Source organism: Peromyscus leucopus, chromosome X, assembly GCF_004664715.2.
Source record: "Peromyscus leucopus breed LL Stock chromosome X, UCI_PerLeu_2.1, whole genome shotgun sequence".
NCBI classification, from domain to species: Eukaryota; Metazoa; Chordata; class Mammalia; order Rodentia; family Cricetidae; genus Peromyscus; species Peromyscus leucopus.
Genome location: NC_051083.1, coordinates 28,439,721 through 28,511,809, shown reverse-complemented (window position 1 = coordinate 28,511,809; position 72,089 = coordinate 28,439,721). Strand labels below are relative to the sequence as shown.

The 72,089-nt window shown below is 40.2% G+C and overlaps 1 protein-coding gene across 1 annotated transcript; it reads right to left on the bottom strand.

Annotated features, from left to right (window-relative positions):
• Positions 1-57,382: 57,382 nt before the first annotated feature.
• Positions 57,383-57,923, bottom strand: LOC114702948 (small ubiquitin-related modifier 3-like). Its single transcript, XM_037198977.1, has one exon. The coding sequence runs from the start codon at positions 57,899-57,901 to the stop codon at positions 57,569-57,571; it is 333 nt and encodes a 110-aa protein (XP_037054872.1). The 5' UTR covers positions 57,902-57,923; the 3' UTR covers positions 57,383-57,568.
• Positions 57,924-72,089: the final 14,166 nt, after the last annotated feature.

The window sequence follows — 72,089 nt, the reverse complement described above, 5'->3', positions numbered from 1 at the left end:
GAAAAACCATGAAAGGAGAGCTACTAAATTCAAAACTGAGGAGCAGAAGGAGAAAAGAGCCTGATGACGGTTTAAGCTATCTGTAAATCCATTTATCCAATAAATACAATGAGACAAGGGCCAAAAATTGCAACAAACAGACACTGGGAACAAATAGAAACCCTACAGATATATCCATGAATGTATGAAAGTTAACATGTAAAGTAGTACCTCATAGTAATGGAGAAAGCAGAAGTGTTCTTTCTATGGTCCACAGGAAAGAGTGCCTTCTTGTACAAGGAAATTAAGTGCTGATTTTTTTTTTATTGTGCATCATTGTAGGTGGAGTTTTCTGTCTAAACTGCCAATCAGTTCTGTCCAGCCTGCTGTTCCCCACATAACCACAGAGACTTATTATTAACTATAAATGTTTGGCCTATAGCTCAGGCTCGTTACTAGCTAACTCTTACATTTTAAATTAACCCCTATTTCTTATCTACCATCTGCCATGTTCTAGTACCTTCTTTCAACACAGCATGCTCATCTTGCTTCTCTCTGCTTCTGCTCACAACTCCAGAGACCGCCCTTCTTCCCAGCCTCCTCTTTGTCCTACTGTACCACCTATACCTCCTTCCTAGCTACTGGCCAGTTAGCTGTTTTATTAAACCAATCAGAAAGCACCTTGACAAAGACATGTCTTCATAGTGTATGAAAAGTTTATTCCATAACACATCATCTGCCAATGAAATCTTGAGCTTAATAAAACCAAGTATAAAACTTAATGTAAGAAATAATAGAAGAATGGGTCCAAGAATGTAGTTCAGAGCCTAGCTTGAAGGAAGCCCTGAGTTCAATCCCCAGCACCACATAAGCCAGAGGTGGAGGCGTGCATGTAATCCTAGCTCTCAAAGGTGGATGCATCCTCAACTACTTCACAAATCTAAGACAAGCTTAAGGCTATGTGAGATGCTATCTCAAAAAAGATAAATAAAAAGAAAATATTATGAGTGAATATATTTGTGATATAGTTGAGAAGAGCTTCTAAACCAGTAATGACAAACATAGAAAATTTATTAATCTGAGTAATTAAAATTAAATTTGTTTGTTTAACAAAGTACACCATGAAGAAACTTGAAGATGACAGTTGAGCCAAGTCTTTCAAAAGATAGTCTAAGAAATATATAAATGAGTTTTTATCTCTACAACTCCATATATACCCAAATCTTGGATATTTGTTGAGTACTTTAAAAGTGTATCAGGTCTAAACTCTTTAGTGTGAAATGTGATGGCATTATTCCAGCTTATTTTTACTAGACATTAAGATCATCACTGGTTAGAAATGGGGGGGGGGGAAGAACAGTAAATCTAAATCTGTCTTATCAACTGACAAAGGATAATGAGCCCAAAGACATCAAATGACTTACTAAGGTCATCGTCAGCTTTTTGGTTTTGTCTTCTGATGGGAATCATTAATGCGAGATTAAAATATGAAATTCTGCATGTTCAGTGTTTTATAGTATAAAATCATTCTGCATTGGGATTTTATAATTTTATTCAACCATGTGGCAAGCTTCAAGTAACTGAGGTCTTTTTAATGTGCCCTCAAAATCAACTAGGAATCTAGAGGAAATGAGTTACCTTTTAATGCTTCCCTGCATGATGTCCTAAATAAATGAATAAAATCATGTCTCATTTAAATTTTAAAAGCAGCAGAGAGAAATACAATACATTAGTGCAATAACACAGACCCACAGGCAAAACCAGCATAGTAAACTTCACATCACACATAGGGGAATCTGAAGAGATGATTTTTCTGTAAATCTAGTGATATTTCTCCCTGCCTAGAGAGAGAATATTGTCTAAGAAATGGCTTTTAAAACTCTGAGAACTACCCTCTTAACTGGTCCAAAGATGTATAAACCCCATTTTCAAGCCCTTGGTGAATTTTCAACCACAGTTGGTTTTGAGGGTGGGGGAATTGTTTGTTTTGTTTTTTTGTTTGTTTGTTTCTTGCTTGACACAATATGCAATGTAGCCCAAATGCCTGTGTACCTGAGAATGACTTTAAACTCCTGATCTTCCTGCCTCCACTTGCCAAATGCTGTGATTACAAGTATAAGCTACCATGCCCAACATATAATTTCATTTAGACTCCTATATAACATTTAAGCATTAACAGCAGGAGAATATGCCCTAAAGTCATATGCCATACCCCAAAACCCTTCCAACCATCATCCTTTCTTATTAATTATAACTCCAAAGATTCCATTTAAAGGTCTCACTCACATCTTCCTATAACTATAGACCCAGTATGCCAGTGATTGGTATACTTTTTCATTGGTGGTAATAATATGAATATTATGATGGAAATTTTACTTCATAGCTGAATACCTGTATACATATATATTAGCCTAAAAGAAACTATATCTTAAAATAGTGGTCACAGTTATGGAGCTAGATCCCACAGCCTGGAGAAATCAACCATGCCCCTCTAAAGCACTCTCTTTAGACCATAAGATACAGTCTGTGCTATGAATCAACCATTCTTAATCTATGATACCTGGCTCTACCATTCTCTTTGTCACATACACTATATTGAACTAAATCACATGATGCAAAGTGTCCTATTACCCCTAAAAGCTTATAGAAGTCTGATATTTCCTTTGTTTTAGGCATTGTTTGAGGGATATCTCTGGGGATTTTCTCTGAAGGGGCTCCTCTGGCTTTGCCCTGTCATCGGCCTCATGTTCTCTCTCTCTCTGTCTCTCTGTCTGTCCCTGTCTCCCTCTCTCTCACACACACACACTCTCTCTCCTTCTCTTTCTTTGTCTCTCTTGCTCACTCTCTCTCCTCATTCTCACTCTTTAAAAAATTAATTAAAATATAACTACATCATTTCCCCTTTTCCTTTTCTTCTCTCCAATTCTTACCATGATTCTTCTTTCCACCCCTTCCCATGGCCCTCACTTCCTCTCAAATTGATGGCCCCTTTTCCTTTGATTATTATTGTTATATATGTATACACACATACATATATGCAAATACATAAATATAACCTGTTGAGTCTTCTTGGTGTTGCTTGCATGTATATGATTTCAGGTCTGACCATTTGGTATTAGAGGGCTCCTCCCTATAAAGGATTGATGTTCCCTCTCTCAGAAGTCATTATTTGCCTTTGTCTATGGTTGGTGCTCCATGAGATTTCCCCCTTCCATGATAGCATGTCTATTAGTGTTGTACTTGTTCAGGTATTATTTAGACATATTGATGAAAGACATTACTGGTCCTCTGGCTCTTACCATGTTTTACCCCTTCTTCTACAATGTTCCCAGAGCTTTTGATGCAGGAGCTGTGTTGTAGACATATCCACTGGGGCTGGGCACACTGTGATCACTTGTTCTCTACATTTTAACCAATTGTGGGTTTCTGTAATGGTCTGTCTGGTTCAAAGGGAAGCTTTCTTTGGCAAGTGGGGAGATCTACATTTACCTGTGGGTATAAAGATGAGTTACAATGTAGTTAAGAATTATGCTGGTCAATAAAGCGGTGGATGTAGGTTTTCCTCTAAGATTTATGACTTCTCGAGTCCTAGATAGTCAGCTAGGTTTCCAGTATCAGGCACAATATTCCTCTCATTGAGCAGGGCTTAAGTCCAATTAGACAGCTCTGAGTTACTGCCAAGATGTGAGTGCCACTATTGTACCTTTAGTAATATCTCACCATGCTGGTCATTGTTGTGGCTCATAGGTGTCACAACTGAATAACACTATAAATCTGGATAGGACTACTGATTGATTCTTTTCCTTGACAGCTTGCCTAGAATCTTCTGGTACAATGAAAGTTAATCCCCAGGGAGAAAGCTTTCAGGTCAGATCCAGCTCTAATCTTCTGAGATTTTTGTTTGTTTTATCGTCGTTGTTTCTTCTGTGCTTGGAGCCTTCAGCAATGTGAACTTATCTTCAACCTCTGGGAGGCAACTAGGGGAAATAACAACAACCTGTGTTGTTTGGGGGTTCTCTTAGACTACCCTGGCCAGCATTTGAAAGGTTTCTATGCCTGGTACTAAGTGACCTACCTCCATTTACACACACACACACACACACACACACACACACACACACACACACACACACATCTTATCACTCATTAGCACTGGGACTCCAAAGGAAAGCTTTGTCATCCCTCTTGAGCTTTACTCATAAGGTTTTGTCACTCCCATAGGGCTGAAGCATTAGAGCCCTCAACATGGTCATACCTATGTCAACAGTCAGCATTCACTCAGGACTTCACTCACACAAGGCTTCCTCCTATAGCCAGGTTGATGAGATCCTTCTCCTCAACCAGCTGATCATGTAAAAATCACATGCAATTTTAAAAATAATATGATTCCTTGCAGCTTTTTTTTTTTTTGGTTTTTCAAGACAGGGTTTCTCTGTGTAGCTTTGCACCTTTCCTGGGACTCACTTGGTAGTCCAGGCTGGCCTCGAACTCACAGAGATCTGCCTGCCTCTGCCTCCCGAGTGCTGGGATTAAAGGCGTGCGCCACCACCGCCCGGCTCCTTGCAGCTTTTTCAAACATCCTCAGTTTATTTGTTTTCCTCCCTCTTCCTTCTGTATACAGGGTGATATGAAGAGGAAAATGAGAAAAATGAGAAGGTAGGTTTTACTTGGGGAGAAGAAGGGAGGTCAATTACTCTCATACTTAAAGGTGCCCTCCAGGTTTTAAAGGGAAACACCTTCATCCCAATCACATTTCTCTCTCACATACACTGTCCTGTTTTCAGTCTAATGCTGCCCCTTCCACCTCAGTCCCTGATCATGACCTTCAGGCCCTTTCTCCTAATAAAGCACATATGTTGGAATGGAACTACATGTCAGGTTCCTTTTCTGGAATGACCACTAGTAATCTTTTCGATTATCATTTTATTATTATTGTTGCTATATTTAACATTATAGTATGAAATAAAAGAAAAGGTTTAGAAGATAACAATTACATTGGTGACATTATTTTGGAATTCTTCAAATTTTCATGCAAAATCAGAATCATTAGAAATCAAAAGAAAAAACCTCTAGCCATTATTTAAAACAAACTAGATACAAAATGTATCTTTTGACACCTCAAAGTGTTAAGTGATTAGAAAAAAATTACCAGTAACTCTAAGACTTATGTAGTCATATGCCTCTATTAGGAGTATAATGACCCCTCTGTCTGAAGGAGCAGCAAACAAGGTAATAAAAAGCCAGCCAAGATTTTCTCCTGAAAGTAGCACAGATGTACTTGCAAACATCAGTTGAACCTGTAGGAGGAAGCTCTGTCCAATAAGAAATGAAGGCTGAAATCACTGATAGGAATATGTGAGGACTGGAGCAGCTAAGACCTTACAGGCATGCTAAATTAATATGCTAGGGCTCTTTTCTGGGTCAAGGCCCTACAAATTTCAAAACACTTTGGGAGAGGAAAGAAAGATATTAAGGGAAGAGGGGTGGTAGAACACTGGTGTTATGAAGGAGAACCTGGTAGTAACGGGGAGGGAGATTTAAGTAGGGAGAGAGACTGAAGGGTAGGGGCAAGGACAGAGTGGAGGCAGAAAGAACTAATAATAAGGAAATTTAAAAAGGCCATATGGAAAACTACTATCTTTTAAAGGGGTGTGTGTGTGTTCACATAAGAGAGATTAATTTGTACCCCATATAAGGGGTTATGCTTCTCCCAGAAGCCATAAATTATCAAATAAAAAAACCAATGCCAGGTACCAGGACCTGAAAGGCTTGGGTCATGGAACCCTGATTAGGGTCAGTGGGGAAATGAAGAAAGGACAGACACAGCAACAAACTTAAATGTCAGGATCAGGTGGGGATATGCTCATTCTGATGAATGGCACATAGTTCTGTGGGCAACCCAGACCTAGGCATGTACAGTAGGTACAGCACAGGGGGAGGAGTTAGCTAGTCCCTGTGGGAGGTCCCTGTAGGCCAGCTGTCTCAGACTCTAAACATCCAGGAGGGGAAAGCTGTAGGTGCTGGCTTTTGCACACATTGTTGTTCACTCGCTTGCACCCAGATTCCCAAGAAAAGCTTGAACTTTACCTATGTAAGACTTTGTACCTCCCATGGTGCTAAGGCATGGGAGTCCTTGACATGGCTGTGCCCATATCAAGAATAAATATTCACTCAGCAGTTCACTCACTCAGGCTTTCCTCTGCTCCCTAGAGTCAGATATGGGATACTTCAACACGTTATAGATCTCAGGCATCCTTGAAAGGATTATAAACAGCTCTGGTGGAGGCACTGGTTACCATGTGGAAAAGTCACAAGCCAAGGCCACAACTGCCTAGTTACAGAGAGCTTTATTAGGATGAAGAGAGGGTACAAGAGAACCAGGCCTGGAAAGGAGCACATGCAGAGGGCAGCGAGAAGATGGAGAGGAAAGAGAGAGCAGAGAGATGGTGGGGTCTGCATCCAGCTTTTTAAGGGCTCCCAGTGAAGCGGACTTAGAGAGCTTTGCACGTAGTCACCAGTGCACACTAATGACATAAGATGCAAGACCTTTTGGTTAACTCTTGAACTGCGCATGTGCAGTCACACAGCTGGAGTAAGGGCAGAATTCTAACATTCCAGACATTTTGCTTATTATAAAAAAGTGAGTGAATAGGAATAGGGGCATCGTTTCTCCTGGAAAAACTTCTTCCAGCTGACTTGGTGGGCGTTGGTTGGCTCTTAGGAGGGTAGGCTTCCTGGGATAGTGGGCTGTCCTGCTGCCTTGGAGTTGTCCATCCTTTCTGGCTCAGAACTCTTTGGCTGACAGGATACTGGTGAGACAGAAAAAGCTTAGGAAAAACGGATCATTATTATTTTTATTTTCTTTGGAATGTTCCCAGACCAGGGGAGTTGGCACTTATCTGAAGTAGATCTGACCTGTCCAGATGTACTTAAGCTGGTTTCTGGAGCTTAGAAAAATTATGAACATGTTAGGAAGGAGCCATAAGAAAATTAGTGACCATTGTGGTGTTTAGTAGTCTGCTTGTATTGGTTAGTGTTAATGAGAGAGACAGAGAGATTAGAACATGTTTTTAATTTTTTAACCTGAGATAAGCTTTATCTGAGACAGATTATTTAAGGTACCTGTTTCCTTTACTAGTTTAGCATCCAGGAGACACAGGTGATCATTTGTTGAGAGCATTTAACAGTGATAGACGGTTACATTAAAGTCTGTTTTCTTTTTTTCAGAGTCCAGACACTTTTGGGTGTGGGGGTGTAAATACCTTTTAGCTGTTACAGTTTCTTACTTGATGATCCCCGGACTCCAGTTCTGTGGCGGACTGAAGCAGCCATTAGCTGAGTTAATTAGAACAGGGAACCAGGAAGAGAAAAACTTGTGGGGTGAGAACTTATTCTTTTGGAATTAGGGACAAAGCAGAGAGCAGGGATCTGTCCGTGTCCCTGTGCATGAGAAGAAGCACCTCTGATGGGTCTGGAGTGAGGCACATGGAAGTCAGATAGACAGAAGTGGTTGCACGTGGCAGAGAAAGAATCAGAAATGGAGAAGGAAAAGGGTTCAGAGCTTCAGTAGAAAGCTTGGGGATAAGGTAACTCCTCATTTGCCCTTTCGATGGTAGAAGTTAGATAATTCCCATGAAATATTGGGGTTGAAATGGCCAAATTTACTGGTATCTGCCTCTATGTCCCATGGCTGCAGTGTTGAGAGAGAAAAATAAAAAATTAAAATAAAGAAACAGGGATCAGACTCCAGTCCCAGGCGTCCCTGAGGTTGGAGAAGGATCTATGAATCAGCACAGACTACTATCCCCTTTGTCAAGAGAGGAGGAAGGGCTGGGAGTGTACACAGCACGAGAACCCCCTGGGGGTCCAATAGCATTGACCTCTTCATCAAGAGAGAGAATGAGTCAGTGTCAGTGCAGCCTGAGGACCCCTTGGGGGTCCGGTGAGAGGAATATATCTCAGGCTACAGTTGTGGGAAATAGTAGGGGTCAGAAAGGGGAAAAACTCACCAATCTGATTGGTGGGTGTGGTGTGCAGGTCCAGTGGCTGGGCAAATGAAAAATAAAAAAGGCAGATTGGGCAGTCGCAGGTCCTCAGTATAGGTTTCTGACAACACTCAGCCCCAGATGCAGAGTGGGCAGAATATCCTATCTGAGTCCATAGCACCAATGAAAGGATGATCATGGCACTGTTTGTGGTGCTGGTTACTGCGTGGAAAAGTCACAAGCCATGGCCAGAACTACCTAGTTACAGAGAGCTTTATTAGGAGGAAGAGGTGGGTGGGGTACAAGAGAACCAGTCCTGGGAAGGAGCACTTGTGGAGGGCAAAGAGAAAGATGAGGGGAGAGAGAGAGTGGGGTCTGTGTCCGGCTTTTTAAGGGCTCCCAGTGAAGTGGGCGCATGGAGCTTTGCACGTAGTCGCCAGTGCACACTAATGACATAAGACACAAGACCTTTTGCTCAACTCTTGAACTGTGTATGTGCGGTCACACAGCTGGAGTAACAGGAGAATTCTGACAATCATAATGACCTCTAAAACAATACAGGTTCTTGCTAGTGCTCTTGATTGCCCACCAGAACTCTATGGTAAGATTTTTTTATGGTAAGATTTATGGTAAAATTTTAACTTTGCATTGATTCTTCATGGATTTCACATCATGTATTTTGATCCCATTCATTTCCCCCACTTTGTATCCAGCCTCTTGCAACCTCCCACCCAAAATAAAATAAAATTTAAAAGAAAACAAACAGAAAAGAAAAAAAAAATCTCAGCATAGAAGCGGTAGTGTGGCCCAGTGAGTCACACAGTATGCCCTTTAGTCCATACATCTTTACTTGTAAGTGCTCATTGCAATGAGTCATTGGTCTGGGTTAAGGCCTGTGGCTTCTGCTACATTTTAAATTCTGGGCCCCCACTGGGACTCCTCTTGGATATCCTATTGTTGCCTTGTGTTATGGAGATCCTGCAGCTTTGGATCTACAGGTCCGGGCCCCCTCACATGCTCCAGCAGTTGCTAGATGAGGTGGGTGTTGAGGTGTACTAACTCATAGCCCTGCTTCTGGGCCTGGGTGGTAACTGGGTTAGTCAGTCCACCAGCTTTCCCTCATGGTCACCACCCCAGTAGGTGTTCCAGCACTGCTCAAGCTAGCTGCTCACCCAGTGCAGCAGGCAGCAAGGAACGGGACCAGTTCTCCTACTCTCAAGGCCTTGGATCCAGCTCACCCATACCCTCACCAACATGGGTGGGGGGAGATCAGCTCTTCTGCTCTCATGCCTTCAGGGCTGATTTACCACCAATAGATGCAGGGCCTGCTGCAGCTACTAAGGGTCAGGACCAGCTCTCCCACTCTCAGGACCTGAGAGGGGGGGGGAGAGTGCATCTCTCCCTTGCTCACTCCACCAAATGGCTGATGAGGGGTGGGGCAAGATCTACCACACACGTTTGCAGGGACGGACCACCTCTGCCCCATCAACAGGGTCAACTCTACTGTGCTGTCTGGGCGAGGTACAAGTCCTGCTCTTCCAAGTGCTACAGTGGGTCAGGGTCAGAGTCGGCTCTCCCACTCTTGTGACCCTGGGACCAGCCTTCCCATCTACAATAAATGGTGAGGGATGAGGAGCCAGGGGGGAATCTTGCCCTCTCCTATGCCACCATATGATAGACATATAGTGAGTCTAGCTCTCCCTTCAAGAGCTGGCACACCTGCATGCCTTGCCATTGGGGTCAGCTCTACTGTGCTGTCCAGGTGAGGTACAGTTTGGTAGGGGCAGGGCCTGTTCTGCCTGGTGTTGCAGCCAGTGAGGGGTGTGGCCAACTTTGTGCAGCCTTATCTTCACTGACTTTGGTGGTAACAGGAGGTAACTGAGGGCCCTGAAGATGCCAGTAGTCTTAGCCACTGCCTGTGACCATGTTGGTGTCTGAGGGATGTGCCCTCACAGGGGCCATGCTGATCTCACAGGCACTAAGATCATGGTGATATCTGGCCCTGGACTGCTGCTGAGGAACATGTCTGGGTCCATGGCCCTGCTACAGCTGGGCTCGAGTCTGTGGCTCCTGTTGTCACTGAGGGCCCTGAATAGGCCTGTAGTCTGGGCCCACACCTGATACCATGTTGCTCTTTGAGGGTCAAGTTGTTGCTAGGGCTATACAGATCTGGGTGGCCTGTGCTGCCATCCAGGGCCATGGTGATATCTGGAACCAAACTGTGGCCAAGGGTCATGTCTGGGTCCACAGCCCTACCACAACCTCTGTGTTGATGTTCTTGGTTCCTGTTATCATCAAAGGTTTAGGAGATGCACAGGGCCTGGGCTGCCATCTACAGACAAGATATGTTGTCATTCAAGGGTCAGGCTGCCATTGGGGCCATACTGATCTGGATAACCTATGATGCCATCTAGGGCCATGATGACAGTGTTTTTATTGTATCCATTCTGACAGGTGTAAGATGGTATCTCAGAGTCATTTTGATTTGCAGCAACCTAGATGCCCCTCAACTGAAGAATGGATAAAGAAAATGTGGTACATATACACAATGGAGTACTACTCAGCAGAGAAAAACAATGACATCTGAGGTAGATCATTAAATCTACTCTGAGAAAAAAAGATAAAGAAATAATAGGATAAATGGGTTGATCATTGAATCTACTCTAAAAAGAAAAAGGGGAAGATATGAAAATTACAAAAGGTAAATTATTGAATCTATTATGAAAATAAAAAAGATAGAATATCGATATGATAAGATAAAAAGGTCAATTATTGAATCTACTTTTAAAAAGGAACGACTTGTTTTAAATAGGATAAGTAATGAGACATTTTTTTGTCTAAGTTTATCAAATGTTACTGGACTGGACATTGTTAATGTTTATAATGGAGTTTTTTGTCTGAATCTGTCAAATGTTAATGGACTAGACATTGTTAATATAATTCTTGACTGTATATATTGTGTATACTTATTGGATATAGTTTTTCTTGTATTAGTTATAAGCTTTTTTAATTTTAGACAAAAAAAGGGGGAAATGTGGTGATATTGTGTTCCCCAATATATTGTGCACCCTAATAAACTTATCTTGGGTCAGAGAACAGAACAGCCACTAGATATAGAGGCCAGAAAATTGTAGCACACACACCTTTAATCTTGGCATTCCAAAGGCCACACTGGAAACAGCCAGGCATGGTGGCACACGCCTTTAATCCCAGGAAGTGATGGCAGGAAGCAGAAAGGTATATAAAGTGTGAGGACCAGGAATTAGGCCTGGTCAAGCTTTTAGGCTTTTGAGCAGCACAGTTCAGCTGAGAAACATCCACTCTGAGTAAACAGGATCACCTGAGTAATCGGCAAGGTGAGGAAGCTGTGGCTTGTTCTGCTTCTCTGATCTTCCAGCTTTGTCCCAATACCTGGCTCCAGGTTTATTTTTTTATTAATAAGAACTTTTAAGATTCGTGCTACAGACATCATGAAATTTGCAGGCAAAAGACGGAACTAGAAAATATCATCCTGAGTGAGGTAACCCATACTCAGAAGGACAACATGGTATGTACTCACTCATAAGTGGATACTAGATGTAAAGCAAAGGATAACCAGACTGCAAACCACAGCTCCAGGGAGGCTATCTAGCATGGAGGACTCTAGGAAGGATGCATGGATCACCCAGCAAAGGAGAAATAGATGAGATCTACATGAGCAAACTGGGGGTGAGGGGGGTAATGGAGAGCAAGGGATGGGGTATGAGAATGTAGGGGAATGGGAGGTTTGAGCTGAAACAGGAACAGAGTGGGAGAGCAAGGAAAGAGATACCATGATAAATGAAGACATCATGGGAATAGGGAGAAACAGAATGCTAGAGAAGTTCCCAGGAATCCACAAGGATGATCCCACCTTAGACCACTAGCAATAGTTGAGAGGGTTCCTGAACTGGCCTACTCTGGTAATCAGATGGCAGAATACGCTAACTGTCATCATAGAGCCCTCATCCAGTGACTGATGGAAGCAGATGCAGAGAGCCACAGCCAGGTGCCAGGCCGAGCTCCAGGAATTCAATCAATGAGAGACAGGAGGGATTCTATGAGCAAGGGACATCAAGACCATGACGGGACAAAGTACAAAGACAACTAGCCAAACTAGTGGAAATGCATGAACTGTGGACCAATAGCTGAGGAGCTCCCATGGTACTGGACTAGGTCCTCTGGATAGGTAAGACAGTTGTTTAGCTTGAACTGTTTAGGGGGCCCCCAGCCAGTGGGATTGGAACCAGTCCCTAGTGCATAAGCTGACATTTTGGAGCCTAGTGCCTATGGTGAGACACTTTGTGCAGCCTTGGTGCAGGGAGGAGGGGCTTAGACCTGCCTCAACTGAATGTACCAGGCTCTGCTGACTCCCCATGGGAGACCTTGCCTTGGAGGAGGTGGGAATGGGGGGTGGGTTAGGAGGAAGGCTGGGGGGCGGGAGGAGGAAGGACAGGGAATCTGTGGTTGGTATGTAAAATGAATAGAAAAATCTCTTAATAATAATAAAAAATTCGGCATATCAATAATAGGAACTCCTGGAGAAAAACCTAAATAAATAAAGAACAAATACAGCAAACTATTATTTTTAAGAGACTTCATTTCAATGTTAATTTTTTCATAATTTGAAACCACACACTGGAAGAGTATACAACCTACTTGAATATACTGACCCAGAGTGACCAAGACCAGGACATATTTTAAAAACTATTACTAGACTTTAAAACAAAGAAAAAATGGGTATATAATAAAAATAGTTCATGAATTGCAATGAATAAATTAGCTTATCATATTTTTAGCATTGGTGTTTTAAGCCAAAATAAAGTAGTCCAAAATATTCAAGATTCTTAAGAGAAAGACACAGAAGACAAAAATTTTATGTTGAGCAAATCTGACTTTTATACATAAAGGGCAGACATTGTTATCAACATGAAAGAATAAGGAATAGTAATCCCATGAGTGAGCTTGACTGAGAAATCCACTAGACAATAAACTTGAAACACCACCTCCCAATAAAATTGAAAGACATTGGTGTATGGATTGCTGGTGAGAGTTAACTATATAAGTACTTTTAGAATGAAGATTAAATGATGGTTAGTAGGGAAGGGATATTTTGTGTAAAATTTGTTCATTCAGATAATGGGCATTGAATTCAATTACTAAAAATGAGGAGGTCAAAGGAAACAACACAGGCAAAAATGTTTGTCTTTTTTAAAAGAATATTGGTGTTTGCATATCAGTATTGTTATTAAGACTTTGCATGTGAGCTGGGAGGCAGAGCCAGGCAGATATCTGTGAGTTCAAGGCCAGCCTGGGCTACAGATTGAGTTCCAGGAAAGGCACAAAAGTATACAGAGAAACCCTGTCTTGGGGTGGGGGGAAACAAACAGCTTTGCATGTGAAATGGAAGTAAAGAAAATATTATAATTCATTCTATTTTATAACACCCCATGTTTTCAAAGACCCAATTTCTATGTGTAAGAGACAAGATATAATATGAAATGAATTAAGTTTAAAAAAACTTATCTTTCTGAATCTAAAATGGAAGTCAATAAAACCTAATAAGGCATCACGTTTTTTAAAACAAACTGCATAAACACATGAATATTTTTAGCTCTGTCCTATAAGAAACTTAAAAGCAACAACCCATGAATGACATCCCACAGTTGTGGTTCTAAAATGCCACTTCCCAATAGTAGAACTAGACTTTATATATCCAACTGGCCAGTGGATATACAAAGGAGGGTTATGTATTGTCTAGGAATATTTTCCTTATATCAAACTCTTGAGGCAGCTATCAGAGACTATAGTAGTTAATATTTACCTGACAGAATCTAGAATAACCTAGGAGACAACCCTCTGGGCATGCCTGTGAGGGATCATCTAGAATAGGTTAAGTGAGTTGGGAAGACCTATGTCAACTGTTGATGGAACCATTCCATGAGATGGGTTTCTGGACTGAATAAAAATGAGAAAGGAAGCTATAGTGGTTTGAATAAGAATGTCCCCCCATAGACTCATAGATTTGAGTGCTTGGTCACCAGGAAGTGGCGTTATTTGAAAGGTATTTTACTTAGGGCTTCTATTGCTGTGAAGAGACACCATGACCATGGCAACTCTTATAAAGAAAAATATTTAATTGGGGTGGCTTAAGATTCAGAGGTTTAGTTCATTATCATCATGGCAAGACATGGCAGCATGCAGGCAGACATGGTGAAGGAGAAGGAGCTGAGAGTCTTATATCTTGATCCACAAACAATAAGAAGTGAACCAAAATAGTTGTATCTTTTTGGAGTTTTTTTGGGTTTTTTGTTTTTGTTTTTGTTTTTGTTTTTTGAGACAGGGTTTCTCTGTGTAGCTTTGCGCCTTTCCTGGATCTCGCTCTGTAGACCAGGCTGGCCTTGAACTCACAAAGATCCACCTGCCTCTGCCTCCCAAGTGCTGGGATTAAAGGTGTGCACCTCCACCGCCCACAGTTGTATCTTATACATAGGAGACTTCAAAGCCCACCTCCCACAGTGACACACTTCCTCTAACAAGACTACACCTACTCCAACCAGGCCACAGCCCATGTTAGTGCCACTCCCTATTCAAACTACCACATTCCACTCCCTGGCCCCCATACACTTGTAACAGTGTCGTAATGCAAAATGCATTTAGTTCAACTTCAAATGTTCCTATAGTCCATCACAGTCTCAACAATGTTTTGAAGTCCAAAGTTCAAAGTCTTTTCTGAGATTCATGCAGTCTCTTAACTGTAATCCCCTATAAAATCAAAATAAAAAAACAGAACACATACTTCCAACATATAGTGACACAAGATATATATTACACTTCCAAAATGTAGGAAAATTGTGGTCATATTTTGTTTGTGCTTTAATAAATAAAGTTTGCCTGGAGATCAGAGGAAATAGCAAGCCATTTTAAGTAAACAAAGAAGTCAGGTAGCAGTAGCACACACCCTTAATCCTATCACTTAGCAGGCAGGATCTGTGTATTTAAGGCCACTCTAAGGAACAGAGCCAAGTGTGGTGACACATGCCTTTAATCCCAGTACTAGCCATAGAGTTCTGGAGGCCTATACAGACAGGAAGTAACAGAGCTGGCCAGGAAGAGGAAGTGATGTAGCTAGACAGAGAGCAAATCAGATGACAGAACAGCAAGGCATATAAGCCTGGGTAGACAGGAAGTCACTCTCTTTGGAAGCTGCAGAGTTGGTGAGGTAAGGTTGGCTGTTGGCTTTCCCTATTTCCCTGATCTCTCTAAGGCTTTCACCCCTATATTTGGCTCTGTGTTTTTTTATTTATTAAGACCATTTAGAAATTTGTCTACAGAGCATAGTATGGAAATACTGGAACAAAGTAAGACTGAAAACCAGCTGGGCAAACTCCAAACTCTGCATCTCCATGTCTGATGTCAAAGCACTCTCCAGATCTGCAACTCTACAATGGAATGACACTGGGTTATCAACCACACTCCAGAGCAGACCTCATGTTCACCAGTAGTTGACCAACACAAAATAGACCCCATATTATACTGTATGTGCCTTCTTTTGTTATGATTTGGTAGATTTGGGTTTTGGAGTGGTGTTTTTCTTTGGTTTCGTGTGTGTGTGTGTGTGTGTGTGTGTGTGTGTGTGTGTGTGTACATGTAACAGAAAAAGAGAAAGAGAATGAAGAATGAAGTATACAATCTGTGAGGACTTGAGGGAGGGGAAAAGATATGATAAAATTTTAAAATGAATAAGGCTGAAAAGATGGCTCAGTGGTTAAGGGCACTGACTGCTCTTCCAGAGGAAAGTAAAACAGACAAAAAGACCAATCTGAGTTTCTAATGGATGACAAATAGCAATTAATTGACCTGTATCAACTATCTTCTTATCAGTGATCATACATTTGTAAATTATGATCTGTCACTATTCAATGATAGAGAAAAGGTGAGCTTATTCGTTGTCTTGAAATCATTTAAATGGATGGAAATAAACAAACATGTATTTTCTTTAAGAATTTCATCGAGTATTTTTTACTTTTCCATCCCTGAATTTGTCCCATATCCTCTTCACTCCCTCCCTATATACCTTCATGTTATTTCTCTCTCTTACAAAGAAAGAAGATAAGAAGAGAAGAAGAGAAGAGAAGAGAAGACAAGCGAGGAGGGGAGGGGAGGGGAGGGGAGGGGAGGGGAGGGGAGGGAAGAGGTGGAAGGAGAGGGGAGGAGAGAATGGAAGGGAAGGGGAGGGGAGGGGAGGGGAAAGAAGGGAAGGGAAGAAGGGGCTACTAAAAAGTATGGAGTCCAATTTGTGTTGGCCAACTGCTCCAGAGCATGGGGCTTTCCCTGAAATGTTATTGATATACTCACTATCAATAAAAAACTGACTTCCTCCTCCCAGCAGCTATCATTTGTGAATTGATTCTTAGATAAGAATGGGACTTTGTGCCCACTTTGCTCCATTTTGCTGGAATTTTGTCTGGCTTGAGCTTGCACAGGTCTTGTGCATGCTGTCAGTCACTGTGAGTTCCTATGTACAACCACCCCATTGCATCTAGAAAATTCTGTTTCCTTAAAATCTTCTACCACCCCTGACCCTTACAATTTTTCCACCCCCTCTTCCAATTAGAGTTCCAAGTTTTTAGAAGAGAGTTCAATAAAACAGTCCATTCAGGGATGAGCACTCTGAAGTCTCTCGCTCCCTGTAAGTTGTACAGTTGTCTGTCTTCAAGCTAATTACCATCTACAACCAAGAAGCTTCTCTCCTGAAGGATGAGTGGTAAGCACCTATTATACCATTCCTGTTTTAACTGTAAGTATGAGTAACCAAAATACATGAAAAGAAGCATCCTTTTCTAAAATCATTCAAATTAATTAATCAAAAAGAATCAGAACAGCATCCATTTACATTTGAGTTAGTGTTGCTGTGTCTGGCCACTGAAAACCAGCTCTTTCATTTCTTTTTGTTTTGTTTTGTTTTCTGTTTGTTTGCTTTGATTTTTTTCAAGACAGGGTTTCTCTGTGTAGCCCTGGTTGCCCTAGAACTCACCCTGTAGACCAGGCTGGCCCTGAACTCAGAGAGATCCACCTGTCTCTGTGCTGAATTAAGGCCATGGGCCATGCACCACCTGGCTTTTGAAACAACAGCTCTATATCACAAAGTGCAGAAAATAACATGCCCCCTGAAAAACAGAGTACATCATTCCCTCTGGTTTGAACCAAGAGATTCGATCTGAATTCTATCAAACCTCTGGGTTCAACTGCCCACCAGTAGGAAATATAGTGGAGAAATACATTGCCCTATATGTGTGTGCCATCAGCAAAATGCAGAATAAGTGAAATTGTGTACATTACATTTAAAGAGGTAAATAGCAGAAAACAAAATCTAGATGGGGCCCACATAATAAAAAAAAGATTTAAAAGAAGCCAATTTGGGGATGGGAGAGAGAGTTCATTCTGTAAAGTGCATGTCTTTGCAAGCATAATAACTTAAATTCATTCCCCGAAACCTATTTTTTGAAAAGCAAGACATAGTGATGTGTGCTTGAAAACTGAGCAATCAGAAAGTGGAGACCAACAGCCTAGCTTACTAGCAGATGAGTTGCAGGCCAATGACAGTCCCTATCTCCAAATACAAGGTACACAGTACCTACAGAAGGACACTCAAGGTCGGCCTCTATACACACTATACCCACCCATGCCTGCACACATACAAAAAAAATGGAAAGAATAAGAATAAGTTTTCAAATGGATCGTCCTAAGCTAGACAGGTTGAGTTGAATAATGTAAATATGGATGTTTTCAAGGAACTGATCATTATAAAATGTTAGGAGAGTGGTTTGTTTTAAAGGGAGGGACTTGAAGAGGTAATTCAAGAGATGACTGGTCAAGTTATATTTCCTGACCTGGCTAAGGAGTAGGATGTGTTTGCTTTTATAATGCACTAAGATACTTGTTTGTTTTGTGTGTTTTCCATATATGGCTTTATTTCACAGTGTAAAAGATCTCATTGGCATCAATTTCAGCACATGTTCCTCCTTTCCTACCTCTATTCACCCCCATATATATATTCACCCCATGTATCACTCGGAACTTCTACATAGAGCAGAAAGTGTTTTCCAACTTCACCACAGTAAAGGAATCAAGACCTTAGGGCAGGATTATAGATTATTATCATACATCGAATTTTGGCAATTTTTACTTACAGGATCTAAAATTTATTAGAAACCATTTTTGCTGTGGAAAGACGGGGGCTTGGTTTAATAGAGATTTGGGAAACAATGGTAGAAGGTTTCAGAATAGAGGGAACTGAAAGGCATTGCTTTTCGAACTTTCATAACAGGTTATGCATTCAGAAGAGTGGTACAAGTGACATTTTTTTCCTTGGGTCCTTTTGAGACCAAATTTTGGGGAAATTTTGCCTCTACCTGGACTGAATCAAATTTTTCTGCTTTTGGTAAAAATGGCAATAAAATCTGAAAAGCCTGTCTATCCTGAAGACAAGTCTAGACAAGTGATTAGGTTAAATGCCCCAAACATTTCATAATAGTAATATAAGGTGACATGCTAGAGAGGCATAAAGAATAATCCTATTATATTTACATGCTGATATTGCCCTTGGGGCTGGCCTAATTAGTCCCGTTAATCACCATGGCCCTTTCAGAGCTAAGCTGGTGAAAAGTAAAATCTAATTACTACTTTCTGTGGCCAAGCTGAGTCCCGGCTGTAGCAGTGTCGGGGCTCACAGCTGTCAGGGAAATATTGTTGTATTGTTTTGCCTTTACTTCTGTAATCTCTGCTCAACTCTCCCCTTTCCAGGTTAGAAGCATACTAGTAATTTGCGGACAAAGACTGTGCATCATTCATCTTCATAGTCAACCTGCATTTAGCACACTGATCTTAGCACAAAGTAGAGACAAGGTGTTCTCCATTCATTCCATTGTTTTGAAAAAAAAATGCCTGCAGGGCAAGTATGCAATTAAACAAGAAATCTGCTTAGCTTTAATTTCCCCTTTTCTTAATTAAGACAAAATTAACATACAGTGAAATGCACATATTTTAAGACTATCATTTGATGAGTTTTGAGAAATGCATGCAGCTGTGTAACCCAAACACCAGGGTATGGAATATTAACAGACCCCAGATGTTCTCTTATTTGCCTTCCAGTCAGTCAACACAGGCTCCAAAAAGCAAATTCTACTGTAGGCCTATTCTAGAACTTTGTGATATAAGTGTATGTTCTCTTTTGTTTCTGGCTTGTGATGCCATGCTTTTAATATTAATCCACATGGTTATGTGTATTGGTGGCCCATTTCTTTTTTAATTGATTGTGAATCTACTACATAAATATAACAGAATTCTTCTCCATTATCATGAAGGAGGCTTTGATTATTTCCAAATTTAAGACTATAATGAATAAAGGTGCAACAGATCATTTTTGAATAAGTCATAAAAAATCTAAGATAAGATTGCTGTATCATAGAATAGGTACATACTTTACTTTAAAAGAAACTGTCAAACAATTTGTAATATCACTTTATACAAATCTGCATGCAAATTCATATATATATATATGCTTTCAAAATTTAGTAAGTATGTGATTTGCACTTTTTCTAATAACTTAAAGATGTTGATCAAGATTTTCATTATCTGAAAATTTCATTCACACAATATTATGTATTTTATTTAACTCCACCATCACTCTCTCCCCTCCAATTCCTCCACTATCCCCTCCCAAATGCTTCTCCTTCCCAGCATCATGTGGTCTTTCTTTAAATGCACTGAGTCAACTTAGTGCTGCCATGCATCCACATGGGTGCAGAACCATCTACTCAACTTCATATAGAAAAGCAAAAACCCAGAATAACTAAAAATAATCCTGTACAATAAAGGAACTTCTGGAGGCATCACCATCCCTGACTTAAAGCTCTACTACAGATCTATAGTAATAAAAATGTTGGTATTGACATGAATCAAAGACCCTGACATAAATCCCCACACTTATGAACACCTAATTTTTGACAAAGAAGCCAAAAATATACAATGGAAAAAAGAAAGCATCTTCAACAACTGGTACTGGTCTAGCTGGATGTCAGCATGTAGGAGAATGCAAATAGATCTGTATCTGTCTCTCTGCACAAAATTTAAGTCCAAGTGGATCAAAAACCTCAACATAAATTCAGTCACACTGAACCTGATAGAAGAGAAAGCCTTGAACGTATTGGCACAGGAAATTACTTCTTGAATATAACACCAGTAGCACGGACACTGAGAGCAACAATTAATAAATGGGACCTCCTGAAATGGAAAAGCTTCTGGAAGGAAAAGGACATGATAAATAAGACAAAATGACAACCTGCAGAATGAGAAAAAATCTTCACCAACTCCATATCTGAGAGAGGGCTGATCTCCAAAATACACAAAGAACTCAAGAAACTAGACATCAAAATACCAAATAATCCAACTAAAACATGGGCTACAGATCTAAACAGAGATTTCTCAAATGGCAAAAAGACATTTAAAGAATTACTCAACATCCTTAGTCATCAGGGAAATGCAAATCAAAACAACTCTGAGATACCATCTTACACCTGTCAGAATGGCTAAGATAAAAAAAAAACGCTAATGACAGCCTATGTTGGAGAGGATATGGAGTAAGGGGAACACTCCTCCACTGCTGGTGGGAATACAAATTTGTATAACCACTTTGGAAGTCAGTATGGCAGTTTCTCAGAAAATTGGGGCTTAATCTACCTCAAGACCCAGCAATACCACTCTTGGGCATATACCTAAAGGATTATACCACAAGAACACTTGCTCAACTATGTTCATAGCAGCATTATTTGTAATAGCCAGAACCTAGAATCAACCTAGATGCCCTTCAACTGAAAAGTGGATAAAGAAAATGTGGTACATTTATACAACGAATTACTCAGTGGTTAAAAAAAAAAAAAAAAAATGACCTCATGAAATTTGCAGGCAAATGGATGGAACTAAAAAAAATCATCCTGAGTGAGGTATCTCTGATCCAGAAAGATGAATACGGAATGTATTCACTTATATGTGGATATTAGCTGATAAAGCAATGATAACCAAGTGACAGTTCATAGAATCACAGAGGTTATGTATAGAGTAAGAGACTGGTGTCAAATAGATCACGCTAGGAAAGGGAAATAGAATAATAGTTATGGATTGGAAGGGACTGGAACAGGAGTATCAAGTGGGGAAGGGAGAGAAGAGGAGTATGAGGGGAGAATACTGGAAGAGACAGCTAAATTAAGGGCCATTTAAGGGATGGTATAGAAACATAATACAGTATAAGCTTTCTAAAATAAAAACATATATAAAAGCAATCTAAATGAAAATTTCAAATAATAGGGGAGACAAACTGGACACCTTTTGTCACCAAATGAAGCTTCCAGCACTGGGATTGTGTTACAATTAATTGAGTTGTTGGCCAGCAGGATCCCATGGGAACCTTTAAACAGGCCAGGCTGTTGCAAGACAGTAAGTTGCTCTCTACAAACTGACATGAAGACCCTATTGCTGAAGACAACATCTACACAACTCATTAAACATGGAGAAGTTGAGCTGGTACCTACATAGAACCTTCATCTCTATGTTCTAGCATCTTTGCTACAGGAAGGTACTCTGCATGCTACCAAGGGAGAAATGTAAGCATCAACCCAGCTGCAAACACTTAGATCCTCAATGCTGTTCTGCCTGTAAGATATGCTAGTGTGATGGTGGCACAAAGCTTGTAGGAGTAACCAATCAATCTCTGATTTGACTTAATACCCACTCCACAAGATGGAATCCATACCTGACACTGCTTGGATGACCAAGAATCTGAGGCTATGTTAGCCCAGGAACCTAAGTTAACACCAAACACTACTGTTTTACTAAAAGAATGTAACAATGAAATGACTCTTAATGATATTGTGCTATACTCATAGATTAATGCCTTGCTTAGCCAACATCAGGGAAGCATCCTCCTGGAGTAAATGGGAACAAATACAGAGACTAACAGCTAGACAACATGAAGAGAGTGAGAGACCTTGGAACACTCAGCCAAAAAGAGATGTCTCTTTTAAATCCCTCCCTTCAGGGATTAGGGAACTCTGCAGAACAGAAGAGGAAGAGGAAGAAGTATAAGAGCTAGAAGGGGTAGAGCACACCAAGAAAACAAGGCCCTCTAAATCAACAGGAAGGAGTCACATATGAACTCAGAGATACTGGCGCAGCATGAACAGAACTTTCACAGGTCTGCAATAGATGGTGTCCTCGAGCTGAAAGGAGAAGTGAGCAAATGCCCCCATCCCTAACCCAGAAGCAGTCTCCAACTGATAACCACTTGAAAATAAATATTTAGTTTTCTCCAAGGGAGTCTCACTGGGAAACAAACTACTCTTAAGAGTAGACTGCATGCCCATCAGTAGATGGCCAACAAAAAATGAACTGAATAGCATCTTTAGAGGTTCCTGGTTTCATAATGTCATGTCAGGGCTTGAAATTTTTTTAATTGTATTCATTTTTATTTTATATTTTTATTCTCATTCTATTATATTAATCATAATTGTATATGTTCTCTTTTTACCCTACCTGTTCTTTGAGTATGTATTATCTATTTAAATTTAGTGTTTTAATGGGATTCCTGCATGTGTGAAAGAGTGGGTCTCTACAGCTGTTTGTTTCTTGTGCCTTTTCTTGGGCTCTTTTCCTTCTGTGTATTTGTATTGTCCTATTCCAATGTGTTAGATATTGTTTTATGTTATTATATTTAATTTCATTTTATTATTATCACCTAGAAAACTGTTTGTTTTCTAATAAGAGACAGAAAGGGGATGGATCTGGTTGGGAGAGGAGGTGAGGAGGAAATGACAGGAGTAGAGGGGGAGAAACAGTAATCAGGATATATTGTATAAGAAAGGAATCTATTTTCAATAAAAAGAAAAAAGAATATGCTAATAAAAAATAAATAATATCACCTGAAAATAACATCAAAAATGAAGAAAAAGCACCCACATTTTGTAAAGGTTTATTTAAGAAAATATTTGAGGATTTTAAACCTTTTCCTAAGTTCATAAAGTGAATCATAAACCTATTGAAGTATTTCTTAAAATACAGTCCTCTGATGTACTCAAACTCATTTACCTTCTATAAAATCTATCAAAATGTTCTCTGTTGTTTATTATTAGCTTGTTTTATTTTTTGGAACCAAACAGAAAGCAACCACATATTTATAACTGTAGAAAGGATATTGAACAGTTTCTTAATTCTCAGTTCTCTTGGCAATGACTCACAGCTGAGCTTCAGGGGACTGAAGGAATACTTGAGATTGCCTATAAAATTGAACCACACACATCATTACAAAGAAAGATTCTTAATCTTGTATTGGATTCTCAAAGGTGCCTATGACCCAAAACACAGAGGGCATAGCAATCACATTTAAAGGCACCAAAGTTGATTAGCAAAGTTTTCATTTCATCTTGAAGCAAAGCTTTGGCATTATTAAACCATATTTTTTTCCTTCTGTTGGGTTGCCTTGTCCAACTTTGATGTAATAGCTTTTGTTTTATCTTACTATATTTTATTTTGTCATGTTTGATTGTTATCTCTTAGAAGCTTCTCCTTTTCTAATGAGAGACAGAAAGGGAGTGGATCTGGATGGAAGAGGAAATGGGGAGGAACTGTGGGGAATAAAGGACAGGGAAACTGTAATCAAGATATATTGTATGAGAAAAGAATCTATTTTTAATAAAAAGGGAAATGTTATAAAAATTATTTTGGTCTGATAGTAGCAGAATTATTGCCATGAGAGTTGCATTTACACTCTAAGTAACTATTAAACTAGATACAGTGTTAAAATGAAGCAACAGACAATTTTTAAGACAATGGACAATCTTTAAGACAATAAACAATACAGGGTTTTAATCTTTGAGGTATAGGAACACATGAGGTTAGTTCTGTATCTGCTTTTGGTTTGGGCAGACTTTTCAAACAATTGTGCAAAGAAGCAATCCAAAGAACATCAATCCTGTGCTAAGGAACTGGATCAGATTTTTTAGTTGAAAAATTGGCTAGAATCTACTAGAATGAGGTTTTTAAAAATCTGCACATGTGATATCTTAAATCTTTGCTGTGGCTAAGTTAAACACAAACAGGAAAAAACTCAGTGAGTTCTAGCAGAAAGTGTCTGATGGTGATGTGGAGATAAAATCAATAGGAAACCTAGCCAACTCAAATGAGGAGTTGTTCAATACCCTGATGATTTAGCTGAGATATTAGAAAGACCATGCCTTGAAATAGAGTTAGTGTAGTCCTAGAGGAAGTTCTACTGTAGACCACAGACAGGTCTGAAATCAAGTTCCAACAGGTTCAAGCTGGTGCACCAGCAATGAAATGCTAGTCAGAATATAATCTAATGTTCATTGTAAGAAGACAGTCAGATCAAGACTTGGAGAAACATTGCTCGTGATGTTAACTATACATTTAAATGTTATAATGTGAGAATAAGCAGAAAAATGTCAAATAGGTTCAGAAGGAAAAGCCAATGATCACACAGACATTGCAATAGGGTTCTAAAACAACTATTATAAATATAAACACAGAAAAAATGGGCACTGACAACATACAGTAAATAGCAGCAGAAAATGTTAGAACTAGAACAACGAAGCGGGCTGGCCATGTAAGTCAGCTATAGAGCACTTAACATGCATGAAAGCCTAAGTTTACAAAAATCGCTAACGAAGAATTCTAGTATTAAAATATATAACATATTTTTAAAAATTAAAATATAATAAAATAAAATTACATGATTTTCCTCCATTCCTTTTCCTTCCTCTATCTCCAATTTTTCCCATTCTTCATCGCAAATTCCTGGCCTCCTTTTCTTTACTTGCTATTTTATTTTATTGTTATTGTTATTATATTTGTATTATGAATTTATTTATTTGAGACAGGGTGTCACTATGTAGCTCTAGTAGTTCCAGAACTCACCATGTAGACCAGGATGGCCTTGAACTCACAGAGATCCACCAGCTTTTGCCTCCCAAGTGCTAGAATTAAAGGACCATGCCATGACGCTAGGTATTTGGATAACCATTTAGGGGGCTCTTCCCTGGAAATATTTGATTCTCCCTCTCTGAGAAGTCATTAGCTGCCTATAGTTCTTTGTTTACAGTTGGGGCTCCATGAGATTTCCCCCTTTCATGGTAGCATGTTTATGAGTGTTGTCCTCAGTCATGTCTTATTTAGGCAGCCATGTTGATGAGACTTTATCGGTGTAGCTTCCCTGTCGTTTCTAGGAGACACAATCTCACAGCAGAATTTTGGTCCTTGGGCTTTCTGTCCTCTTTTCCGTGATGTTCCCGGAGCCTTGGGAACAAAAGCTGTTTTGTAGATGCATATACATGAGTTGGGCACCCCATGATTAGTTGTTCTCTGCATTTTGACCAGTTGTGGGTTTCTGTAATGCTCTGTCCATTGTAAAGAGAAACTTTTTTATTGAGGACTGAGAGCTACACTTATCTGTGGGTAGAAGGATAGGTATTACACTGATTCAGTAAAATCCTCATTGTAACTCCACTTTTTGGAGCTGAGGATCGAACCTAGGGCCTTGTGCTTGCTAGGTGAGCACTCTACCACTGAGCTAAATCCCCAACTCCTGTAAGTTCACTTTCAAGATCCAAGGCACACTATCCCTAGGTAGTTGACTAGGTTTCTAGTACCAGGCGTAATTTCTCTCCTGTTGAATAGAACTTGCATCCAATTAGGCAGCTGTTGGTTATCACCAAGGGATGAGTAGCACTCTGTTCCATTAGAGATATTTTGATATGCTGATCATTATAGGCTTTATAGCTGGTTAGGAATATCGGTTGCTACCCTCTCTTGGCAGTTTCAGTAGTACATTCTGGTACTGTGAAAATCCGTCTTCAGGGAGGAGGCTTTCAGGTCAGATCCAGCTTTTATCTTCTGAATCTTATGTCTAAAGTCCATGATGTCTCCAACTATAGAGACTTACCTTCGGCCTTTGGGAAGCAACCAAGTGTGATGATAATATCCTGCATTGTTTTGAGAGTCTCTTGAACTACCCTGACCAACATCTTGAAAGAGAATTTCTTATGTCTGGTACTGGGATTTTTATTACATATTCTATAACTTGGGGTGGCATCATCAGCCTAAGTAGCACAACTTTATTTAAGATATGTATGTATTTTCATACACGTACATGTATAATTTTGTATAAATAAAAAACATGATTCCTTATGGCCTTTTCAAAGCTCCTTACTGCTATTTTCTCTCCTTTCCTTTCTCCTTCTGTATTGATCTCCCTTCCCCTTCCCCTTCCCCAATTAAAGTACCCCCATGTTTGCCATTTTCCCTTCATACTATTTGCATATAGTGAATATCTTAAATGGAAGATTTATTAGAAGATTGTATACTGAAAAGATATTTACTGTACTTTAAAACAAGTTAACAGACACTATCCAATCTGAAACATCAGGGGAAAAAAATCCCATGCCCTCAAAAGTAAACTATTTGTTGCCAGGTAAGGATAACATCAAGTAATAGTTATAGATTTTTAATGAGAAAAATAATGATCAGGAATGAACAAACGTATGGAGGAAAAATTCCTCCCAGTTTTCAAGCTGATTGAAAAGTATGAACAGATCAAACAACCTGAAAGAACTCTTCAAATAAGAGAAACAGACCAGGCAAATTTCATTCAAATTTCTTTTCTTTCCTTTCTATTTATTATTTATTTGTAGAACAAGTTTCAATATGTATCCCTGGCTATCCTGGAACTTTCTATGTAGACCAAGTTAGCCTCAAACTCACAGAGATCCACTTGCCCTGCATCCCATATGCTGGGATTGATCACCCACACTATCATACTTGCCTACTCTCCCACCCCCACCCCCAATACAGAATCTTATTATGTAACCCCAGGCTTGCCTGGAATTTACTGTGCAGGAAAGCTTGGCTTCAAATTGTATACCTCTTGTTTCAGTCACAAGCATTGAGATTATAGGCATGACTTGCAATAGTGGCATCCACATACTAAGGGATGGTGTTATAAAGTGTCCAAACCCCCTGTGCTAGATAGTTTCATGTCAGCTTGACACTTGCTAAAGTCATCTAAGAAAAGGGACCCTCAATTTAAAAAATGCCTCCATAGGATAGGGCTGTAAGCAAGCCTATAGGGCACTTTCTTATTTATTGATGGGGGAGGGCCTAGTTCATTGTGGGTGGTGCTATTCCTGGACTTGTGATCCTAGGTTCTACAAGAAAGCAGGCTGAGCAAGCCAGTAAGCAGCACTCCTCCATAGCCTCTGCATCAGCTCCTGCCTCCAGGTCCCTGCCCTGTTTAATTGCTGCCCCAACCTCCTTCAATGATGAACAATGAGCTAAATAAATCCTGTCCTTCCCAAGTTGTTTTGATCATGGTGTTTCAATACAGCAACAGAAACCCTAACTAAAACACCTTACAACAAAACAAAAACAAAAGTAAAAACCCCCAAACAAAACTTCATTGTACAGAACTTTTGTTGTTCCTGTTACTTTGTTGCAATAGGGTCTTACTATGTAGCCTTGGCTGTTCTGTAACTCACTATGTGGACCAGGCTGAACTTGAACTCACAGAGCTGTGCCTGCCTTTGCTTCCCTACTGTTTGGATTAAAAGCATGGTCCACCATACCTGGTTTGAAAAGCCTTTTCATTTCAGAAAAGAAAGGCAAACAATAACATTTGAAATAAACAAAAACTAAGAGATTTCTTCATAATAGCGACCTACACTGTAATTTTTTTATATATTTTAAAAGGAGTTAGTTACAAATGAAAACTTGACTTTTCCTAAAATAATGAAGAGGATCTAGAATAGTAATAGTAATCTTTAAACAGATGGACAAATTTGGAGGATTCATAATCCTTGATTTTAAGAACTACTATGAGGCTAGAGAAATTAATCAAGCAAATGTGATACTGGCATGAAATTAGATAAATCAATGCATTTAAATAGAGCAAGTTCACAAACAGATCTACATGTTTAAATGACTTGACAAAATGCTATTTGAGAGGGGTCTGGAGAACCTTTTCAACATAGATCAAAATGGTTATCCAGATGAAAATAAACAAGATTTATTTCCTGGTCTACATTTGAGTTCCAGGCCATCCAGAACTGCATAGTGAGGCCTTGTCTATAAACAAATGAATAAATAAACTAAATAATAATGGAAAAGGGAAAAATTGAATAAAATTTGGCTGGTGTATTTTCTGCTTATCTTGCTTGAAGATCTTGCATCATGTTATACACACACACACACACACACACACACACACACACACACACACACACACGTAACTCAAGATAGACCAAAGATAAAAGTAGAATTTCTATTAGAAAATGATAGATAAATATTTTTCTGATATCTGGATAGGCAAAGATTTTTCAGACAGGACAAAGCACATGCTAACCACCACAGCAAATAATGCAGTTTTCCCTAAGTCAAACCAGTGTGTGTGTGTGTGTGTGTGTGTGTGTGTGTGTGTGTGTGCGCGCGCGCGCATGCATGCATGCACTTTTGTGTGCAAGTGTATGTCGAGGGCAGGGGACTATGTTGGTATCTTCCTCAGTTACTATCTACCTTACTTTTTGGGACAGGGTCTCTCATTGAACCTCAAGCTTTATGTTTCATCTAGGATGGCTGGCCAGCAAACCTCAGGGATCTTCACTTCTGACCCCTAGTACTGGGATTACAGATACAGCTCTACCATGCCTGGATTATCATGTATTTGTTGGGGATCTGAACTCAGGTCGTCATGCTTGCATGGCAGACACTTTACCCACTGAGCCATTTCCCCACCCCCCAATCCAAGTTACAAAAAGATGGTTCTCAAAAGATAATGCTAGAAAAATAAGTAGTCAAGTCTTAGACTGGGAGGACAATTTATGAAATCAGTAACAGATAAAGAAGTAGTATACAGTATTTATAAAGTACTCTTACAACTTAGAAAATAATAAAAGAGACAAATAGTTAAGTAAAATATGACCCAAGATTTAATTTGGCCATTCGTAAGAACATATGCAACTGGCTAAAAAGAAAGAAAAAAAAATTCCCAAACTTGATCAGCATTTGAAGAACACCCATACAGATTTCCACTGTAGCTGTGCCAGTTTGCTACTCCTACCAACAGTGTCTTTATTTGGGGCCTTTTGTTTGTTTGTTTGTTTTCTGATGCTCAGCTATTTGAGTTCTCTGTATATTCTAGATACTAACCCTCTGATTTCTTTATGTATTCTGGATACTAAGCCTCTGTTAGCTGTATAGCTGGTAAAGACTTTTTCGCGTTCTGTATACTGAGTCTTCAATCGAATGATGGTGTCTTTTGCTGTATAGAAGCCTTTTAGTTTCAAGAAGTTCTGTTTGCTAGTTATTGGCCTTAATGCCTGTGCTACTGGGGGCCAGTTCAGAAAGACTTTTCCCGTTCCTATAAACTAAAGTCTATTCCCTACTTTCCCCTCTATCAGAATCAGGGTATTGAGTCTTACATTGAGGTTATTGATCCATTTGGAGTTGAACTTTGTGAAAGATGAGAGATGATTATCTAGTTTCACTGTTTTATATATAGCTACTCAGTTTGATTAGCACCATTGGTTGAAGATGCTGTCTCTTCTCCAGTGTGTGTTTTTTATCCTCTGCCAAAATGCAGGTGGTCTTTATCTAAGTTTTCATTTCTTTCCACTGAGCAATGGATCTGTTTTTACCTACCATATAATTCAGCTATACCATTCCTGGGCATATTCTCAAAGGTTTCTATGTCCTGCTGCAGAGATACTTGTTCATCTATATTTGTTGCTGCTTTATTCATAATAGTGAGGAATGGCAACAGCCTAGATGTCCATCATCTGATGAATGGCTAATGAAAGTGTACTAAATATACATGGTGGAATATTATTTGGCTGTAAAGATAAAGAAAATTTGAAAATTGCAGATAAATAGATGGAGTGGGAAGTAATCATTTTGAGTGAGATAACCCATACCCAGAAAGACAAATGCTTCATGTTCTCTCATATGCAGATGCTAGTTTTGCATCTTTAAATATGTGTGTTTAAATTGGCATACCCATAGGAATCAGAAAACTAGTAAGGAGTAATGTGGGGGGATTTCTAGGGATAGAATGTAGGTGGTATGAGGAGGAAAAGGGGATAATAGAAAAGGAGAAGTTAAATGATAGGAGTGAAGGGTAGAGGAAAGAGTGTTATGGGGAGTGATAACTAACATTAAAGACCTTTCAAAATGGAAAATGCCTGAAGGAAACTTACTATTGTAGACGCTTCCTAAAATATACATGTATGTATATGAAAGGAATTTAAATGGAGTCACCCTACAGCAGGGGTGAAATGCCTTTCCCAGGTTCTATAAGCTATCAAATAAGAAGTTCAGTGCCAGGTATGGATTGTCTCTCTTGGAATTGTCAGTCAGTAGTGTCTCATAGATTCCCCCCATAAACATGACAGGATGTTTCCATTGTTCTTGGTTATTTTCCAGAACTTGATGGTAAGACTCCAATGCTGGAGTCATAGAACATGGAGAAATCAAGCTGGTACTCATCTGGAAACTTTTTTAATTAATTTTTTTAAAAAAAATTTATTTTACAAACCAACCACAGTTTCCCCTCCCTCCTCTCCTCCTATTTCCTCCCCCACCTCTGTTATTACTCCCTCATCCACAAAGGAGCAGACCTCCCATGGGAGTCAACAAAGCATGGCATATCAAGTTGAGGCAGGACCAAGCCCCTTCCCCCTGTATCAAGAGTGAGCAAGGCATCCCACCATAGGTAATGGGCTCCAGAAAGCCAGCTCATGCACCAGTGATAGATGCTGATCCCACTGCCAGGGACCCCTCAAACAGACCAAGCTACACAACTGTCTCCCACGTGCAGAGGGCCTAGTCTGGTCCCATGCAGGTTCCACAGCTGTTGGTTTAGAGTTTGTGAGTTCCCACAAACTTGGTTCAGTTGTCTCTGTAGATTTCCCCATCATGATCTTGACCTGCACCTTGCTCATATAATCCCTCTTCCCTCTCTTCAACTGGGCTCCCAGAGCTTGGCTTCATGCTTGGCTGTGGATCTCTGCATCAGCTTCCATCAATTACTGGATGAAGGTTCTATGATGACAGTTAGGGTATTCACCAATCTGCTTATCAGGGCAGGTTACTTAAGGCACCCTCACCACTATTGCTAGTAGTCTAATCTGGGGTCATCCTTGTGGATTCCTGGGAATTTCCCTAGCATCAGGTTTCTCCCTAACCTCATAATGGCTCCCTCTATCAAAATATCTCTTTTATTGCCTGTTTGTTTTCTAAAAATGGAGAGAAAGAAAGCATGGAGTTTGATGAGTGGGGAGATGGGAAGAATCTAGGCGGAGATGAGGAAGGGGAAATTATGGTCTGAATATGTTGTATGAAAAAAGTTCATTTTTCATTTACAAAGGCAGTCTCTATTTTGTTTAGAAGAAAAAGCTTCTTTTACTGTCTTGTTTATAAATATTAGCATGGATATGATAAAAATAAAAAGGGAGATTATTGAATCTACTTTTAAAAAGGAACTACTTGTTTAAAATAGGATAAGTAATGAAAAATTTTATCTGAATTTGTCAAATGATAATGGACTGGACATTGTTAATGAAATTCTTGACTGTATATATTGTATATACTTATTGGATATAGTTTTTCTTATATTAGTTATAAGCTTTTTTAAATTTTAGACAAAAAAGGGGGAATGTGGTGATATTGAGTTCCCCAAAATATTGTGCATCCTAATAAACTTATCTAGGTTCAGAGAACAGAACAGCCACTAGATAAACAGGGAGGCCAGAAAATGGTGGCACACACACCTTTAATCCTAGCACTCTGAAGGCAGAGATCTGTCTGCAACTCTGTGAGTTCAAAGCCACACTGGAAACAGTCAGGCATGGTGACACACACCTTTAATCCCAGGAAGTGATGGCAAGAAGCAGAAAGGTATATAAAGCGTAAGGACCAGAAACTAGAAGCTTTTTAGGCCTGGTTAAGCTTTTAGGCTTTTGAGCAGCAGTTCAGCTGAGATCCATTCTGGATGAGGACTCAGAGGCTTCCAGTCTGAGGAAACAGGACCAGCTGAGGAATTGGCAAGGTGAGGTGGCTGTGGTTTGTGTTCTGCTTCTCTGATCTTCCAGCATTCACCCCAATAACTGGCACCGGGTTTGTTTTTATTAATAAGACCTTTTAATATTCATGCTACATTAGCAGATTGGGGGGAAATTTCCAGGACAAATTAATGCTTTATCTATTGAAATTAGGTGTATCCTCCCAACAATCTTCAAGTTAATTAAATAAGAACACCAATATTAAGCACCAGAACCAAGTAAGTATATAAATAAAATACCCCTAATTTTCCTTATAAATTAAAAAAGAAATAGAGTACTGATAAACATTTAATTTGGGGCCTAGAGATTTAGCTCATTGGTAGAGCTCCTGCCTACAATGTGCAACATCCTAGGGTCAATGCCCACTACCACAAACATTATTCATATGCCTTGCAATAATTTGTGGGGAAACAAGTCACTCTTTGAAACTAACCAAGTGGCATAAGTACGCCTAATTTGGGAGATATTTTGTACTCTAGAAAACAATTTATGAATAGAGAAACATTTGTAGAATTATAAGAAATTATTAATAATAGTATCTGAAGTTGGAAGACATTCTAGATATTACCTAACAGGGTTCATTCATTTCACATGTCAGATACTAAGTCTCAAGGGGTTCAAGGATATGCTAAATATCACCAATTTTAAATAAAGCTAAGATGGGACTCACATACATTGACTTGATTCAAGTCCTAATATCATGGACAAGGGCTTCAATGCCATGTTTCTCAATTTATAACTTCACTTCAGTTACTTACTTTCTGAGACTTAATTGCATTATTTATCTATAAACTACCCAAGTGAATAAATATGATTAAATGAATTGTGTATAAATCCCCAGGCACTTAATAGTTGTTAAATAACTATAGACATACTATTTGCAGTGGTTCAGATGACAAATGCCTCCCTAAGGCTCAAGTAATTAAGCACTTGGTCTTCAGTTAGTGGAGCTGTTTGGGGAGGTTATGGAATCTTGAGAAAGTACAGCCTTGCTAATGGAAGAGGGAGAGATGGCAGGCTTTGGGGTTTGTAGCCTCATCCCACTTGCTGTCCTTTCTCCCTCTGCTTCCAGTGTATAAAGAAAATGTTATCAGCCAGCTTCCTGCTCCCATAAACCTGCTTTCCCTGGCAGCCGCCATACCTTCCCTGTCATGGTGGAATCTATCCCTCTGGAAGCATGAGCCATGATAAACCCTTTCTTCCTTGAGTTTCTTTTTGTCAGGGTATTCGATCCCAGCACCAGAAAATTTACTACTACACTGTGATTTATTGACCATTTATTATAGGGTAAGCACTGCGTTATGGAATAGGATGCAAAGATAACTCTTCACACTAGAAATGCTCATAGGCAGGAAACAGATATATGAATAAATCATTTGTAATATACTCTATTTAAATTTCTATAATTGAGATCAAAATGATGTGAGAATATAAATGAGGCATTTAGCATTGTGCCATCTAATCCCACATCTACTAGCTATACATGAAAATTACTAAACATATTGATATGCATAATACAAATTGAAATGTATTTTAAAATGTTAAATACACACAAAGGAATGCAAACATCTCATAAATAATAATTTGCATTGAATACATGTTGAAATTAAATGCTTTGATGAATAATTCAAAAAATCTGTCTTTTAAGTATTATAAACCTGGTAATGAAGTCCAACTAACAATTTCTACAATGCAATATAGGAACAGCAATATTAGAGTCATATACATAAAGAAAGCTGATGGTATATTTCCATGTGATATCAGCTAGAACTGAAAGCTGAGTGGTCTGCTTAGTGAAGTAATAAGAGCATTCAAAACACCCACATGAGAAAGGCAGGAGCAAAATCATAGTATTTTACTAGCAAGAACAGGCAGCTATTTCTTTTGCCAATTTCCAGAATGCTGTGAAGTCCAGTGGGAAGAATTCAGCACCATTTACAAGTCTCTTTCATAGTTTAATGGTTTAAACGATTTTTTCTGTATCTAATAATTTTATAGTAGCTAATATATTGAGTGTTTCTGGTGTATCAGACACTACGTTTTTCATAGATTATTAATCCTCAAAGTAACTCAAGAAGGTAGAAAAACATATTACTCTAGTTTACAAATGAGGGATCTGAAGACCACAAAGATGAAGTTACTTGTCCTAGATACAATTAGAAAGAGGCAGGGCCCACCTTGGATGACAGGTCTGCCTGACACTGAATGCTTGAGGATGCTCTCCTGCTGTGATCTAGTGCTGCAAAGTATTAGAAGTTACCTGGAGCCAAAGGGAAGAGCTGACTAGCTCCAACTGTTGACAACCTGGGATGGTATGGTCAGCTCTCCTTCCTGAAAGGAACTCTATTGAAAGCACATTTGACAGACCAGCAACCTCAGCCAGGTACATTCTGTATAGATGTTTAGATTCCAGATAGGGTCCTGGAGGACAGAACTCAAGAGAACAGCTGACAGAGCAGTTCCAGGCTGCCACCGTCAAGAGGATATGTCCCTGAATGCTGCTGTTACCAGAGATTCAGGAAAACACCATAATAAGGTGTTCTGGGAATTTGTCCCATTCGGCCAATGGCTTCGAAGTAGAAAGCCCTAGGGCATGGCCTTGCCTGCATATGTGACTGCTTAAGAGCAGAGGAATAGGGGTTGTGTGCTCTCTTTTGATGGCCAGGACAAGATCAAGCAGCATGGAGCAGCTTGCAGTTGGTCCCCATCTTCCTTGGACAGGACAGTGGCAGCTGGACCAGTGGGATCAGCACTGGCATCTTCCTTGTTCTGTATCAGTGAGTCTGTATTTCCACTGCACCTCTTAAAAAATTATTAAATAGAGTTTTGTGGACTCACACTTCATTCAAAGATGACTACTGTTGAGGCTGCTGCTAATCAAGGGTAATTAGGCTAGGGAAGAGTAGGAAATCAAATGTCCCCTGCCTCACTGTCATCTCAAGAGGAAACATCCTAACACCAAGGCAAAGAACTAACTCTATTGATCTTTCAGTAGCCCACTTTCTAAAGACACATTAAAATACTCCAGCCAGGCATGGTGTCACATGTCTATAATCCCAGCACTCACGAGGTGGAAGCAGGAATATCAGGAGTGCAAGGTCATTCTCAATTATATAATGAATTCAAGAGCTGCCTGGGCTACATAGAAACCCTGTCTCAAAAATAAACAAAATAAAACAAAACAATACAATTTTCTACCTATCTATTTAATAAGATTCTTCAAGGCTTTGGAGTAGAGGTTGCTTAAACTAATAATGTGCAAAGGAGAAAGTTGTGTCAGAAAGAAAGTGAAAGCTGAACTATGACCCAATTAGGAAGTTTGCATAGTGGTTATGCCTTTGAGGGACAATATAGAGGTTACATATATCTGGCATATATGAAAATAAACTATTGATCCAAATAAATGAAAAATCATTCTCTAAGTTTTCACTCTTAAATATAAACCAGTTCGGACATTTCATATTTCCATAATATAGTGATCATAAAGGTCTTAAGGCATGTTGAGCAGTAGATTGACTATACGTTAGACTGCAATCATGCTTGAGCCATGTGGAGGAGTAGCTGAGATCTTGGGCTTCAAAGAAAAGGCCTGGCCCAAAACCCAGTTATTTCTACCCACTAACCATTATTTCTCTAAAAACAAGGATTTTTGTCTTACTGAATCTCCAGCACATATAATATTTATAGCATACAATTGGTACCCAATAAAAAGTCAATGAAATGAATTGAATTGAATAGCATCATTCAGAACATTCTTGTCAAACATTAAGTATATTGTGTAATGTAATTGATTTGTTATTGGTGAATTCGCAGTTCATGTCAAAGAACTCTAACAGAATAAGCAGAAGATTCTTATAATGCCATAAAACAACTCAACTGAAATATGGGCAAAGTATTTCAATAGTCATTTCACCAAAGATATACAAATGCATATTAAGTACCATGAGATGCTTAACATCGTTAATCATTGGGAAAGACAAATTGAAACCACAGTGGCATACAACTTCATACACAATAGAATGGCTATTATCAAAAGTCAAATGTAAGTGTAAAGAAACAGAACTGTCATAGATTGCGATGTGGGTATAAAATGATAATGATCTTTTAGAAAACAGGTTATCAATAACTGAAAAAGTTAAATGTAACTTTGTAATGTGACCCAGAAATTCTGTTCCTAAGTATTTATTCAAGAGAAGTGAAAAGTTATCTACATGATTGCTTACAGGGAAAAAGACAACATCCCATTTATGTCAGAAACAACTGGTACTTAGATAAGTTCAGTAAATTTTTGAAGGTAATAGAGTCAGCCAGGAGCACAGCTATACTTTATTTTTTAATTTTTATTATTTTAGTGTATATATGAGAGATAATTTGCCTACATGCCCATCAATGGAAAAATGGGTAAGGAAATATGACGTGTTTTTATATGAGACTTTATTCTGACATAAAAGGAACTAAATTGTATCATTTGCAAGAAAGTGGGCAAAAGTGGAGAAAGGGAAGTATTTGCAGAGATGAAGAGGAACATGGGAGGGAAAAGGAGACAACAGAAGGAGTGAATGGGGTGAATATGATCAAAGTATGCTATATGCAGATATGGAACTGCAATGTCCCAATGAAACCCATTATTTGTACAATGAATATACAGCTTTTTTAAAAAGCATACTCTCAAGAAGTAAACACATGCCCCCATCCCTAACATAAGAGCTACCTCTAATTAATAGCTACTTGAAATGAAAAATTAGTTTTCTTCAAAGGAGTCCCACTGGAGAAACAAACTACTCTTAATGCCCAGTAGTATATGGCCAACAGAAAACAAATTCATCTTTGGAGGTTATTTGCCTCATGATGTTGAGTCAGGGCTTTTTTTTTTTTTTTTCATTTTACAGGTCCTTGGATTTATAATATGGCTTCCAGTTTTGTATTTTTCAAGGATTTCTATGTGTCTAAACATATATGTCTCTGCATCTGTATGAGTTTCTTGTGCTTTTTCTTTGGCTCTTTTTTATCTGTTTGTTTGCTTTGTACTATTCCACAGTTTTGAGAAGATTTTTAAAAATCATTTTATGCAAATTATATTCAAAAGTGATGGTAACATGGACAAGAGATGAAATTCCATATAAAGTTAATCTTTTAATCCATGAAGTACTATAATGAGACAGTTTTGATAATCACTCTATATTATCACTTTATCACCTGAAATGGAGATACTAATAACAACTAGTTCATAAAATAATATTTCAGATTAATTAATGAGAATATACAGAACTGCTTCTCACAATGCCCCACCCATGGAAGTGTTTAATACTTAGTGTATACCCTAAACATTATTTAATTAATTTTTTTCAATTATTTCTCCAAGGTATTCGTGAAAACAGCATAGATGTCAATTAATATAAAGGAAATCCTCCCAAGAATATGCTATATATTTAGTTCCAGGGACTATAGAAAATGATAGTTGATATTTGGATTATCTCATATCAGAAATAGGATTTGTTCGTGCCTTGGTTTCCTTTCTGTCATTGTGACAAAAAAAATCTTGAAAAAAAATCAATGTTAGGAAGAAAGAGTTTCTTTAGATTCTTCCAAGTTATAGTTTATCATTAAAAGTCACAGTGGTAGGAGGTAGGGGAAGCTGGGCATCTCACATTCCTAATATGGAACAAAAAGCAATAAATACATATGTAAGCATAAATACACACTAGTGTTTTGCTCAATTTCTCCGTACCTATGCAGTCCAGGATGCCCTGCCTAAAGAATGGTGCCATCTGCAATGGTTGGTTCTTCTCGCCACAGTAAATGTTGTCAAGACAATCTACCACAGGCCTGTCTCTCAATGACTCTAGATTTTATGAAGCTGACAATTGACACCAGCCACCACAGTTTGAGTGTAGATGTAATGGTCTTATTAAATAAGAAACACAGAGCCAAATGCAGAGTTAAAAGCCCAAGAGGTCAAAGCAGTAGCTAAGAGCTGATACTAAAAACCCTTTCTTACCCTTTGCTGCCACTGCCGTCCTTCCCCTGAGAAAGAGGCCTACTTCCTGTGTGTCTGTGTTTTTATTGACTTTCTGTTCTGCCTTCTTATTGGTTGTAAACCCAAGTACATGACATTCTTGTCACTGCCTGTCTATACAGACCTCCAGGTCTCTATGATTGGTATTGAGATTAAAGGCATGTGTCTCCATGCTGGCTGTAACATTGAACACACAGAGATGTGCCTGTCATGTGCTCGGGATTAAAGATGTGCTCCACCACCGCCCGGCTTCTGCTATGGCTAGCTATTAGCTCTGACCCACAGACAACTTTATTTATTAACATACAAATAAAATCACATTTCAGCACAAATAAAATATCACCATATTTCCCCCTTTCTATTTTAATGAAAAGAAAACAGAAAAAACATTATAACTAATATAAGAAAAACTATATACAAAAAGTACAATAACTATATACAATCTATACAAGCAATAAATACCTAAACAATGTCTAGTCCATTTGCATTTGACAAATTCAGAGAAAATAATTCCATTATCTATCCTATTTTGGTAAGTCCTTTAAAATGTACCTGATTCACTTTCTATCCTAACTTATATTACTAAAAGAACTATCTTATAGCTTCTTTCAAATTTATACACTTAGACCCCTTTAGTGAGTTTTTCTGAGATTCTTAACAAGGAAAACTATAACTATCTAATCTTTAACTAACTATAACTACCTAATCTTCAACTCCCTCAGAGACCCAAGAAGGAAATAATATTATCTAACAAAAATCAAAATAGGAAGTACACGCAAACAGCTTCCAAAAAAAATGTGAGTTGACAGAAACAGCCAACTGCCTGAACAGTCACCTGAGGTTTCGCCACAGATTAATAATTAGTCTTCTATGATAATCATACTTGTAGCCATGTTAGCTAAGTTTTCTAGGTATACATAGATATATTTCATATAGATAGATAATCTTCAAATACTTCAAAGACCTACAGAATATGGCATTTAAAATATTTTTTAAAATTTAGACATTCTGGACAGTGAAACATGTCTGCTCCTAGCAGCACTGGATTTACTTCAGAGAGGAGGATGGGCATCAAAGACACTCTATATAGAGTTTATCTTCACCTTGGCAAAAATAGCCATTTGGACAAGAAACTGTTCTTGCCTGGACTGCTTGATCAACTGGACATGCAGGACCCATAGGAAGGTGACCACTGAACTTTGCTTGGCAAAATGGTCCTTCAGGTTCCTGCTTCACAGACGAAACTGCCAAACATTCTACAGGACACAGAGAGAAGTGACTGAGAGACTCTAGGCCTGTGGGCTGAAAACAGATGCCCCAACTTTACAAAGGAACATTAGATGACTGTCCAGGCTGCCAGCTGTCTCTGTCTACTCTTGCAAGACTCCCAAAAGTTGCTTGCATCCTTCTCCCATTTCTCAGGTAATATTATATCCTTTGATGTAGTTGATGTAGTTGAAGACTAGATAGTTATAATTTTCTTTAGTTAATGATAAAAGATAAGTTAGATATGAAACCTTAGACTCACAAATATAAGATAGATAGGATATCTTCTTTAATTTTGCCAAATACAAATAGACTAGTTATTATAAATAGACTAGATATTGTAACTGTAATTCTTGCTTGATAATTGTTTTGTTATCTGTAATTTTACTATGTTAAAGTTACAACCTTCCTTTTTGAAGTGCTGTGGGATGTTCTGTATGTTAAATGTGTTGCTCTGATTGGTTAATAAATAAAACACTGATTGGCCAGTAGCCAGGCAGGAAGTATAGGAGGGACAAGGAGAGAGGAGAATTCTGGGAAGTGGAAGGCTGAGGCAGAGAGACACTGCCAGCTGACGCCATGAGAGGATGTTAATATACCAGTAAGCCACAAGCCACATGGTAACTTATAGATGAATAGAAATGGGTTGATTTAAGATATAAGAATAGTTAGCAAGAAGCCTACCATGGCCATACAGTTTATAAGTAATATAAGTCTCTGTGTGTTTATTTGGTTTGGTCTAAGCAGCTGCAGGACTGGGGGGTGAGAGATTTGTCCTGACTGTGGGCCAGGCAGGACTGGAGAAAACTTCAGCTACATTAGAGGGATAAAGTCTAGTTTACCTCTTTCTAACTTCAACACCAACACAGAAGACTTCTACAGCCAAAGACATTAGGAGGATTTTTCCCTGCCAGAAAGTAGCAGTTATTCCAGCAACAAGCATGAGCCCTATGCCCTCTAATTAAATTCGATTTTGATGCTATCTATTTATACAGCATCAGATCTCACAGTTGAGGCTCAGTCCTAATACTGAAATGCCAATATTGATTCCAGTCCCAAACCCTAGGCTGTCCTTACAATGATGTTAACCAACTGGCTGCAAATTAGGGTTCCCACAATATCCTCCTTGGCTTTGATAAATTTGCTCAAATGATTCACAGAACACAAAGAAACACTTTTATGATAAAGGATATTGCAAAGGTTAATGATAAAAAGATGCATAGGTCAAGGCATGGGAGAATTTACATAGAGCTCCTTGCCCTCTTTAGGCATACCATCCTCCAAAAAGTCGTACATGTTCTACTATCCAGAAACTCTTGATGCTGATCCATTGGAGTCTTCATGAGACTTCATTGTATTCTGTATCTGTTACTCTTCTCATTACTGTGATCAAATATCTGACAGGAAACAACTTCAAGAAAGAAGAGCTTATTCAGTTATAATTTAAGAAGGGACACAGTCCATCATGGTGGAGAAATCATGGCAGCAGCAGCATGAGGTGACTGTACTCAAGAAGCAGAGAGAGAGAGAGAGAGAGAGAGAGAGAGAGAGAGAGAGAGAGAGAGATGTATGCTCAGCTCACTTTCTCATTTTGATACAGTATAGGAGCCCAACACATGAAATAGTTCTGCCTACATTTGAGGTAGATCTTCCATACTCAGTTAATCAAACTTTTCTGGAAATGTCCTTATAGATGCACTAAGAGTCATGTCTCCATGGTAACTCTAAATCCCACCAAGGTGACGATCAAGATTGACCATCACACACAGACAAGTTTGCTAGCAGTTGAGTGGAGAGACCCAACCAAAGTGAGTCCATTCAGACTATTGAGCATTCCTTTCACACCAGTGTAAGGTATTTCTGGGACTTCCATTAGGCAAATGGAAGTCAGGGGATTTCTTTTGCTTTTGTCTTGATGGCTGTTTGCTTGTTTGTTTGTTTGAGAGAATCTCACACTGTATTGCAAGCTAGCCTGGAACTCACTGTGTAACCCAGGCTGATTTCAAATTCATAGCAGTCCTCCTGTCTCAACAAATGAGCTAGGATTACAGGAATAAGCTGCAATGGCCAATTTCTTTATGGACAGCAACAAGTGGAGGAGAGTTAAAGTTTCTATGACCCATTTTTGGGGTAGAAATTTTTGTTTTTATGGACTGCCTTGAATAACAGAAACCAAAATATATGTATCATACTATCACATGGGGAAACTCCAAATATGCTCAATATTCATAAGCTGGGAATGTACCCTTTTGCATAAATTAATTTGTGATTATGTTGCATTAGTCAGCATAATGTGGGCACGAAAATGATTTACTTTCCAGCATTGCTTGAATTTGTCTTCTTAGGCAAAATAAAGCAGTTAAACTGCAATAATTACAGACCTAGATCTCTCCCAAGTGGATTTTACACAAAGTGAACCAATGAGATATCAGATCTCAGTTCAGGTTTAATAGCACGGCAGAGATCCTGCTCTACTCAAAAGGATGGGGTAAAGACACTGTGTTAGAAGAAGGACTACATTATATAACAACTCTGCTCCCATAGACTGGGAGTTTACTGTATCTAAATTGTGGGATTGGGCCCTGTTTATGTGAAGCATGCTTTCTATACCTGAAGCTGGGCCACCCGGGCACTAATAAAAGAGTTATCACCATCATAACCACAGTCAGCCACATCCATGCCAAAGGAGAAAAAGCAGATCAGAACTAGGGGGGAAATTTACAAGTTTTCTATAGCTGCCATAACAAAATACACGAAATGGATGGTTTAAATGATGGCAATTTATTTTCTTACAGTTCTGGAGGTTAGATAAAGGCACCAGTAGACAGTTTGCTCTGAGGCCTCATTCCTTGATTGTGGGTGGCAGTTACCCCGGTTCCTCTTCACCTGGTCATCCAGCCTTCTATGTACTCTGCATATCTCCTTAGTTTCCATGCCTCTCTTTTTTTTACAAACATCAGTCACAAAGGAGAGGAGGGAGGGGAAACCATGGTCAGGATGTAAAATAAAGACATTTTAAAATTAAATAAAAAAAAAAAAAACATCAGTCACAACAGATCAAGACACATCCTAGTGACTCTCTTTAAAAAATCAGTCACCTTTTTAAAAGGTCATGCACAATACAGTCACATTCAGAGAAACAGAGGGCTGGAGCTGATGTGTGATATGTGAACAATGAAATGATTTCAGCTATAAAGAAGAATTAAATTATGTCATTTTTCAGGAAAATTGATGCAACTTGGAATTATCATATTAAGCAGTTAAGTCAGTCTCAAAATGACTAATATCAAGTTTCCTCTCATTTGTGAATCCTAGATAATATATATATATATATATATATATATATATATATATATATATGTGTGTGTGTGTGTGTGTGTGTGTGTGTGTGTGTGTGTGTGTGTATATATATATAAAGTAATGTGTATAGAGATGACATGAAAGTGAAAGTGAAATTGTGTAGGAAATTGAAGGAGACTAATAGATGGGGGTATAGGGTAAGTATGGTCAAAGCACACTATATACTTATACAAAAATGTCCTTATGTAACCCAGTACAATGTACAGTGAGTACTGAGTATATGCTAATAAAAGATTTAGAGTGAAAAAGATAGCTCAACAGATAAAGATACTTATTATTACACAAGCCTGACTACCTAAGTTCAATCCCTGACACTCACATAAGGGTGAAAAGTGAGAACCAACTCCACAAAGTTGTCCTCTGGTATCTACACACATATACCATGACATGTGTGCACCATGCATGCACGCACACACACACACACACACACACACACACACACACACACACAGAGAGAGAGAGAGAGAGAGAGAGAGAGAGAGAGAGAGGGAGAGAGAGAGAGAGAGAGAGAGACATTATAAAAAATGAAGTAAATTTGAAGTATTTTTAATAATTGGAGAAGGAAAGTAGGTGATGTCATGTCTTAGCTTTCTTTCATAGAACATATAAGCAAGTTGGTTTTTTTCTCCCTTTCTTAGTCATGGTTGCTGATGCCATTTAGTCTGTTTGAATTTCAAATTGAGGATGCATAATATACACCAGTCATCCCTGGCTAGCTGAGAGTTATTAACCTGTAACAGAAGCTGAAACTAAGGGCCATATTTAAAGAGGTTTTACAGGGCAGTGGTGGCACACGCCTTTAATCCAAGCTCTCAGGAGGCAGAGGCAGACAGATCTCTGTGAGTTCGAGGCCAGCCTGGTCTACATGAGCAAATTCCAGAACAGCCACAGTGGTTACACAGGGAAACCCCTGTCTCAAAAAAAAAAAAAAACAAAGAAACAAAAAAGAACTTCTATAAAGCTGGGGTTGAGGTTACCGGAGTCACAAACAAATAATTACCTAGCAAACTCCAGCAAACTACATATCTAGGCCTGCTTCTCTCATTTTTGTCATGAATGTGGTAGTCACACACCCACCCTGATTGTCAAAGACTTTTGATTGGCTTTTCCTCTTTTTTTAAAGAAATAGCAGTTTGAGTCTATGTTCCTCACTGTGGCAGGTAGATGGTAAAACAGAGATTCTCAAGGTTGGTAAAACGTCCAAAACCTGCCTTGAGTGGCATGAACTCACAGACTTTTCCATTCTTCTCTGAAAGAACTCGGGATACGATGGCAAAATTGAGAAGCCATTGAGGACCTCCACATCTTCCATATAAATTTGTAAAAACAAATTCTATAGAATTTCCATATAAGACTGTAAGAGCAAATTCTACAGAAGCCACATAATGCTCACCTAGGTCTAGGAGTACATAATGACTTTTGTCATCATCTTCCAACAGAAGAAAATGAAACCCACCATTTGATATTCCGCACCAGGTGGAACAAGCCCATTCACACCAAGGGCTTCTCTTGCTGTGAAGAGACACCATGACCACAGCAACTCTTACAAAGGAAAACATTTGATTGGAGCTGGTTTATAGTTCAGCAGTTTAGTCCATTGTTATTATGGTGGGTAGCATGGTGGTATGCAGACAGACCTGGTGCTAGAGAAGGAGCTGAGATCCTTAGGGAGCAGAAGGAGACTGTGTGCCACAATGGGCATAGCTTGAACATATAAGACCTCAAAGCCTGCCCCCACAGTGACATCTTCCTCCAACAAGGCCACACCACTTAATAGTGTCATTCCCTGTGGGCCTATAGGGGCCATTTTCACTCAAAACATTGCAGCGGGTTAATCTGTTAACACTGAGCCATGCATATTCATACTTGTTTTAAACTAGCCTTCAAATAATACTGATTTCTTTGATATTCCTTTCTTCAAAATTTCAAATGAAATCCACTTGGCAATTGAAAATTGTTTAAGAATAAAAGCAACTATTTTGAACCTGAAAGAATATATTTATTTTTCAATTAGATAATAATTATTATTGTTATTATTTCTAGAATGCTCACTGTATTTGTCAGGGTTCCTTAGAAGAACAGAAATAATAGGATAAATATATATTATAAAGGGGATTTATTAGATTGGTTTACATTATAGGGCTGTGTATTTCAACAATGGATGCTGGACTACATACTATGGATTGGACTACATAGGGCATACTATGTATGCTGGAGTGACTAAGAAATCAGTAACTGCTCTGTCTATGAGGCTGGGATCCTTAGCAGTCTTCGTCATGGGAAAACTGGAGGATTCCTGGAGAGTCATTTCTCTTTAGTCTAGGTTGGAAAGTTGAACGTGTTGGAATTTGATGTCAGAGGAGGACAGTAAGCAAAGATGAGCAAGGCAAGCAAGTGTTCTGCTTTTTCCTTGGACTTCTTCACTTTTGGGCCTCTGTCACAGGAAAGATATTGCTGTGGGATGGTCTGTATGTCAAATTGCTCTGATTGGTCAATAAATAAAACACTGATTGGCCAGGGGCCAAGCAGGAAGTAGGTAGGACAAGGAGAGAGGAGAATTCTGGGAAGCGGAAGGCTGAGGGGAGAGACACTGCCAGCTGCCGCCATGACCAGCAGCATGTGAAGACGCCGGTAAGCCACCAGCCACGTGGCAAGGTACAGATTAATGGAAATGGATTAATTTAAGATATAAGAACAGTTAGCAAGAAGCCTGCCATGGCCATACAGTTTGTAAGCAATATAAGTCTCTGTGTTTACTTGGTTGGGTCTGAGCGGCTGTGGGACTGGCGGGTGACAAAGATTTGTCCTGACTGTGGGCAAGGCAGGAAAACTAAAGCTACAAGATATTCTACCTTCAATTGATCCTTCAAAGAAATACCCTCACAGATTTACCCAGAAGTATATATTTTAGATAATTCCAGCTCCAATCAAGTTGCCAAGCCAGATTAACCATCATATTTAAATTATGCAAATACATGGGATTCGAGTAGAAAACATTGTACACCTGATAAAAAGAGAAACCCCTCTTAGGACACTCTCAAACGAGTACTATTAGAGACAGAGACCAACAAAGAAAGAGAGAGGGAGAGGGAAAAGGAGGAGGAAGGAGGGAGGAAGAAAGAAAGAAAGGAGGGGAGTCTAATTCATGCTTGATCACTATTTGAAATGGATCTGAAAGCTAAGTGTCCAAATGGGATAATCAGGAATGAAGATGACAGTGTTTATAAAAACAGAGTTTAGTATACGGGGGAGGGGCGTGTTCTGAAGCATCCACAGGTAAGACTCAAGAGAACTGAGGCTCAATCTAGAGGAACCTCAAATTCCACACTGGGTAAAGACGCACTAGGAGGCTGTAGGCTGGAACCTGTGTGTGAGTAATGTGGAAAGTACTATAGAAGGTGGCTAGGGGATGAGAACCACTGGAAAGCTTTCCAGGAAGCCATCAGAGGCATCTCAAAAAATGCTGGAACCTTAAATCAGCACAGAAAACAGGATTGGTGGAACTCGCCACTAGGCTCTCGGTTGAAAGACCATGTCAGTCCATGAATCTTAGGTTTTTTCCACCTAAAACCCCAGGCAGTAGCCCAGAATTTTACTTGCATTTAAATTTTTCCTTTCTATGGAAAAGAACTATAAATAGGTTGGAACTAAAAAGGTCCAGAAAGTTAAAACATAACCTGGAGTTTGTTGACTCCTAGGCCAAAATATTAGGCTCCTAAAATACTTTTGTTTCCTGGTGAATAAAATCAGGTGTGGCAGTTGGTAATTTCTGTTTCTATTGAAATAGAACCCAAAAGGACTACAATTGCTGTCTGGTATGTAGTTGATTAGTATCATCCTCATTAAAAACACCAGATAGCAGGATTCATTTCTCTACAAAATCATGCAAAAACTCCAGAAAAGTTGCCGTGAGTATACTTTATAAATTGATAACAAATAACTGTTTGTGAAGGAAACAACTTTATCAAAGCTACATGTTTTGCTTTCAGATTTCCTAAGGAAATATGTGATAGGACATATGTGTATGTACCTAGATATTCATGTATAACTGCATATGTGTGTTTATCTTTAAATCTGGAATTGCCCCCCCCCCAGGACCGTAAGGAAGCAGCCATATGTTGAGCCAAAGGCCCCAAGCCAATTGTGCTTAATGGTGCACTTGAGGCTTCCCTTTGAAAAGCTGAGTGCCATGATGGGTCATTCTTTAGTTGAGTGGACAAGGGGCCCCCAGGCATCTCCCAGACACTTTTTCACTTACACGTCAAAGATTAAAGGCAGTAGTTCCTTCAAACACATTAGATCAGGGATACTGGGCAAAGAGGCAGAACCAGAAGACAACAATAGAACTGTGCTTATCTAGTTCTTACAGGATGCTGCTGCACAGCCAGTATTGACGACTGAAGATTTCTAGGTGCTTGGGTTTAAGTCCACCAGTGATCTGCTTGCATTTCTAAAAAAAACTTCCCCAAATAATAGCAATGACAAAATGAGTTTATAGGCATTGAAAGTTCACAAATGCACTAGAAGTTACTCTGGGTGCCCTGTATAAATTACCTTATTGATTTAATTGTAATTCTCCTAGGAACCCAGTCACTGGTATTGACATCAGCATCTAACTCTGCAGTTGAGGAAAAAAATGAAGACACAAAGGCGACATAACTAAAATCACATCACAGTCTAGTGGCAGCATGCACAGGGCCTGCACAGGTCCAAGCCAGATGGGGTCTCAGTGCTGGCGGTGGGGCGGGGAATAAACATGCGCTCCCATCACTAACCAAGAAGCTGCCTCCAATAGACAACCGCTTGCAAAGGAAACATTAATTTTCTCCAGTGGAGTCTCACTGGGTATAGAAACCACACTTAATGTCAGGCCCCAGGCCTAGCAGTTGATGGCCAACACAAAACAAGATTTTTTGGTCTTACATTGCTTTGTTTGAGCTTTTTTTCTTTATTAGTCTTTTGTTTATATATTATGGTTTTTGGTTTTGTGTGTGTGTGTGTGTGTGTGTGTGTGTGTGTGTGTGTGTGTGTTTCTCCTAACTCTTTTTTTGTTTGTTTGTTTGTTTGAGTCTGTTTTTTGTTTGTTTGTCTTCTGAAGACATAAAGAAAAAAGCATGGCATTAGAAGGGTGAGGAGTAGAGAATATCTGGGAGGAGATGAGGGAGGAAAAACCATGATTAGGACATGTTGCATGAAAAAAATATTTTTGGTTTTTTGTTTGTTTGCTTGTTTGTTTTCGAGACAGGGTTTCTCTGTAGCCCTGGTTGTCCTGTAACTCATTCTGTAGACCAGACTGACCTTGAACTCACATAAATCTGCCTGATTCTGCCTCCCAAGTGCTGGGATAAAAGGGTGTGCCACCACTAGCTGACAAAAAAAAATAATAATTTCAATAAAAAAAGAAAAGGAACTAAATACAAACTCACTCAAACCCCAAACCCAAGAAAACTAATTCTGATAAATAACCAATACAGCAAACATAAAATAAGATCACAGTCTACAGTCTGACCACCCTGAGCACACCCAATCTCATCTCAAATAAGATCACAGAGCTAGGAAGTGGCAGAGATGGACCCAGCCAGTGTTATTCGAGGGACATTTATACTGCTTTCCAAAGCCTTTTGTCACCCATCCTGACATCACCCCAAGTAAAAGGCTTAACAGCTAAATAGGAGTTCATGAAAGGGAGCTAGGTGTTGCAAAGAGAGGAGAGGTCAAAAGTTCAAATGCGGCCTGAAAATGGCAAGGAGATTGCTGGAAGTGGGGGCGGTGGACAGATGTCACCTCTGTTTGAAAAACACCAATATGAAACTGAACTGTTTGTGTGCTAATGAAAAGTCCTAAATACCACTTCCTTCCACTTCTGGCCTCCTTTGTACCAAACAAATGATTCTCTAGGCAGCTTCCTTGTAGGTTGCTTTTTTTATTTATAATCATACTCGGTGTCAAGCAAGGTGATTAAAAACATGAGCTTGCCCATATTTTCCTCTTTGTGATGCTATGTACTTACCTTTCCCCACTGGACTCAGACCATTCCTGAGAAAACGGATCATCCAACAAAGTGAATGTTGCACATGCTGAGAGCCTGCTTTGACCCACTTCATTTCCTAGATCTATGTAAGTCTTATTGCCAGGCACTTTGAGAGGGACAGCAAACAAAGAAACAAACAGACTCTGCAAAGAACTGGTGGTGTTCTAATCGTGATATTTCTCAGTGCTGTCTGCAACCTAAATCTGCTTGAGGGTACTTCAACCTCAATAGTAGTGCCATCATCCAACCCTAGACTATATGAATCAGAATCTTAAGGTGACATCAGCTCTTTCTGGAGCTCCACTGGTGATTCTATTGAGCAGTCACTGCAGAGAGACATACATGTGAATGAGTAATTTCAAGACCCTGTTGTTACCATAAGCACGGAGGGCTATAAATAGTGCCAAGACGCAGCCTCTGCCTCTATCCAGGGGCTCACAGAGGCCTTTGCAGAGGAGCCCTTGGCCTGGTCTAATTGGATGAGCAAATGTTCACTAGCTAAAAAGGAGGGGCATCTGGGGTATTCCAGGCAGATTGAAGCTCGTGCAAAGACAGAGTTAGGAAAAGGAAGATGTATTCTGAAAAGAAATGTAGCTCCCCATGGCTGAACAGTGGGTGGGTGCTGGAGGCACAGGAGCCAGATCATTAATTGCCTTGGGTGCCTTGCTGGGTGCTGCACTTTAATCCTGGGAGTGGAGGCCCTGGCTGTTGGAGCCTACATATGAATCAATATTCTTCTTCCCGTAGGTCATCTAAGAGAAGGCTCAATATTTTTCTACATTAATTTTACTATACAACAGAGGGAGGAAAAAGAAACAGAACTAAAACTGGAAAAAAATCAATGGTGCAGAAACAACTTTTGCAATGTAATTAACATATAAAGCTCTTGTTTGTCATTCTTCAGAAACTCCCAGGTAGGCATCCTTATCACCCCATCCTTCCCATAAGCATCTTTTGTTCAGCTCAGATCACCCTCCAAAGCAAAAGAAATTTCTCCATCTGGATTAAATACTCCTGCCTCTGATGATAATGTAAAAAGTGTTATATTTGTCAAATGTGAAATGCTTCTCATTTTTCATTTTTATCAAAGGCAGAAGATAGTCAAAGTCTTCTATGTGGGTTGTGGGCATTCATCTTTCCCCCAATTTCTGAATGCTTTTATAAACCTCTCCATGGGAGATGCGGTCCTTGAAAAAACCCTAATCTTTAGACTCTCACAATGTGATTATTTTTGCACAATCAATAGTAACAAACATTATATTAGACATAGTCACTGACTGGTTGTATGGCTTACTGTAATGTTTCTCCTTCTTGAATCAAATATTTATCCACTGCATTCTAAGAGGATTTGTTCAACTCCTACCAGTTCAGAGATTCTGTGACTTTTGTGGCTCCTCAGTGTTTTCCAGTTCTAAAGTTTGGTGATCAAAATTGCTTCTGATGTTAATTTTCCATGATTCTTCAGACAGCCCATGAAAGCTATTTTACACCTTGACATCCCCTAGAGAAATCAACTTCAAATGTTTGCCTTTGACAAAAACGTAGGCTTAAGACTTTAAAATGATGTCAGGTTGCATGCAATTTGATGGAGCTGCTTAAAAAAAATCTGCCAACAGCATCCTGAGTTAAATTGTTGAGCGAATGAATTGATCTTGTAGTAATGTAGTTGAATATTTTTTTGGAGAGCCTGCAATAGCTTCTTCAGCTCTTTATATTCTGTCAAACTGGAGATAGCTTCATAAAGAGGGGTGAGTCTTCGTGCATTAAAAACTTTAACCGCTCTACAGACACTTGCATTTCATGGGCATTCTATGCAAGGCTGCCTTGGGACTCGAACACCCAAAACAGTCTAATTCCAAACAGTCTTGTTCCAAAGAAAACTATTCTAACATTTCAAGGTGGCAGCTAATGCTTACAGAAAGATTGGAATTTTGGCCGGGCTGTGGTGGCATATGCCTTTAATCCCAACACTCGGGAGGCAGAAACACAGGTGGATCCTGTGAGTTCAAGGCCAGCCTGGTCTACGGAGAGAGTTCTAGGACAGCCAAGACTACACAGAGAAACCCTGTCTCAAAAAACCAAAAAAAAGGGGGGGGGAGATTGGAATTTCACCAAAAGGGTTAAAATTGATGACCCCAGATACATAAAGTCAAAGGAGTCTGCTCAGTACCTGTTTCATATGTCCCAGTCTCTGACTATGATGGAGCTTCCTCCTCTTCCTCTTCCATTTCTGATGTCAAAATGAAACGATTACTGTTACTAAAGACTTTGTGACAGTCCCGTGCTGGTTTGAGTGCTCTATCTCCCTGTTACTGGACAAATGAGCATGAACTCACAGGCTCAGGCTCAGATGGGCCCAATGAGAAACAGAATCAAAAGCCTCGCTTTACACTGCCTGAGTCAGACTTGCCACTTTAACAAGATGCCCAGGTGACTTTTAAGCATAAAAAAGTATGAGATACGCTAGCTTCAAGTACAGACTTCATAGCCAGAAAGACTAGCTGTGTGGTTGTCCGATGAAAATAAAATCTGGCAATGTCTAAGGGCTTAGTGGTTCCAGACTGTGGTCAAGTCATACTAATACAACCATAGCTTTGAATTTCCCTTCTTTTTCTCCACAGAAAAAGAAACAAACACAAAACACCTTCTCCTGTGGTAAATGGTGCCACAAATTTGTTCCATCCTAAAACCCGTTTTGATTTCTCATCCCACCCCCCACCTTTATCCAGTCCAAAAAACCATCTTCAAACCACTTGCTTTCTCTCCATCTGACACCCTGGTCTCCTTCATAATTAATTATCCTTGACATCTAAATAATGTGGATGTTCTCCACCTACATGGCCAGCAGCTTCCTGTGCAGTAGCACCTTGACTGGTCTCCATACATTCCTTAAAAAATGTTTTTAAAGACAAAAATATTAAAATATACAACTGAAAAACTTAAATGTAAAGTGCCAGAGATGCACCATAACCTAAAACTGATTTTTATGGTGTGACAAGGTCTCTGCACAGGCAAAGTAAGCTGTGTCTGACCCTTGGAAGACATATTTTATAAAGTTCTCAAGAATTCTACAAAAAGGGAACTCAAACAAAAAGAATCTTTATGTGTGACTTTGGATCCAGGACTCTCTCTCTCTCTCTCTCTCTCTCTCTCTCTCTCTCTCTCTCTCTCTCTCTCTCTCTCTCTCTCTCTCTCTCCCCCTTCCCCCTCCCCTTCCTCCTTCCCCTCCCCCTTCATCCTCCCCTTCATCCTCCCTCTCCCTCTCCCCCTCCCCCTCTAAAACTCTAGCTATACCCTCCCCTCCCTTCCCCTCCCCTCCCCTCTCCCTCTCTCTCTCACAGACACACACACACACAAAGACACAATCTCTTGAAATTTTTTTATTCAGCAGACTTGGATGGATGCTGGATATAGCAAAATAGCACTGAGACCAAAATGTCACCTTCCCCAGGCTCATTTTTATTTTTTACTATGTAAGTTGCCTTTTTAGTATAATTTTCCTTCTCTTAAAAATAATCCTAAGAAAGAAAATGTACTGGTAATCACCCTCTCTACCTATGAGCCTTGCTCCTTCATTCACATGGTTTTATCCACCCATCACTATGAGATCAAACCCCAACTACAAACAATTCTGATCATGTGAAAAACTGTTTAGCATAATAAGCTATTGCCCAATAGCCAAAGAAAGTCACAGGTACTATGGTTTGGATGCAATTTGAGTATATTCTCCAAAGGTTCCATGTGCTATGAACTAGCTTCTAAACACCATAGTATTAAGGTGGTGTGGAGCCTTAAGAGATGGTTAGACTATGAAGGTACCATCCTCAGAAAAAAACTACTGTAGTTCTTGAAGTAGTAATGTAGCCAATTACTGCAAGTGGACGATTGTTACAAAAAAAAGTATGGCTGGACTCTGTGTTTTCTTGCTTTCTAACTCACCACATGACTTCTTGCAGAGCCTTGCAGTTCCATCATGTGGTACCATCCATCTTATGATGCATCCAGAAGGCCCTCACCAAGGCTCAACAAATGGGGCCCAACTAATCTTGAACTTCAAACCCCCAAAACTGTCAGCTAAACAGACATCTATAGAAACGTTAATTTACCCATTATCCAGCATCAAGAATTTTGTTATAGAAAAATAAAAGGATTTTTGTTATAGCAACACAAAATGGGATGCAACAGCAGGGTAAAGCCCAGAATTAATATGGAAGGGTACTGCTAAAAGGCAGGGATACCAGGAACCATGAATAATCAGCAATCCTTTCAATCAATCCCCAAACTCAAATAATCACCACTCTGTAAAACAGGCAGCCTAAGGCATTCCTGGAGCATTGTCTATCTTTACTACACCCAACAATATAATATTTCACACTGCTTCCTTAAAGTGGGATCACCCACTTAAGTGTAAGATGACTTCAAGTCAAAACAGCACTAAAGCCTTGGGAGGCACTACCACCTCTGCCCGTCTTGTGTGTGTGTAGATACGGTGAACAAGAAGTGATAATGGCATGGCTCTTGTCTCTGCTGTACCATCAGGAATGAGAGCAGGCAGTGAGGAGCCAATTCTACCCTCTGGCATATGAGGAGTCACAAGTTCCTGCATCCAGAGGAGATGTCCAATTTTTCTTACCTTTCATTAAATTTAATTCGTGGTGTTATGCTGAGAGAGCAAGAAGAATCTGTATTTCAAAAAGAAGAAGAAAGAAAGAAAAGAAACCATGTATGTGTTTCCAAAACCTGTTTGATGAGAATTCTCTGTAATAACAGTGCTAAATTAAAAGCTAACTAAAGCAGTTACATCAAAATGCCATGGCAGAGTTCAAAAACACTGATTTAATTAAAAGATGGATTAATCTTCTGAAAGATTCTATGAACATTGTAAACATGTGAAAGCAGTTTGGGAGGCTTCTTCACAGGGTAGCAAATAGGTGATAGGACATGAGCCTTTTTTTTTAGACCTCACCCATTAAACACCATGGAACTTTTTCTAATGTATCTTCAGCCAAAGTCATGGGAAGAAGTAAGGACACCGATAATTAATATATTGAACCACTTTCTCTTTTCTCATGTCTATCTCCTGGAACCCAAAAAACTTCCTGTCCCAGAAAGTGAAAGCATTTCTCTCCTATTCCCTCCTTCTGTGCGTCGAAGTCTTAATTCTTCCCATTCTTTTCCTGGCTGTAACCTTATTACTCACAAGAATGCAAAAAGAGGACAGCAATTAGAGGGAGATCTTTAAAATATGGTGAGTTAACGATTTTCAGAATACTATCCTCAACCACATTTTCAAAACAAGCAGTGATAGAAACTTTTCCCAAGCACAACATTAAGAAGTGGTGCCTGGAGATCAGCAAGAAAATCCCCGAACTTGGCACCCAGTAAGTCAGAATGAGATGTGTGCTGCTCCTACTTTTAGTCTGAGATCTTCTCTCTCTTCATCTTGCTCCTTCCCTTCATCCCCACTCCTAGACAAGAGATGTAGAGATGTCCAGTGGCAAAGTGATTGGAGCCTGGTTTATTTAAACTTTTGCTTGGTTAGTTGGTTTTGTTTTTCTTAGTGTCTCATGTACCCCAGGCTGCAGCGGAAGGCTCCTGATCCCCCAGTCCCCAGATTGCAAGTGCTGGGATCATAGGCATGTGCCACCCCAGCCTAGAGCCTAGTTTCGAATCTCACAAAGGTCTATGTTGTGATTGTATGACAAGAAGAAAACACTCTGCATTTTTTCCCCTAGCCTCAGTTCCCACATTCTACAGTCTGAGAATTTAAAACCAAAATCCTTGCTCTGTGGTAATAAAAATGGAATAAGAAACAATATATAAGCAGATGCCTGGTTCAACACTTGGCCTAGAGCAGGTGTTCCCTGAGTGGGAGTAGTACACATTCATGGGCTAGATTTGTCTATTCAAAGCATAATGTATAACCCCACGACTCTTCCTCTAGCCTGCAGGTGGTGCCTGTTTATAACTTCTGCTCTCCCAGCAGATATGCACTCAAATTTTTCCCAGAGTTGGGACAGAGGGACAGAAAAGATAATACAGATGCCTTCAATGTGGCTCCCATTCTTGTTACATAATCAATTTATGCAACACCTCAGGTTCAAATAGCTTAGGAAGCACTTTGTAAACTTCATTACTCTGCAGAGAAAAAAGAGAAATTACTGGGTCCACCACTGTGGTGGTGCCCCCAACCCCAGGGTTTGGGGACAAGGTTGCAAAACCCTGCACAGTAGCTCTTCCCAACAATTAGGAAAGCAGGTAAGAGGTGTTCTCATTTAATCAGAAGGCACCAGGGAAGTAGACTTACATGGAAATTACCCTGGTTAGAAGATTAATAAGAAAAGAGAGATGCCTGGCTTTTATAACCATAAGGAGCTGATAAATTAGATTTATGATGACCTAGAGATTTAATTTGTTTTCTTTGAGCCAGCATAATGTTAGGAAAACAACAGATCAGGGTTTATCATGACAGGGTAAGGGAAAGCTCCATCAGTCATTTGAGGGCCTATGTGTGGAGAAGATTGATTCTCCTTTTCTTAGCAGCCATTAATTGTCTGTAGCTCTTCATCCTAGGGATCTTGCAAAATTTCACTTCTCCACATTGGCATGTCAATTTGTGTGGTCCTTCTTCGGGTCTTGTTTAGGTGACCACATTGTTAAGATTTCATGGTGCAACTTTGCTGTCAAATATGAAAGACACTATCTCACAGCAGATGCCCTGGTCCTCCAGCTCTTACGATCTCTTCTCTTCCTCCTCCCTTCATGTCCTCTGAGCTTTAGGTTTTAGAGGTAGGGGTTGTGTTGTAGATGTATCAACTGGGGCTAGGTACTCCAACAGTCATTTGACCAGCTGTGGCTTTCTGTAAAGCCTCTGCTGCAAGAAGAAGATTCTCTGATGAGGGTTGAGAGCTACACTCCTCTGTGAGTTTAAGGATAAGTATTTAGAAACTATACTGGTTTAGGAACCTGGCAGTTGTAGGTTCTCCTCCAGGGTCTATGGGCTCACCAAGTACATGTAGTAGGCTAGCATGGATAGTAGGTACCAAGCATGGATTCACTCCTGTTTGTGTGGTCCCATGATGTATTATACAAACCTGAGTGGTCATACCTAAACACATATACATACAAGCAACACTAAAGGGACTTGGCACGTTGTACATATGTGCATGTATATGTATCTCTCTCTCTCTCTCTCTCTCTCTCTCTCTCTCTCTCTCTCTCTCTCTCTCTGTGTGTGTGTGTGTGTGTGTGTGTGTGTGTGTGTGTCTGTGTGTGTGTGTGTGTGTGTGTGTGTGTGACAACAATAAAGAATAAGAGGTCATGAATTTCAGAGGGAGTGAGGGGAATGCAGAAGAATTGGTAGGGGAAATGTTATAAATATGGTATTCATATATTAAATTCTCAAAAAATAAATTCACTTAAGCCATCTGAGGAATTTTATTTTATTTTTTTCATCTGAGAAATTTTAAATATTCATTTTTCTGTATTTGCTCCACCCAGGAGAATCCAGTTCAAGGTCTGGGGATCTGCACTGAAGGCCACCTCAGGGAATCATTGTACCCTCCCAAAATATTTTTTTAACCAAACTATATTTACTGTTTACAGTAGTAAAGGACAACAAATAATGTACAAACTGGTGAATAAACACAACAGAGCCAACAGACATCCCACCCAAGCCCACGCAGCAAAACAGGAAACAAGAACATTTTCCTCAGGATTTTAAGCAAGCGAGAGATGGTAGGTCAGTGTCAGGTGACTATAAAAGGCAGAAATGGCCATCAAGCAGCAATGGATCCTTACAGAAGGATGACAGGCAGAACTATGAACATTTAACTGGTCTAGACCCCTCAATGCAGGACTGACGTCACCCACTGATGCATCATTTGAATACATATTTGTAAAGCGGCAGAGCACAGTCCATGAGAATGAGGCCACCTCCCCCTGGCTTTCTTTTGCAGCCACACTTTAGAGCAAGTCTCTTATACAACATCACTGTAAACTTGATACTTAGCCAATTACCTTCTTAAATAGAAACCATAATTATGTATCAGAACCAAGTACTAGAAAGAATCTGAGGCCACATTCAATTTCCAAAAGAGATAGGGCAAGTACTTTCTTCTACATCATGAAAAGGGAAGAGAGTGGGTTTCACTGTACCAGCCTTGCCCAGGTACCCACTCCCAGACACCAAGTAGAAAGGGGCGTGTGCAGGAATAGTTGGGTCACAGTACTTAAGGACTCCTTACATTTTTAAAAAGCATTGGTCTTTTCCCTTGAACTTCACCATATGTTTGAGAAAGCTCAAATTTATAGTATTTCACATTTTTATATTCTTTGCCTACAACAAATAGGTGGACTTCTGTCCCTCTCCCCCCTCTCAACATCCCATAGGCATGCCCACTGGGGAATGTGCCCACAAGCTCTCTATTTGATTAGGACAAATCAAACTAGAGGTAACCACAGTTCTGGGGGGGCAGAGTTGGGCCACAGGCTGAGAGTCTACATCCAGCCCCAAGTTTGGGGGGGGGATATTTTAGGGATGGGAGGAAACAGAAACAAAAACAAAAACAAAAAAACAAATCCCCAAACCTCACATCTCATTTCCCTAAACCAAACACTCTTGTTGGCCAAGTTACATAATACTTGCATCCCTGCATTATGGTCTGTAGTTCACTCCAAGCAGTGACTCTGGCTTCTGCTGACTCTTCTGTGATTGGCGTGGCTGCATGGTCACCATTCAATAGCAAATGTCAGGACAATGGTTGGGTATGGGGGCCGTCCCTCGGGGAGCTGTTCCTCCTGTCTGCTGCTGGAATACGTCAATGGTGTCCTCATCCTCCATCTCCAGCTGGGCTGGAGTGTCTGTTTCTTTGATGGGTTGTCCATCAAACCGGAATCGAATCTGCCTCATTGACAAGCCCTGCCTCTCACAGTAGGCCTTCATCAGCTTGCTCAGTGGAGTGTGCCGCTTGATCTTGAACTGCACCACTGAGCCATCCTGCCCCACCACTTTCAGGTTGATGTGGTCATTCTCTGTCTTCACTCCCTCCTTGGGCTTCTCTTCCGACATGGTTGTGCGTCAGTGGCGACGGCGGGAAGTGCAGCGGGGACCGGTGGCACTGGAGCAGGCAAGTCATGCTCTCTCCCTCCCAAAATATTTTAACCTGTTTCATTTTTTGTAATGCTGGGTATCAAATCCAAGGCCTTAAAAGTGCCAGATAAGGACTCTACCCCTAGATATACACTGCAGACCTTGTCTTTTGTCTAATTTCTACCTTCTTACACCTCTCTCTCTCTCTCTCTCTCTCTCTCTCTCTCTCTCTCTCTCTCTCTCTCTCTCTCCCTCTCTCTTTCTCCAGCTTTCCATCACAGGACCTAGAGGGCTCAAGGGAAATAAATCCAAACATTGTTACTAAGCTCTGTGTGGACCACAGAGGTAAAGACAACCTTTTCTTCCTTTTGCTCTCCCCACCCACAAGACAAAGAAAACGTTACAGAGCGCTGCATTCTTCCCCATCACAAGATACCCTCCACCATGGCCATCTCTAGTCTTTTCCTCATATTCATACTTTCAAATTTCTTCAACTGATGTTTTTTTTGCCATTCACTGCTGGAGACTGATAGAAAGTATGGATCTCCTATGGCTTGAGTATGCCCCTCAAAAGTTCATGTGTTAGGATGTTCATTCTCAGTGCAGCAGCATAGTCCAGCAGGATTCAGCAGGAGGTGTCTGGGCCATAGACAGAACTGGAGCTTTTGTGAATGGATACCAGTGCTTGCTGTGGTTTCAGTGTAAGCTGTCCCTTAAATATTCATGAATGGGAGACTTGATCTTCAGGGTTATGGTATGAAAAATGATGAAAAACCTTATAAAAATGGAGGTGAATAGATGTTTCAGTCAGTAGGGTCATTAAGATTGCTCCTCTTGGGAGGGATTAAAGTACTTCTCATGAGACCTTGTTGAGTTCTCTTGAGAACAAGTTGTTATAAGAGGAAGCTTAAGCACCCTGAATCTCTTCATGGTTTCCTCTCTGGTCATGTGATTTCTTCCTCTCTCATGCACCCTAGCCTTCATAATCTATACTGTTAATCTAATATCTCATATTGGAATATCAGAACATTAAGGTAGCCAAGATTTTTGTTGCAGTTTTGAGATTCTGCAAAAAGACAAATTATAACCAACTGAGAGGGAGAGGGGAGAGGAGAGGAGAGAGAGAGAGAGAGAGAGAGAGAGAGAGAGAGAGAGAGAGAGAGAAGAGAAGAGAAGAGAAGAGAAGAGAAGAGAAGAGAAGAGAAGAGAAGAGGAGAAGAGGAGAGGAGAGGAGAGGAGAGGAGAGGAGATGGGGTGGGGGGAGCAATCCCATTTTAAACTCCAAACTCGAGATACCCTGGAGGGCAACAGCTGGTTGTCAGTTGCCTTGGAAACAACATTCTAATTTCCAGTCACGAGAAATTTAAGTGAAGCTATGATCTGATAAGCAGCTAAGGTCTTCTTGTTCATTGTCGATGTCAAAACAGAAATGAAGGTTGTTCTGAAAACATCAGAATTCATGTTCTCATGAGTCTCTAGAGAAAAATCACTACATTGACTGAAATCAGAACTGTGAATTGTTTACAAGGCCAAGTTTTTATTTTTAAGACCAAGGACTAAGCAAGAAAGGGGCACTTTCTAAAATGTGTACAGGTAGTTTCCAGTGATTGGATATGTGTGTTCTAAGGGTTTATGTAAAGTTCCTGAAATTTAGAATACAATTTCTACCAAAATGATATACAAAAGCAGTTTAATTTGCTTTTGTAATAGCTCCCCCAAACTTAGCTCAGCCTGCCTGAATTTATTTAGAAGGAATAAATAAATATTTAGCCACAACTTTCGTGCCAGACACCAAGCCAAGCATGAGCATTGAAACCGCTGCTATTGACGCACCATCTAAGCTTGGCTCACTTCTGAGTTCTCCACAGCCGTTTCTCACATGAAGCACTTACATCTTCCATTTCTCTGCCTGAAAACTCTGTCCAGAGACAACAAAATTATCTTATCACTGCTCAGTTTAAATGTGAAATGTCCCCCCACCCACCCACCCACCCATATGTTCCTGCACTGTTTTGAAAGGTTGTAGAAACTTCAGAAGATAGAGCTAGAGGAAGTAAGTCACCAGAGGCAGGCCTTGATGGTTCATAGATCAGCCCTATAGTTCATCCTCAGCTCCCTGAAGGCAAATGCAATGTGACTAGTTACTTCATAGTCTTGCCACCACACCAGACCACTAGTCAATCCTCACTATGGACTAGATTAACTCAAACTGTACTCTAAAATTAACCCTCTTTCCCTTAAATCACTTCTTGTCAGGTCACAGCAATTATAAAAGTAACTAACACAGAAAATTGATAAGAAGGATTGGGACCATTGCTATGATAAACTTGGACATACTGTTCATAGGTTTTCAGTATTTGTTTGCTGGAGGAATGTAGAAGAGTTTGGAGCTATAGGCTAAAGAACCCTTAGAATGCTGTAAGCAGAACTTAATGGGCCATTACAGAAAGCCACTGAGGCCAGTAAATGTGAGGAATGGTGAGATTCCTTGCAAGGAGATCCTAAGACATGAAGCTGGAAAGATGAGGCCTAAGTTGTAATGGACACCTTAGGACATTAACGATGGCAAGACTGAAGAATGTCTACCAAAGAAATCTGTAAGCACAGAGTGGAGCTGGCCCAAGAGATAGGCTGCATGTGTGCTGTAGGCTGCCAAGCCAGAGGAGTATGGCTTCCCAAGCACATTGGAGCCCAGATGATCCTATCACAAGCCCCAGATACCAGATGTAGAGCTACAGGATTTTACGCTTTTTCCTGTTGGGTTTTGATGTTGCTTTGGTCCCATCTTTCCGTGTTATGTCCCTATTTCTTCCTCTTGGAATATGAAGTTTATGCTATGCCTTTATATATTAGAAAGATACAGTAGTTTTTATAGGTACTCACAGTTAAGAAATTGCCTTGAGTATCAAAAAAGACTTTTGATTTTTGAATAATATTGAGACTGTTAAAGATTATGGAGACTTGGGAGGCCGGACTGAATGCCTTTTGAATGATGAGATGGCTATGAGCCGATGGGGAAAAGGGGTAGAATGTTGTGATTTCAATGTGACATGTCCCTCATAGGATCCTGTGTTTGAACACTTCTTCCCCCGCTGGTAGCCTTTTGGAAACGTTGTGACATCTTGGAAGGGGTCGCTGGGAGGAACCTTAAGGGTGTAAGCCAACCCCACTTCCTGTTTACTCTCTGCTTCCTGACAGTAGATGCAGTGTTACCAGTTGCTTCATGCTTCTGCCATCCAGCCTTCCCTGCCATGGTGAACTTCAACCTATAAACCAAAATAAATCTCTTTTCCCTCATGTTGTTCTGTATCAGGTATCTGGACATGGAAACAGGAAAAGTAATTAACACACACCCTGAAAAAGACACTGTTATGAGTGATTAAGGGAATGACCTATGATATCTCTGCTTTTGGTTTTCAATGAATAAATTTATTAAGTACATAGGAATTGAAAGTAGAAGAATGGGGCTGGAGAGATGGCTCAGAGGTTAAGAACACTGACTGTTCTTCCAGAGGTCCTGAGTTCAATTCCCAGCACCCACATGGTGGCTCACAACCATCTATAATAGGATCTGATGCCCTCTTCTGGCCTGCAGACAGAACACTCACTATATACATAATACATAAATAAATCTTAAAAAAAAAAAAGAAAGTAGAAGAATGACTTGTGAGTACAGATACAAAGAAGCAGCAGACAGATAACGAAATATTATCAAATTGCTAGTTCAGGACATCCAACAAAGATGACTTAAGTAGCCCAGTAGTAGCATCATCGGATTGGAGACTTATAAACATCCAGCAGACCAGAGAAACTCTGTTGAGACATCCAGCTAGAGTTCCTGATCAAGAGTCCTTGGAAGATCAGAGCGTTCACATGGGTGAGGCTTCCAAATAAAAGCAAGTAGCAGCAGACAGATAACATCAACAGATTGGGGGCTTACAAACATCCAACAGATGAAGCACTTAGGTGGAGCTTGCAATTGAACTTTCTTACTGGGGATGAGCTTCCCATAGCAGAACTTTAGACTTCCCCTTCCCACTGCTGGCATCTTTACACCATGGGGTAAACAACAATAACAGCTGTTGAAAATTGGTTATCTTCTAACTGTCCTCAAGAAAACAGCATTTTTACTCTTAGGTGGTTTTGCTATTCTCTTCCTTCACTGTCACAGCGTGAGGGAGGTCAGATGATTCCCAGACAAAGAGCCTTGGAGGGCATTTTAGAGAACACTTGAAAGAAAGATGCTGGAGTTTGGGACAGAGGGCTTAAAGCACATGACAATTTCCCAATATAATGAACATTAGGAAAGGAAGCTGCTAGGTGAATGTTCTAGCCTTCTGTCTCTTTGATAGAGACAATCATGAGGTGCTTTGTGCATACATTTTAATAATATTCTTAGTAGGGACAATTGACAGAAGCAGCAGTGTACTCATTTTACACATCCCTCGTGGCTCTTCCTTCCTGGCTCACTTTTGTCACTTGTCAAATATGATTCCTAACATCACCATTGGCAGTCTTTGTTTCTGTTTTCGATTTCATATGAGCAAAACGACGATTCCTCAGAGACGAGTAAGGCTCTTCCCAGTGTGAATCTCCCGATTTGCTGGAATTTGCAGACACGTGAACATTACATTGAAGTGCAAGGATACAGAGTGGGACAGTCTTCAACAAAAAGAAAGAGATGGGTAGAAAACAGTTTCTAGTAGAGCTTCTGAGAGAAGCAGTACTGGAACTGATTCTTAGAGAATGGATGGGACTTAGGGAATTCAAAAAGAGGGAATGAGCTTCCAGAAGAGAAGAGAAACGTTTTAAGAACATGGCCACATGGTAAGCACAAGTAAATAGCACCTCCATGAACCTCATTTTCTTTATGTGTCAAACAGAAGTAATAAAATGCTATGAGAATCAAATAAGCCATAGTACGTACAGCAGCAGGTATGAAGTCTGGCTTACGAGAATCCAATAACGCTAATAGTGTTATAATCTTCAGTGGTATCTCATTCAAACAGTGTTTTTCAACTGGAAGCGATTCTATGCCCTCCCCCATCCAGATAGCATTTTCAAAATGTCTCATTTGGAGATGTTTTAAGTTGTTGCAAGAGGCTGAGGTGTTAACACTACCATTTGGTACACAGAGGTTGTCTCAGCTAAGGTTTCTATTGCTTGCTGTGATGAAACACCATGACCAAAGCAAGGGTTTATTGGGCTTACACTCCCACATTGTAGTCTGTCACTGAAGGAAGTCAGGACAGGAAGGCAAGCAGGGCAGGAATCTGGAGTCAGAAGCTGATGTAGAAGCCATGGAGAGGTACTACTTACTGGCTTGCTCCTCCTGGCTTGCTCAGTCTGTTTTCTTATTGAACCCAGGACCACCAGCCCAGGAATGGCAGCACACACAATGGACTGGGTCATCCAGTCGCTAATTAAAATTCTCTATAGGCTGGCCCACAGCCTGATCTTAGGGAGGTATTTTCCTCAATCAAAGTTTCCTCCTCTCAGATGACTACAATTTGTATCAAGTTGACAAAAATCTCGCCAGCACAGAGGTGGAAGATGTTCCCGCAACTTCTTAGAATGCACAGGACAACCCTTACAACAACAAAAGTCATGAAGCTCCTAATCCAATAGTGCCAAGATTAAGGAAATGTACTATGTCCTCACAGGACCAATAATCTGGTAATGTGCCCTTTTCTCTGTGAGGCTAAGCACACCTCTGTTCCTCTCCACTTTTAACATCTTTAAAATCAAGGAATCTTAGCATGGGAAGAAGTTGTATCTATTTGAGTCTCCCAGAAACCAACTCTGAAAGTAGGTTTGAGCGTGGGTAGCTGGGAAGGAGAGAAAACAAAAGAATGAAGAAGCTAGCCAAGGAGCAGAAGAGATAATAAAGGATGAAAAGTGAGCACAGAGGTGGGCAGCTGGAGCCAGGAGCCAAGGTAGGATGTGCCTCAGTCATCCTACCTGGGTAGTGTGGCTTAGGGTGTTCATCCACTACCTCACAACTATCACTAGTTGAAGGCCTCTCATTGATCTCCTGGAACTTTCTGTCTTCCACTGGATTAATAAAGTGGACTTTGAGGCCAGAGAGAACTCTAAAGCAACAAAGTGTAAGTTTGGGATGTTAGAAATCTGGCTAATGTGTGCTGAATTAGTAAGCGTGACAGGATATGGATAGAGCCATGACAGCATCTGCCAAAACACAGCTTTGTTTACCTGTGGCTTTGCTCAGAAACATGAGCTCTGGAGCTTATTTGCTTGGATGTAAGTTGACTCACTGTGTAATTTTGAGCAAATTACTAGTCTACCTCCAGTTTCCTTCATTCCCAAAGACAAATGAAGTGATGTCAACCTCGTGAAGCTGCCCTGAGGATTCAATAAGAGATTACGTGGGGACTGGAAAGATGACTCAGAGGTTCAAAGCACTTGTTGCTCTTACAGAGGACCCAGGTTTGTTTCTCAGCACCAACATGGTGCTTCATATCCATCCACAACTCCAGTTCAGGGGAATATGGTGCCCTCTTATGACCTCCACAGGCACCAGGCATGCATGTGGTGCAAAGACTTATGTGCAGGCAAAACATGCATACACCTGAAATAACTTTTAATCTTGAAAAAAAGAAGAAGAAAATACAAGTGAGTCATATCCAGTGCCTCTTAGAGAGCCTTGGCCATTATGATGATGGAGGTTGTGACAATATCTAACAATAGTAGAGAATTTACTTTGATCCAGGCACTCTGTTTTAGTATGCAGCCTGTACTAGCTCAGCTCATCTTGTCAATGATTGAGGTAGAAATCACTGCTACAGCTCTTTTGCGTGTGAATACAAGGGACTAAGTCAGCAGTTCTCAACCTGTGGGTCATGACCCCTTTGCGAATCAAATGACCCTTTAGCCTAAGATCACCAGAAAACACAGATTACAATTCAAAACAGTAGCAAAAATTCATTAAATTCATAACATTAGCAAAAGTTACAATTATGAAGTAGCAACAAAAATAATTTTATAGTTGAGGGTCAACACAACAAGAGGAACTGTATTAAAGGTTCACAACATTAGGAAGATTGAGAACCACTGTACACTCAGTCAGGTAAAGTCACATTGCCTGAGATAAGATCTGGAAGTTGAGAGCCATCTATCATGGAAAAAGGAGAAATAGATATTCTGGAAGTAGGGACCATGTTGTGATTGTGTTTGCTAAATAAGTGTCCTCTTTAAAGTCTTTTCTTCTTTCAGTGGTGACAAAATCAGACACTGAAATATTTCCTGATGATCCAAGTGCCAAGTACAATCATTCACTTGAATTGCATGGTGACATTTTCCATAAGCCTGAGTGCCCTCTGAAGCAAGCCGTGTGGATGGTGGCTCAGTGCTAAGAAACGTAGTCTTTTTCACCAGAGCCCACAATTACAATGAAAGCTGACCTTTGCAGTTTCATTTTCCAGCTTTTGAAATGAAGACGTTGGGATTCAGAATTGGACAACGTTGTCAGCAGGGAGACACCTAGAAGCTGAAGAATATTTATGGTAATAAAAAAGTTGAGCTCTCAAAGAACCAGCTAAATTACAGTTGGCACAAGGCATATTAGAGTTTGTCCAGATTTACTGTCAGCCCTCTGAATTTGCAGCTTTAAAAGGCAATAAATTGTTGAGGAATATACCTTTTAAGCAGACTAGAGGTAAGAAATGAAAACTAGAAGCTTATAAAATAAAAATTATTGAAGGGCAAACTTTTCTCCTAAACTTTATCCGACACGTAAGCTTTCTGGATATGAACCGTAGTATCATTAAAACCTTGGAAATTCATGTTATCAATCTATTCCCCCTCCACTTTATCCCACCCAGGAGAGAGTGAGTCTCCCCAGCTGTTTGAAGAAGAAAATAGACTGAGCAGGGGCCAATGAATAGTTAAGATCAGCTTGCTCATCTACCCTGTCTTAGATTTGCCCTGCTGTGTTAGAAATTTTGAAGACTAAATCTAGAAATGGAGAAATCTCAAAACTAAAAAACTCAATGTAAGTATTATCTAAGATTGTGTGGTATTAAACACGGATTTCATTCCCTCATTTACATTTTACTCCCTAACTTACAAGAAAATGTAATATATTTATCATGTTAAAAAACACCAGACCATCCTTACAGGCATGATTATAAGGAAATGATAAACATTCATTTGCATAAATTTAATAAGTCACGTGCTTCCTCTTAGATACTGAAAAGAAGAGGCAAAATAGTAGTAACAATTAATGAAAGAGAATGTGAGATGGCTCAGCTGTTAAAGGTGCCTGCCACCAAACCTGCAGACTGGAGTTTGACATCCAGATCTCACGTGGCTGAGGAAGGGAACCAATTCCTGCAAGTTGTCCTCTGACACTGCACAAACACATGTGCAAATACATGTACAAACACACATACACACATAAAGAAAGTGTAATTTAAAAAATAAGTGAACATAAATTTGTAGAACAAGATTCAATCAATGCTGAAAATGCATCTCGTTAATCTTACTTCGTAAGACAGCAGTTTTATACGGCTACAGCCCCTCCTCTCTGTCTACAAATGCATAATGCTCTGCTAACCTGCCCTCTCTCATTCCCTCTAAACACACACACACACACACACACACACACACACACACACACACAGAGCCTTTTTTCTCTAGCAATGGTACAATCTATTATTACACAGTCTTTAGTTCTCTAGCAATGGTACAATCAAAAAACAAAGTAAAATACTTTGGCAGAATATTTCACCTAGAATAACAATGTCCAAGAAATTCAGAAGTGATAAAATTTCTATCCAACTTCTGGAATGTGCAAATAAAAACCCTTTCTCCCCCATACTAGCTCTTGGAAGATGAGACTTTATACCTTTCCTAGGATGAGCCAGTCCAATTATTAACAAGCAGAAACACTCAAAATACCTCCTTTATGTCTAAATTAAATCCTTAATCTTACACTTTAAACCACATTTTCTTTTGATTAGCTGTGCTAGAATTAAGGAGACTTTCATTTAGCTAATTGTCTCTTTTCTTAACCCTTCTTTCTCTTCTCTGAGGGGCTTGTTTCACTGCCCATCATTATTTTCCTATAATGCAAGGATTTTTCTGGGCTGTATGTGAACTCTCTAAGGTCCTTCAATTTCATTAATTTTGGAGCTGAGAATTACACAGGTTATTCAAAACAGTTATCACCTGAGACCGTGTATAAGTTGTTTTTATTCTAATTTTTTGATAATATATCTTTATTAGTTCTTTGAGAATTACATACAATATATTTTGATCATATTCACTCCCCACTTCTCCCCTCAATTCCTCCCAAATCCATCCCTTTCACCTTCCTACCCTTCTCAACTTCCTTCCCTCTTTTTTCTTTAGAAGATACTGTTTTAAAGCAAGCATCCTAGTCCTCTGGCTGCTGCAGTCTTTCCATCCATTCTTCCACAATGTTCCCAGAGCCTTAGGTCTAGATATTGTGTTGTTCTAAATGTATTAATTGGGGATGGGTACCCCATGGTTACTTGTTCTCTCCTTTTTGACCAGTTGTGGCTTTCTATAATGGCCCCCATTGCTACATAAATAAATAAATAAATAAATAAATAAATAAATAAATAAATAAATAAATAAATGCTTCTTTGATGAGGCATGAATGCTACATATATCTAATATGTTGTTCTTATTTCAAATTATTATGAATATAAATGCATTCCATAGTCAATACAGAATTATGTATTTAGTTTAAAACTAAAATGGATGGATGTGGTGGTACAGGTCTGTAATCCCAGCATTTGGGAGGCTGAGGTAAGAGGATTCGGAGCTCACAATTAGTCTTAGCTACATAGCAAGTTCAAGTTCAAGGCCTGGGCTACATGAGACCCTGTCTCAAAAAGGTTTTGCTACCAAATGAAAGCCCATATATCATGAAAACTTAGCAGAGTTAAGAAGCTGTGTTCATAACTTTATAACATTTGCTGATGGTGTCTTGTGTATCTTGGGCAGTAAAACTTTAATTCTGACAAACTTTATGTCAATAGGCTCATTTTCATTTAAGTGTGGCCTTAATGAAAGTGGCTACTTCAGTTCTGATTTCCTCTATAAACATTGTCTCATGGTTCTTGATGGCAACAGAAGCTCCAGCCATTATATCTAAGTTCAAGGGAGCAGAAATAGTAAGGAAGGAGATAACCTAAAGAAATCGGGTACTGAACATATTACTGAAGCATTTAGAAACACCACGTTACAAATATCTCTCAAAGTCAGAATGATACACATATAGACTTAAGCTTGTCTCTCATGAGTAAAGGGCGGTGGGGGGAGGGTGCATGGAACAAAGTCAGAGAAGACTTGACCTCCCTGCCCCATCCTCGGTGTCCTTGAGACTAAAGATGAAAGCTTTTAGAAAATCCACAGAAGAAAGAAATTGCAAGGTATGCTAACCACACGGGAGAGAACAGCACAAAAGAAAACTCCCAACAACCTTGAAGCACACCGGGAGGTAAGTCTTTGCCCAGAGCGTTGACTTTTATATCCCATTTTCAACTAAGAAAAATGATGCTGGCCGCTACATTGCTAAAATACTCCATTGGTCCCAACTACCTGAATACTCTTAGTTTTAAAGTCAGAATGCTGAACTGTAAACCCTGAATTTTCCCTCTCTGTGGGTAAACCTGCAACCCCATCAAGGTAAACAGATTAAGCAACTATTTATTTGGTCCTAGTGATTTGTCTTAGTGGACATGTGCTTAATGATACCAAAACAAAAATCCATTCCTAGAGGTTCAGCTGCAAAACATTGCCTTCTTTGCTGAGGCTACATGAAGGAAAATATTTCACCTACTTATTTGAGTTATATTAACAAAGAAAATAGACCCCAAATTATTATTCATCAAAAATTGTATCACCTGTGTTTTCTCAACTTGAATAATATTTCATTTATGGATCTAAAAGTTCTGGCTATAAATCATCATCCCTAAAGTCAAAATCATCTCCAGCATTTAATAATGACGTATATCTTGGCAAGGCCCTTCATCTTTTTTTTTTTTTGGTTTTTCGAGACAGGGTTTCTCTGTGTAGCTTTGCGCCTTTCCTGGAACTCACTTGGTAGCCCAGGCTGGCCTCAAACTCACAGAGATCCGCCTGGCTCTGCCTCCCGAGTGCTGGGATTAAAAGCGTGCGCCACCACCGCCCGGCTCAAGGCCCTTCATCTTTAAGAGCCTCAGTTTCTCTGTCTATAAAATAGGAATGGTAATAGTCATTTACAATTTGAGCTTGTTGCAACAAGCGTGTGTGTGCTAAGATTTGGAGTTACTGCCAAGCTAACGCGTTAACATACCAGTTTCACAGTGGTAGGAAAAAGACACAAGACCCCTGGATCTGACAAAGAACTTTATTACTCACAGCATAGTAGGCAACATGGGCTACCTATTTGCATGAAACTTGTCTCTTTAATTCCCATGAGGGCAGTGCACAACTGAGCTCCAGTGAGCCTTGTCTATGCAATGGGATTGTATCACAGTAAAGGAACCTCATGCTCAAAAAACTCCAGTCTTTAAAGGGCCTGCAAACAAACTCTCCCACGTTATGTTGCAAAGTAAGGCAGTCTCTTGATTATCCTGGCCAGGTAACAAATCTACCCTGTTCTAGAAGCTGACTTCTGTATCGAGGATTATTTTCAATATAGGTACTCTTGAAATTCTGAAATAAAGCCACTCTGTGCCTCTGCCTATAAGACATGTAGAAATCGAGAAAAAAAAAATGTGGGCAATTGTTTCCTGGTTGTTGTAAAAATGAACATACAATGGAGCAAATCAAGTATTTAGCAGAGGTCTTGGTGTGTTGTAAGTACTAAACAAATGTTAACGCTTATTATCGTCCTGGATGTAACTGCTTCATTGGATGTCTTGGAGACTCTTTGAGAGCTGCAGATCCTTTGTTGTACTGGTGAAACTTCAAAATTCTCCCCTGTGAGCGCAGCTGAAGTCACAAGGAAGCTGCGCAAAGCTCCAGATTCCCTCACCTGTCCACCTCCGCACACCCTGAGTGTCCCCTTTTTTGCCACCTCTTCCCACAAGTCTTCTGGTTTAGTGTACAGAATCCAGACCCTGTATGTCAAGAGTGCAGTGTTTACTTGCAGGCTTGGTCAGGTTGCCAGCTGTCCCCCATCCTCACCACCAGGGTGAGCTCTTCAGCGTTGTCCCAGCGAGTTCACCCTATACAGCAAGGAGCAAGGCTCAGGGCCAGTTCTCCTACTCATTCCCTCATGGCCAGCTCACCCACATCTGCTCCACCAGGGCCATCTCTACCGTGCTGCCAGGCATGGCCTGCTTTTCCGACTGTTGTAGCTGGTGAGGGCAGGGCCAGCTCTTCTGCTTTCATGACCCAGTGGCCAGCTCTCCCACCTGCCGCAGGTGGCGAGGGGCAAGGGAGGAGGCATCTCCCTCGCCCACACCACCACATGACAGACAAGTAGTGGGACCAGTCCTCCCACGCTCGTGCCCTCAGGGCTGCTCCCCTGCACTCCTGCCAACAGGCTCAGCTCTACTTTGTTGCCCTGGCCAGGTGTGGGGCCGGGTCTCTCGAGTGCCAGTGAGGGGCAAGATCGGCTCTTCCATTCTCATGACTTCAGGGTCAGCTCTCCTACCTGCCACAGGTGGCAGGGGTCGGGGGACACCTCTCCCTCGCCCATACTACCATATATGGCAGATGAAGGGCAAGACCAGATTTCTCAAGCCCACACTCTTGGGGTTGGCTCACCCTCATCCCCGTCAACATGGTCAGCTCTACTGTGCTTCGCAGGCTAGGTGCAGGGCCCATTCTTCCAAGCTGGTAAGGGGCTGGGTCAGGTCCCCTGCTTACTGCAAGGGGGGCAGATTTCCCTCACCCATGCCACCATATGGGAGACGAGGGGGGATGGGACCAGCTCTCCCATTCTCGTGCCATCTCACCCATGCCCCCGCAAACAGGGTCAGTTCTATTGTGCTACCCAGGCAAGATGTAGGACCCACTCTCCGGAAATGCTGTACCTGGTTATCGGCAGGACCAGTTCTCCCTAGTGTTGTAGCCAGTGAGGAGGTGGGGCCCACTCTGTTTAGCCCTATCCTCTTGTCCTTTGGTGGTAACAGAAGCCATGGGCATCAACACAGAAAGTGCCTGCAGCAAGGCCACAGAACCAGGCAAGAACCTTGGCGGCAGCCCAGGTCCGGACATCACCATGGCCCTGGGGTAGCAAAAAAGCCACCCACCTCAGCCCACTCCTCATCTCCCTCACCTCTTCAGATCTGCCACTCTCCTATTGGGGAAAATTATAAAGGCCACTCCACGTAGTTAAAAGGAAGATTTATTTAGTGGATGACTTACAAATGAAGGAATGGATAGGTCGCGGGGGTCTGGGGAAAGTGTATCGCAATCCAGCGGTGTTCTCTGGAGCTCTGCACAATCAATCTCCACTATCCAGGGTCCAGGCGCAGAGAGCGCGCCCAGAGCGAGCGCTTGCCCATCCAGCTCTCAGGTTTCCAGCACCTCCCCTCGCCCCGCCTCGTAGGCGTGACAATTGCCAGAGTCTCATTGGGGGTTGGAGCTTCCAGATCCAAGCTGGAATGGCTACCCACTACACTCTCCTCAGGACACGAACCACCCTGTCTCTCTCTCTCTCTCTCCCATACCCCATCATATATTTGCTCACCGTAATAGTGCCTGACTGTCCGGCACCTTCTGGCACTGGGACAGTGTGTGTTTTTTCCTTGCCATCCAGGGCAGGCTGCCCCAGGCAGACATATAGGTCTCCTTCTTCCTCTCAGTCACAATTTGGTTTTTATTCTTTCTTCTCCATTAGGAGTATACACACTGAGCTCTCTATGATGCCACAATCCTTTTCTTTATACTGGTTGTAGCAGAAATTGGTCTAGATATTCACACACCCATTTCTTCTTCTTCATGTAGCTAAGCTACATTTCCCTGCTTCCCTGACTGTCAGGTGTGTCCAAATACATTAGTACTGGTTCATAGATTGTGTAGATGTAATATGTGCATTTTTTTTTCTTCTTTGTGTTCCAGCACAAATGCAAATAGATGCAGAAGATAGAACTCCAGACTCAGGTCCTAGCAAATGGTGGATAAGGTAGATCTGGGTTTCCTCGCTGATTCTATGGAGCAGACTCTAGCCAATAAGCCATCC

What these genes read in the sequence shown, in the direction of transcription:
- LOC114702948 (XM_037198977.1), bottom strand. Translation starts at nt 57,901, where the DNA reads ATGTCGGAAGAGAAGCCCAAGGAGGGAGTGAAGACAGAGAATGACCAC.